Source organism: Salmo salar, chromosome ssa11 (genome assembly GCF_905237065.1).
Source record: "Salmo salar chromosome ssa11, Ssal_v3.1, whole genome shotgun sequence".
Lineage (NCBI taxonomy): Eukaryota > Metazoa > Chordata > Actinopteri > Salmoniformes > Salmonidae > Salmo > Salmo salar.
In genome coordinates, this window is record NC_059452.1 from 91,962,192 (window position 1) to 92,020,265 (window position 58,074).

Sequence of the window (58,074 nt, forward strand, 5' to 3'; positions counted from 1 at the left end):
CCTTGGACCTTCTCATCCAATGTGCTTTGATTTGAGGAGGAGAGAGGATGTGAGGAATCAACAGCCTTTTCTCAGTTGGATTTGCTCAACTCCTGTGTCCTCTCTCCTATGTTCTTTCTCACTTCCGTTTAAAAAAAGGTCAATTGTAATCGGAGAGAGAGCGTGAACAAAAATGTGCTGGTATGAAATTAGACTCTCCTTCTCTACTCATGTGTTATCAAGCAAAAAACATTTACAGTGGTGGATCCTAAAATAAATGTGTTAAGTGATAAAAACAAATGAAGTTAGTCAAATCAAATCAAAGTTTATTTGTCACGTGCACCAAATACAACAGGTGTAGACCTTACAGTGAAATGCTTATTTACAGGCTCTAACCAATAGTGCAAAAAAAAAAGGTGTGTGTGTGTGTAGTTTTGCAATACAAAAAAATTAAATAAGTAGCATGTGGTTTTTAAATATGTACATGCTTTTCTCCGCCGACAAAACAAAAGCTGATTCAAAAGGGGGTGTGGAAGATTTCAAAACTCTTCTGTTTGCCTACTAATAAATTGACAACTCCTCGACCACTTATCGGTTTCCGGGTCATGGAGGAGAGAGGAGGGAGTAGAGAGGGTGGAGGACAGACTTTTGCCCAAATAAGGAAAGGCAGAGGAAAGATGAACTGAGAAAGATCCCGCAGTCTTAAACATGTCTAGATTGATGTCCACCGTGTGCTTTCAATGACAAATTTACAGTGCATTCGGAAAGTATTCAGACCCCTTGACTTTTTCCACATTTTGTTACGTTACAGCCTTATTCTGAAATTGATTAAATACACATTTTTCCTCATCAATCTACACACAATACCCCATAATGACAAAGCAAAAACAGGTTTTTACTTATTTACATAAGTATTCAAAATCTTTACTATGAGACTCGCAATTGAGCTCAGGTGCATCTTGTTTCCATTGATCATCCTTGATGTTTCTACAACTTTATTGGAGTCCACCTATGGTAAATGTAATTGATTGGACATGATTTGGAAAGGCATACACCTGTCTAAATAAGGTCCCACAGTTAACAGTGCATGTCAGAGCAAAAACCAAGCCATGAGGTCAATGGAATTGTCCGTAGAGCTCAGAGACAGAATTGTGTCGAGGCACAAATCTGGGGAAGGGTACAACAACATGTCTGTAGCATTGAAGGTCCCCAAGAACACAGTGGCCTCCATCATTCTTAAATGGAAGAAGTTTCAAACCACCTAGACTCTTCCCTAGAGCTGGCCGCCCGACCAAACTGAGCAGTTGGGGAGAAGGGCCTTGGTCAGGGAGGTGACCAAGAACCCGATGGTCACTCTGACAGAGTTTGAGTTCCTCTGTGGAGATGGGAGAACCTTCCAGAAGGACAATCATCTTTGCAGCACTCCACTAATCAGCCTTTAAAGTAGAGTGGCCAGACGGAAGCCACTCCTCAGTAAAAGGCACATGACAGCCCGCTTGGAGTTTTCCAAAAGGCTCCTAAAGGACTCTCAGACCATGAGAAACAGGATTCTCTGGTCTGATGAAACCAAGATTGAACTCTTTGGCCTGAATGCCAAGTGCCACATCTGGAGGAAACCTGGCACCATCTGTAATAGAAAATTGTAATTGTATGTGTCCACATAACTGAGTATGTAACTAACCTTGTGAAACTGTCCTATTATAATCTCCCGTTCTTGGGAGTATAATCCTGTGTTGCAAGCCAGCGGTGTCCTTTTATAGATAAAAGGGAACTGAGAGTCCGCCCAAGAACAGGAACTATAAAGATGCTGTACCAGTAAAAAGTGACTGTCAAAATCTCTGCATGTGTGGTTCCCACTGTGAAGCATGGAAGAGGAGGTGTGGGGGTGCTTTGCTGGTGACACTGTCTGATTTTATTTAGAATTCAAGGCACACTTAACCAGCATGGCCACCACAACAGCGGCTCTTGCGGCTTCAAGGGTAAACTGCCGGCAGAGGCTCATTGCGCTGTGAGTCTAGCTTAAATTCCTCCTTGTCAAACGAGGGAAAGGAGAGACCCGCCTGACGTCCACGGGAGTTGAGGGTCAGCTATCCCTCAGTCAATGTTTTATTAAGTTGGTGGGTCATCATTAGAATATTCTTTGTGAATGAAATCCCTTTGCGCTAAGTGATAGAGAAAATTATAAGTGAAATAAAAGGAATTGTGCATTCCTAGATCACTTTGCGCTAAGTGAGAGAGAGCATGCTCTACCGCATAGTGCATCGGTTAAGACGTCATGTTTGACTAGAATATCAGGTTAGTGATACACTTATTAACCAGTGGACAGGAATAACTGTTTCTCATACAGTTGAAACTAAGAATCATAACAAAACTGTGTTTTGTCAAGCAAATAACTGCCGGTCTCACAGCAATTGCCGGTTAATTAACATAAACACATTTAGCATCTCCTGGCTTCCACACCTACAAACCACTGATACTGACCTTTGGAACATCTACATTTTAAAAAGTATAATACATCCATTTAATAAAGCCTACACCGTCACAATATATCCAATATTTATTTTAGACAGGTCTAAAGAAACATGATATGAAGAAAATGCAGTCTACTCCAGAAGAACAGAATAGCATACTCTGAGTTGTCCTTATGTTAGGTCCTGATCTGGCTATGCCATATGGCTGTGGGCTACATTAGTTCATTTAGCAGACAACATTTGCTTAGAATTCTGTCGCATTATTTTATAGTATGAAGAACACAATTGAACAAAGCTGAATAAAATAGGATATTTTCTCCAAACGATTTGAGGGAGTGCACACGCGGCTATTCTGTGTTGAGCGGTTAACAAAGAAGTAGGTATTCCTATATGCTTAATTTAGAGTTAATGTAACTTTAGTTGTTCTACGAACGTTGGGCTAGATGTTTTGATTTTTAATACATTGTAAGGCTGCATGAAGCAACTCAATGATGATTTGAAAAAAGTAGTTGAAAGGCATGAGCTCTGCTTTGTTTTTTGCGCAGGCTGTACACACTTCATCAGTCACTCATTCACAATTTGACAAGCACTTGATAATGCCTAGAATTTCACGGCGGTATCCCCTTTGTGGTCATAATGCACCCTAAAAAAATCCATGCCTTTGCAGCCGGTGGCCTGCGTGATCGGGTCATTCTCACAGGCTACAAGTAAAGACGGACACATCGGGGAAGCAACTGCGCACGTCCTTATCCATTTCCGAGGTGCATATTGAAGATATTGGAATAACTGTCCACATTTACTTTCGTCAGCCAACAAAATGAGTAGGCCTAACCAACAGCAAAAGCGCTAGCCTATGTCAATCTACTATCCCCCTTAATACAAAGGTCTACCTATTATATTCTGCGCGAGAAATACATATTCCAAACATAGTCTGGGACAGTAGTGGGATGCAATACATCCCAGATTAATACAACCACTAGCATTATCAAAAGTGACAGCAAATGCAATTATGCATGTAATGCTTTTATAATAAAGGTGCATTTTTATGGTGAAAATGATCTTCCCTATACAACTCACGAGCTGCTTATGTATGCCAGGTAGGCTGTACACCCCTTGTAAAGCGGATGAATGTGCTTCATTTTAAGAAGTTAGTTGTGATACAAACCTTATTAAAACATATAGGCCTATGGGCTAGGCTACATGAGGTGTGCAACTATGATTCAGAAAAGTTGCAGAAAAAGCATTTTCTTTAGGAATGTAGTGAAGTAAAAGTTGTCAAAAATATGAATAGTAAAATGAAGTATAGATACCCCAAAAAACTACTTAAGTGGTAGTTTCAAGTATTTTTACTTTACACCACAGCTTACAATGCACTTCTAAATTTAGTCATGGTCGAAGGCACCATTTGTTTGAATCACTGTGGCATTGTGAGACCGAGCAGGAAGAGTTGGCTGATGTGAACTTAACCATTGAACATCAACAGTTTCTCTGTACCCCAATCAGTTCCCCATATCTCTATCTCCAGTATAGAGGATACCAAGTGGGAATAATTTGGTACATGGGTGAGGGGTGTGAGGTTGAAAACGGACTGGGAGGCTCAGCCAGACGGGAGAGAATTGTCCTCTGTGGTTGGGGCTCACAGAACATATGTGAACAGCACGCATGTCGTGCGCAGAGGGGACAATGAAGTCCCTGTTCCCCTTGCACCTAACCAGCCCGCCCCTGACAGCGCACTGTTGTCTCAGGTTTCGGACTGTTTATGGGCAAAGGATAAATATGACATAGGGAAAATGAGAGGAGCAACACCTGTAACAGTCTCTTCTAAAGGCACATATTAGCCCCACAAAGCACTGTACCCCTTGTGTAAGGAGGCGGGCAAAGGTAAAATCCTGACCTCTCTGCTGAGCAGGGGGCCTGTTCTCACCTGTACGTCATCATCATCACATCAATTTGACCTGTTAGAAAAGCATCTGATGAATGGAGTCTGGTACAAGATCTTAGAGCTGTTAACGATGCAGTGTACGCCAGGGCTCCAGCTGTGCCCATCCCAGTCACTATCCTTTCTTCTGTCCCACCAGATTCTAATTGGTTTACAGTTGTTGATTTGGCTAATAGATTTTTTAGCATTCCTGTGCACACAGATTCTCAGTACTGGTTCGCATTTTCTTTTCAAGGACAGCACTATCAGTGGGCTGTTCTGCGCCAAGGTTACGTTGAGAGCAATTTTTGTGTATGAATTGAGCGCCAACTTGCTGTAATTTGTGTCCCCTAAAGGGAGCACCCTTGTACAGTACGTTGACAACCTCCTTCTTTGCTCCCCTGACAGAGAATCATGTGAAATTGATAAAGTTGCACTGCAAAATTTTCTAGCTGACAATGGCCACAAGGCCTTTGAAAACTAAGTCATATTGTGTCCAACAGACAGTGAAATATTTGGGCCATGAGATTACACCAGGGGGCAGGAGTTTGGCTACAGACAGGGTTAAAGCTATTTTACAAGTTCCTAAACCATGTACCATGGAACAAATGTTGTCACTGCTGGGAATGGCTGGCTATTGTAGAGTTTAGTTAATTGCTTAAGCTGAAATTGTCCAACCTCAGTCATTTGAAACCCATGGCCATGGGGGATCAGATTGAGTGGATTAAAGATGGTGAAGAAGCGCTAATTCGGCTTAAACAGGCACTCTCGTCGTCGCCTTGTTTGGGGTTACCTGATTACTCCAAACCATTCTATTTGTTCGTTGTGTTTATGTCAGCAGTACTGACACAAACTGTGGGTGGTAAGATGACACCTGTTGGTTTCTACCGGAAACGTCTCCATACTGTTGCATGCACTGCTCCCTTGCCTCCGCTCTGTGGCGGCAGCAACAGAGGCAGTGTTGGCCTGTGCTGACATTGTAGCTATGCGGCCCTTAACTGTTCATGTGCCTCATTCTGTCTTCTCCCTTATCTCACAGGCAAGGACAGCACATCTCACCCCCGCAAGACTGTTACATTAGTGGAATATGTTATTAACAATGTCTCATGTTACTCTGAAGTGCTGCACTGTCTTAAACCCCGCAACCTATACAGTCTGACGGTGATGCACATGACTGCAGTGAGGTGGTTGACCACGCCCTGATCTCCAAGATGTGCCAATTCCTAACAGTGATTTAATCTATTTTGTTGATGGTTGTGCTAATCGTTCTTCTTCAGGTGATCCAGTTGCATCGTTTTCTGTGTGTACACCCCACAGTATTGAGGAGGCAGCCAGACTGCCCTCCCACTTCTCTGCACAGACAGCAGAGCTGGTTGTGTTGGGAAAGGGGAAGTCCCTCACAGTGCACACTAACTCAGTACTATTTTGATGCCTGTCACATTTTTGGAACCCTGTGGCAACATACTCCCTGAAGTGTTTTTTCCCTACGTTGTGAATTTGTCACATGGTTTGGACCATGTGTCAAAGGGAGGATGTCTGTATATGTTAATAGATTTTGCCAATTTTAGTCAATTGTATCTAATCATTAGCAGAAACTGGCAAGTTAGAACTGTATATGATGTGTAAAGGGTTGAAGGTTTTAAACTCAGTCTCTCAACGGATGAGATTTAGAAGGAAGAATTGGTGGACTACAGGATATTGTGCCTTTAGAAGCTTGCTACATTTAAAATTGATTAAATAATTGTTAAGGGATTAACAAAAGGGAACATTTTAATTGTATATGTCCACATTTCTGTGTATGTGACAAAATTTGTGAAACTGTCCTATTATAATTTCCTGTTATTGGGAGTATAATCCTGTGTTGCAAACCCAAAAGGGAACTGAGTCACGCCAAATAACAGGAACTATAAGGATATGTGCTTACCACCCAATGCTTCGGAATTCAGACTGTCTACACTGCACTGTGTAACTGTTATTCTCTCTGAGCTCAGAAATAATCTTGGTTTGACTTGGACTCCAGCCGATCCTCATTTTTATATATCCACCACACATCCCTACGGTGAAGCATGGTGGCAGCATCATGCTGTGGGGATGTTTTTCAACGTAGGAGTGGCTTCGGGACAAGTCTCTGAATGTCCTTAAGTGGGCCAGCCAGAGCCCAGACTTGAACCCGATCAAACATCTCTGGAGAGACCTGAAAATAGCTGTGCAGCGACGCTCCTCATCCAACCTGACAGAGCTTGAGAGGATCTTCAGAGAAGAATGGGAGAAACTTGTCAAGCTTGTAGCGTGATACCCAGAAGACTCGAGGCTGTTATCGCAGCCAAAGGTGCTTCAACAAAGTACTGATTAAAGAGTCTGAATACTTATGTAAGTGTGATAGTTCCGTTTTTTTATGTTTTAATACATTTGCAAACATTTCTAAAAACAACATGTTTTTGCTTAGTCATTATGAGTTAGTGTGTAGATTGATGAAGGAATTTAACATTTTAGAATAAGGCTGTAATGTAACAAAATGTGGAAAAAGTTAAGGGGTCTGAATACTTCTCGAATGCACTGTATACACATACGCACGTAGTTTACAACCCGTACAGTAGGTGGCGGCATGCACCTCTAACAAGAATATGGACTGGGGGAGAGAGAGATAGGGCCAGCAATTGCACTGGGGAACGTTCCTCCGTGGCTGTTTCCGAAACCAAGTGTAGATGTCGACATGATCTGAAGGGTCTGAATACTTTCCGAATGCACTGTATGTTCAGTATATTGTGAGTTTTGACTGTATGTATGACATCTGTCCTGTATTGTGTTGGAAGACTCAGGGATTGAACCCCTGCTACTAGGATTACATCCTGAGTCTGGATCACTACACTACCACTAGACCAAACTCAAACTAGTCATGGAACAGATAAAGTCATTATTTTACAGTTCAACCTGACCAGAGGTCCACATGAAGGAGAAGCAAGGTATGTTGGACCAGTTTTACTCACTATTAAACTTGAGGGGCAGTGTTTCCAGACTCGTATTAAGCCTAGTCCAAAACTAAAACACTTTTAATGGAGATTCTCTATTGAGAATTTGTGGGATCAAATTTTTGGGCAAATCTTTTTAACACCGCAATGTATGCAAGATAAATTATTTTTTTTAAATATATATAGAATTTAGTTTGTACATCACTAGGTTCACCGGCAGATACTTAAGTCTCTTCCGGTAATATCTACCACGCTATAGAAGCCCCAGTTAGCAAGGGACGTAGCTTTGTCAAAGTAAAAAAAAATTCAGTTCAATATTCAACATAGCCTGTTGTACCATGGTGGTAAGTTTATTAGCTAATATCATATGTTGTTAAAGGTTTACCATTGTATATGTTGTGAACTGGGAGTATATCATTGAAATTTCTCTGATGTACAGCGGTATCCATCTTGTGCAGCACAAGTGATTGCAGAAATTTCCCGACCATGCTAAGTTAGCATTGACTAAATTATAACAGATACTACCTATGAATGTTGTAAATATATGTGGTGATATGGCTAGTCAGCAGACATCCAGGCTACAGTACTTTGTTCTGATCTGATGCTTGTGATAAACATTTGAATGATTAGAAGGTTTTAAGTTTTGGACGAGGCCTGCTAATGACACAGCAACACCGCGTGTCGAGCAGTTCAGCAGACCGAAGAGGGACAAAAAGTTGTGATTCACACATGCAGTATATTACAAAACAGCTTTTAGAAAAATTAACAGGTGTTTAGATTTGGCCTTTTTTGGGGTTTCAGACACCATTGTCTAACTCAGAGCTGGGACTGACATCCTTAGCCTAAAATGTGGCAGTTTGTAAAGATAATATGGGTCTATTATTATGAAAATGTGTTGAGGCTAGATACTGCTATTTTACAAGTGTAGTAGTATTGTGTATTAAGTTTGGTTTATTGCAGCCAATGTTTCATCTCCATTTCACTGCCCGACGAGAACATGGTGACACAGACTTAGAATAACGATGTCTCAGATACATCTTTATTTTTGGCAAATTAACAGTGACTCTTTATGATTAATAAGTTTTCAGACACATTGATACTGTAGGTTAGTATGTTTACTATGTGTTGTGTTTCAGGGACCAGTCCAGTGTGAAGACAACCCCTCAGGTGATCCTGGAGAGGTGGTCTATGACAAAGACACATTTCCCATCGGACATCGGCCTCTTGTGAGTAAAGTGTGACAGTTCAGAGACCTTCAGTTCATATCAGCTGTTGTTTGGTTGTCTGACTGCTGTCTGTGAAAAAATAGGGGTAGGGTTGTAGAGAATCGAAGGACTATGAATGTAATAAGAAACCTTAGGTGCTGGCTTAAGGCCGGTAGCAACCACTTTAGAATGTCCGGTCAGAACAAGGATGAGGCGGCTGTCCAGGTTAAGGGGAGTTTAACAGAAGAAGATGTCCGCATTCACACATCACACACATCTGACCACTCATGGTTCATATCACTGAGAATCATGTCCAGTGATAACTGACATTAGCTATGTGTTGTTTAGATGCATGCACAATTAAACATCAGACATACAGGGATTCAGTCCACAGGAGGAAAGGTGCAACAGGAGGGTAAACTGTGGAAGTGCTCATCAGGATAGGGAAAGCACGTTTCTGACCACACAGAGTGCTGGGGTCAGACTAACTAAAACTGAAGTCCCGGGAATCAAGGCTGCTGATAGGCTGAACGAGATGTGGTGATAAGTATTTGGCGTGACCTTGACCAATAAGACATTAACAAAAGTGGGGGTCCTCTGAATAGGAGACTAACACCATACCCAAACCGGCCGCGGGTGTGCGCCATCATGCGCAAATAGATTTTTTTTTTATGATTAAAACCAGTTTTCAGAAACATTGATACTGTAGGTTACTATGTTTACTATGTGTTGTGTTTCAGGCAGGGGCGGAAATCCAGGGGTGGACGGGGGGGGACACGACCCCCCCATCCTGGGAAAAATATGATTTGTCCCCCCCAATATATCACTAAACATAACTATGTAATTTAAATAATATTAATAATACGCAATGAAAGCAATTGTGCTGATTATAGACACTTAATAGCGTGTTAAGTTTCAAAAGATTGCGACCCCCCCAATGCACGTAACTGACGTGAGGTTAATCCAGTCAATCGCACCATAGCAATGTTTTGTTTTATGTTGGCAGGGTTCACACACACTAGCTGAATTTGCAGAGCTAGCGCGCAAATATTAACTATTAATCTAGCTAGTACCTATTCCATTTGTGGCGTCGTCAAAGATGGAATCTTTGCTATCGTCAATTTATTCCAAGATCAGCATGCAGATGATGTAAGTTAGTGCTTCAAAGTCCCTGTGATAAGGTTAGCGATAAACTGAAGTCCAAACTGAACAGAACTACACTCTCTTCTACCATTGTCTTAAATATATTTAATGGTCTCGTTGCAAAAGCTAAATTGTCACAAGGGAACTTTTATTTATTTATTTATTTTATTTCACCTTTATTTAACCCGGGTAGCAAAGATTATAGCAAACACCACTGAAACGGAATTGGTGCTTGCTAGCTTTGCAAATTAAGCTATTGTTGGAAGCCAGCCAATATGAAACAAACTATTAAAATTACAAAAGGTTGCAGCATATGTTGTGTAAATGGTGAACTCATACAGCTGTCAACTCTTGTCACTGCAATCCGTTTCACATTTGCTAGCTACCTTTTAGATCGAAGCCCAAATAGAATGATAGAAGATAAGATGATAGAAGCCCATCTCCTACTGTAAATAACTTACCAGCCAGGTAGAAAAATGGCAGAAAAAATAAAAGATGGACATCAGAGTATTTTTCAGTACACCAAAACACAAAGTAAGAACCCTAGTAGCCTAATATCTCAAAGACTAGTTGATAAAATGTTCATAAGAAAGAAGTGAAATGCTAATGTAAATGTTTCACAATGATGTCATTAGGCAAAGCAGGCAACAGATGGCACACAGACAGCAGAGCTGGGGACAGATATGCAGGGACAGACTGGCAGAGACAGGGAGTCTCAGGTAAGTTTGTTGAGTCTTTGTTTGGCAACATTATGAAAGGTTCTCAATTTTTTGGACTTGTAAAATAGGAACATAATTGGAAAATGCCATGGATACCCCCACTCTCAACTTAAACTGGTGACTGAACTAAGATTTGTTAAAGGCAATGGTATTGCTGTTGTGTAGTTTTGGTTACCGGTAGTTATGAGTACGGCAAACACCTTATTTCTTTGGCTCCTCAATATACATTTACCATATTACAATGTAGGCTATGTGTTACAGCACTACTTTTGCTGTACCCCTCAGGAATTGCTCTTGAGAAAATTTCCTGGAATTGTCCCCTCCAAAGTTGATGTCAGATTTTCGCCCCTGGTTTCAGGGTCCAGTCCAGTGTGAAGACAACCCCTCAGGTGATCCTGGAGAGGTGGTCTATGACAGACACATTCCCATTGGACATCGGCGTCCTGTGATTCTCCTAGATCTGTCCGCTGCCTTAGACACCGTGAACCATCAGATCCTCTCACGGTTAGGTGCCTCAGGCTCTGCACACTGTTGGATTGCAGATTGTAAATTAAACAAATATTTTTTCTAAAATAAAGATTATATTATTGATTGATTGATTATGGCTTTTCAAATCACCCAGTATTGCTATCTGCAGCGTTAGTTCTAGGCAAATGTTGCATTTCTTCAGCCATTCCTGGACCTGTGACCAAAAACGAGCTACATATAGACAGGACCAAAATAAATGATCTAATGACTCTGCCTCCTCTCAGCAAGATCTGCAGAGCTTGGTTGCAAGAATTTTGTATAGTAATTTAAATTGAAAAATTCAAAGCTTTGAATCCAGCGTTGTTTTGTGTATCAATTTGCAGGCACGACATACAAGTTCCTTTTTTCCCCTTCTACTTGCCTCTTCCATTTTTGTGGCAATGCTGCAATTAATTGGTTGTAATTTTGGGTAGAGCAGACATTTCCATATGTCTGTGTTAGCTGCATGTGTGACATAACTCCACCAGTCCTATTTATCATATCATTCACTAAAATTATACCTTTTTTAAACATTTCTTCGAAAAAAACGTCTTTTTTTTATCAATTAGTATATTCGAGTTTAACCACAATATTAGTTGTATTATTTGTTCTGTCTTTTCAGGTGGATTAAACTGAAATTGGCTTGTTTAAAAAAAAAACAATATTTTGGAGATGATTTCCTTTTCAAACACCCAAAAGTGAGCAGGTGTAATCTGAATAAAGGGGAAAAGGCCATTCTTGAACATAGCATGAGACATTCCTACCAATTTACTAGAAAACAAGTTTGGATTTAAGTATAACTTTTGTATGACTGATGCCTTTAGTGAGAGGTCTAATGCTATAATATTTAATCATTTCTGCCCTCCGAATTCATATTCGTTATATAAAGAGGCCTTTTGCCATTCCAAATAAAATGGAATATTTTTTGTTGATATAATTTAAAAAGCAGGTCACTAGGTGTAGGGAAAACCATAAGCAAATAGGTAAACTGGGATATGACTAAAGAGTTAATCAGGGTGATTTTTCCACAAATAGACAGGTGTTTTCCCTTCCAAGTTAGCAAGATCTTATCTATTTTTGCTAACTTTCTATAAAAATGTATTGGTGTGAGAATTTATTTATTTTGGGATTTGTTTCCCGAGTATGTCTCCGTCAGACCATTTAATTGGTAAACTACATGGTAATGTAAAATTTGTTTTTTTTTGTGATCCAATATGTAATATAGTACATTTATCATAATTTGGTTTTAATCCAGAGAGGATAGCAAAAGTATCTAGATCCTCTATGAGGCCGTGGAGAGATTCTAATTGTGGTTTTAAAAGAAAACATGAATCATCGGCGTACAATGACACCTTCGTTTTTAAACCACGGATTTCTAATCCCTTAATATTAATGTTTGATCTAATTTTAACAGCTAACAACCTTGTTTTACTCCTCTAGATAGTTGAAATCTTTCTGAGATGTACCCATTATTTACTATTTTACACCTAGGGTACTATACATAACTTTAACCCATTTTATAAGAGATTCCCCAAAATTGAAATATTCTAGGCATTTATATATAAACTCCAGTCATACTTTATCAAAAGCCTTTTCAAAATCACCTATGAAAACCAGGCCTGGTGTCCCCGATATTTCATAGTATTCTATTGTTTCCAGGACTTTTCTTATATTATCTCCAATGTATCGTCCATGTAATAAACCTGTCTGATTAGGATGAATAATATCTGACAATACATTTTTAATTCTATGCACCAAGCATTTTGCTAGGATTTTTGCATCACAACACTGACGTGTAAGAGGCCTCCAATTTTTTTTAAATAGACTGGATCTTTATATATACCACTTGGGTCCTGTTTCAGTAATAATGATATCAGACCTTGTTGCGTGTCTGATAATCTACCATTTATATAGGAGTGGTTAAAACATGCTAATAATGGTCCTCTGAGTATATCAAAAAAAGTTTGGTATACTTCCACTGGTATGCCATCCATCCCTGGAGTTTCCCAGCTTTAAAGGCTTTAATGGCATCAAGAAGTTCCTCCTCTGTAATTTGGCCTTCACACGAGTCTTTCAGTACAGATGTTAATTTTACATTATTATTAGGAAAAACATCCATACAATAAGTTTCAGTTAGTGGAGATGGAGGAGACCGAAACGAAAACAGATTCTTAAAGTACTTTACCTCCTCTTTCAAAATATAATTCGGTGACTCCATCATTTGTAACAAGTTTCAATAAAAAAAAACTGTTGGTAGCATTTCTATATTGAAGATAGAAAAATCATTTGGTGCATTTTTCCCCATATTCCATCCAGTTCGCTTTATTTTTATAATATATTACACTGGATCTTTCTTGAATAAGTTCCTCCATTTCTTTTGGTTTTTCCTCTAACTTATTCTGTGTCTCTATGGTACCGTTTTTATTGCTATCAACTGTACTGTTAGTCCTTCAATTTCCTTTGTTAATATGGACTCTTTTGATCTAAATAGCTTTTGTTTTATAGATGGGTACTGAATTGCATGGCCTCTAAAGGCACATTTAAAAGTGTCCCATACAATAAGGGGATCTGCTGTACCTATGTTATGTCTGAAAAAGTCTTATAAATTATTCTGTCCTAGTTCTAAACAATTTATCATCTAGTAGGCTTTGATTAAATGTCCAATATCCTCGCCCACGTGGAAATTCTGTAAGAGTAATATATATGCCAATTATGTGATGATCCGACCGCATTCTGTCCCCTATCAACACTTTTTTAACTTTCGGTGCCAGAGAGAATGGCATAAGAAAGTAGTCAAGACGATTAGCTTGATAAGCCTCCACCATGTACATCTCACTAGGCCAGGGTATTTAAGCCTCCATATATCCACTAATTCCAATATATCCATGACATTCATGATTTCCTTAAGTGCCTGAGGGTGATAGTTTGTAGTGTGATTTCCTTTCCGGTCCATAGAGGTATTTAAAACCGTATTAAAATCTCCCACCATAATAATAGAGTCTAGTGTTGCTTATAAAGTTGATAAATTCTTATATATATTTTCAAATAAGATTGGATCATCATTATTTGGACCGTATAGGTTAATAAGCCATATCTGTTTATTGTCCAATAACATATTTAAAATAATCCATCTACCTTGATGATCTGTTTGGACAATTTGCACATTTGGATCAAAATTACTGTTAATTAAAACAGTCACCCCTTTTGAATTTCTTCGCCCATGGGAGAAATACATTTCGGGATGTGACTTCATCTAAAATTGTTGAATGAGTTTCCTGTAAACAATATATTATATTCCTTCTCTTTTAGCCAGGTAAATACTGATCGTCTTTTCTTATTATCTGCTAAGCCATTACATTTGTAACTGGCTTTACTTATTTCACCACTTCCCAGAAAGAGTTGCATCCTGATAGGCCATGTATCGAGCTAGAAAGATCGGCGGATGTACGGTGGAGTTCAAAATCAGGGTCAGTGAGTAAAGTGCTGTTACTGCTAGATGTCATTTTAGAGGTCTGCTAAATGACTTAAATGTAAATGTATATGTAGAGGTTCTTGAGTTTCAGAGGCTTGTGGACAAACCAAATTGTATTCCTGTTAGTCACGTTTAGTAAATTGTTTGACACTAGTGATTTTGCTACAGTACGAAGCGATTACAAAGCTCTACATTGTCTATGACTGACTGTATTGGTTGAACTGAAATCCTGAAAAGCAGTTTTTCTACGTTCAGAGATAACTCAGGGGAGACTTTGATAAAGTTATCAAGCTAACTGAAGAGATGATGATTAAGCATTATATTAGTAATTGGGATGGGAGCGCATCACGGTAGCGAAAACTGCCTGTAAAATTGGCAGACAGTGTAGTCACAACTTCATTAGTGAAAGCATCCAGCATCAAGAGTGACAGTGACCTGAGGCAATTATGGAACAATATTCTAGAAAGACAGATTAATGAGTTGAACTCAAGATTTCAAGAAGACACATAGGGGATCATGCAAGGGCAGCCTCCTTTTCCAAAGAATCCCAAACCTGCGGCCTAAAAGAGAACCTGAAGACCATTTTTCCTCATTACATCACACACATAGTAACTCCGCTCAATGACTCATCCCCTCTGGTATTTAGCCACCGTTATCTTATTGCCTTGCACTAATTTTAGTTTGGTTTCACATTAGTGCATGGAATCTTTAGAGTCATAACAATGTTTCAAAAATAAACAGTCATGATTGATTTGCACTTTCCGCACCAAAGTACGTCCATCTCCAGGGGACAGAACGCGTCTCCTTCATGAGTGGTATGACGGCTGCATGGTCCCATGGTGTTTATACTTGCGTTCTATTGTTTGTACAGATGAACGTGGTACCTTCAGGCATTTGGAAATTGCTCCCAAGGATGAACCAGACTTGTGGAGGTCTACATTTTTTTTCTGAGGTCTTGGCTGATTTATTTTGATTTTGCCATGATGTCAAGCAAAGAGGCACTGAGTTTGAAGGTAGGCCTTGAAATACATCCACAGGTACACCTCCAATTGACTCAAATTATGTCAATTAGCCTATCAGAAGCTTCTAAAGCCATGGCGTCATTTTCGGGAATTTTCCAAGCTGTTTAAAGGCACAGTCAACTTAGTCTATGTAAACTTCTGACCCACTGGAATTGTGACAGTGAATAATAAGTGAAATAATCTGTCTGTAAACAATTGTTGGAAAAATTACTTGTCATGCACAAAGTAGATGTCATAACCGACTTGCCAAAACTATAGTTTGTTAGCAAGAAATTTGTGGAGGGGTTGAAAAACGAGTTTTATTGACTCTGTCCTAACTGTATGTAAACTTCTGACTTCAACTGTATATGTAGCAAAAAAACTGAAAAAAACCCCACAAAGATATTTGTCCTCCGATGAGGGGGGTGGTGGAGGGGTTAAAAATAGTAATAATAATAATAATACATAAAAAAATAAACACACCCACACCCACTGATTGGATGCTTTGAACCATCTGTATATATCCTTAAAAACAAATAACACCTATTATCTATCTATCTCTCCACACCTCTTCTCACGTCCTCACCCCATTCTCTCCTGCCCTCTCATGTCCACATCTACACTTGGTTTCGGAAACAGCCACGGAGGAACGTTCCCCAGTGCAATTGCCGGCCCTATCTCTCTCTCCCCCAGTCCATGTTCTTGTTAGAGGTGCATGCCGCCACCTACTGTACGGGTTGTAAACTACGTGCGTATGTGTATACAGTGCATTCGAGAAGTATTCAGACCCCTTAACTTTTTCCACATTTTGTTACATTACAGCCTTATTCTAAAATGGATTAAATTGTTTGTTTGTTCTTATCAATCTACACACTATACCCCATAATGACAAAGCAAAAATAGTTTTTTAGAAATGTTTGCAAGTTTATTACAACTACAAAACTGACATATGACATTTACAAGTATTCAGACCCTTTACTCAGTACTTTCTCAGCAACGCTCCCCATCCAACCTGACAGAGCTTGAGAAGATCCGCAGAGAAGAATGGGATAAACTCCCCAAATACAGGTGTGCAAACTTGTAGCGTCATACCCAAGAAGACTCAAGGCTGTAATCGCTGCCAAAGGTGCTTCAACAAAGTAATGAGTAAAGCGTCTGAATACTTATGTAAGTGCAAATTATATCTGTTTTTTATTTTTAATACATTTGAAAAAATTTCTACAAACCTGTTTTTACTTTGTCGTTATGGGGTATTGTGTGTAGATGGATGATTGAAAAAAACAATTGAATCAATTTTAGAATAAAATTTAACTTTAACATAACAAAATGTGGAAATAGTCAAGGGGTCTGAATACTTTTTGAACGCACTGTATTGACCACAAGAGGTCCCTGTTGGATTATACATCAGTCTTCAATAGACAAGGATGGCAAACTGAGAAAGTTTAATTTAGCAGAGGGAAATTCACAATGATGCTGTACACTCAACAGTACTCATATTGGGTCACCACTCACTGTACTGTTTAGAGCTTGCAAGAAAGACATTCCACTGTACTTGTGTACATATCATTAAAACTTGAAATTTGATATTGGGTCACTGTACTACTGCACTATTTTGTTTGCTTGATTAATATCCTATGTATTTTTAATCATGGAATTCAAACATTACATTGTGCACTTTCCAATGCTAAAATAGGCTACATTTTGTGATATTTGGTAACTGTTCTGTATCAGGCTACCACAATATGAGTGCTGAAAGGAAAACACTGGCTGAGTAGTACTTGCAAAATGTTTGATATTGATAAATTTATTAAATATCAGGCAACACAATGCAGTAGGTCAGCATGTCAGGTTATTATAGGCAGTGATTGTAGGGTTCTGGAGAGACATGGTTTTGTGTTAAATCGTCACTCAGTGTCAAATCCTGAACATGCCAAGGAAGGTGGAGTGAGGCTTTAGGACAAGCCCAGCAGATTTCCTGGGAATGGAGAGTTCCAGAGTGGATCCTGGCTCCAGGTAATGGACACCTGGGAGAGAAACACCAGTAACTTCAGCAGTGGGTGTAGTAGTGCTGTAATTGTGTTCCGTATTATAAGTAATTCATTTGAATGTCGTTTGTAACACACGCTGGCCGGGGTTGGGTCGACTCACCGGCTGTGTAGCAGGTGTTTTGGGCCACAGTGATGTTGCTGGGCATGCTCTGTATGCACTTCATCAAGATGGTCTCAATACCATGTAGACGCTTCTTGATCACATGACCCATAGTCCATGTGGTGTCTTTATACAGCACCTGTACACAAACACAGTGATGGTATAGAGGGACCTTGGCTTGACCACCTCTCAAGAGATGACAATGTCTAGTTTTAATAGGCTACCTGACTGTAGATGAAGTAAGTCCCTTCGGTTACCACGGTGACTTTTTCTCCAAAGACCTGCAGCCCCTCCCCTAGACGACTCAGTCCTTGAGCCCATTCTACCAGAGTGTAGTCATCTTCATCTGAGACAACATAGTGGTTAAAAACATGGAGTATTTGTATGTTGGAGACAAAATAATGTTTGAGAGTATTGTAGTTAATGCAAAGCGCCGTTTATACCGGGTTCTAACATGCATCCTTTTTCCAGATGTTGTCCACATTCTGATTGTGCCCACATTTTTAGCCAGGTGTAGACAATTAAAAGATGCACAGTGATCTAATTTTGAAAATATCTTATAAGTTTAAACGGGCATGATCAGGACAAGATAAGGACGCATGTTAGCGGCAGGTATAAACAGGGCTATAGCGTGTGTGTGTGAGAAATGTACAGTATAGATGTGAAGTCATTGCCCATTTGACTCACCATATGAGTGTGATGACAGAGGAACAAGGTGAAGAAAGGCACTCCTCCCTACTGGATGACATGGAAATTATAAATGATTAAGTAAATTGTGTGTGTGTGTGTGTGTGTGTGTGTGCGTCGGAAGGGACTGACCAGTGCGCCGCTGTCTCCGTCTCCCATGTCTTGAAATCTCCCTCTTTCCTCGAATTCCATTCCATTGTGTATGTCTGTGAGAGTCAGATATCTGTGTCAAATGCCAGATGACATCAGATGTGAACCTCATAGTGTGACAAGAATCCGTTGTTTCAGATATGTGGTAAACAATCAAGTAATTGTCATCCTTTTCCAGACTTCAACTCCATTGAGAAGTGTGGTGGATAATAAACCTTATTGCTGGAACTCCTAAGCATTAATAACTTCAAAATAGCCCAGTAGCCTAAGAATATTAATTGATGATGTCTCATAAGTTCTCAAAAACATACTTTACACATCAGCTGATAGCGTGATAGGAATCAAATGTTTCAGATATGTAGTAAATAGGGTTGGTGTAGGTTACTTTCTAAATGTAATCTGTTCCAGTTACTAGTTACCTGTCCAAAATTGTAATCAGCAACGTAACTTTTGGACTACTCAAACTCAGTAACATAATCTGATTACTTTATGTTACTTTTGGATTACTTTCCCCTGATGGGGCATGGGATGGGGCATGGGGTGGGCAACTCCAGTCCTCGCGGGCCTGATTGTCACACTTTTTCTCCATCCCTAGCAAACACAGCTGATTAATCAAATTGCATTCTGAAATGAAGATCATGATTAGGTGATTATTGGAGTCAGGTGTGTTAGCTGGACCTGGGGAAAAACTGTGACACCAATCAGGCTCTCGAGGACTGGAATTGCCCACCCCTGCAAGACAAAAAGGATCCATCAAATGCATTTGGTGTGTCATCATAGTAGTCTCTGTCTTGTGGTCAGGCTGAACAAACTTTAACTTTCACCTATTTTCGATGCTGAATTGAATGTCATTGAGGAAACCGAAAGGTATGATAATGTATTTTTTCACAAACATCCTTTCTGGCTTTAAAAGTAATCCAATAAATAATCATGTAGTTTTTCAAAAGTATCTGTCATCTGATTTCAATATTTTTCCAGGTTATTTTGTAATCACATTACATGTAACAACTACCCAACCCTGGTGGCAAACAATTAAGTCATTGTCATCATTTTCTAGACTTCAACTCCATTGAGAATTGTGGTGAAATAGGCCTTATTGTTCTAAGCATTAGCATCTTGATTCCTTACTTCAAAATCTGAAATTTCCTAGTGGTTAGGCCTAGCCTAAGAATATTTATTGACTTCTTATAAATTCTCGAAAACATAGACCTACTTCACATCAAGCAAAGTTTCACAATAGTGTTTTATTTTTCGTGTAGCCTATAACCTATTAGTAAATGTATGAACTCACCTACCCCGCAGCGCGAGATATCAGTAGATGATTCCTTTATGTCCCCGCACACCAGACTGGTCCACTGACGCAGCTCCCGCAGTTCGACCTGCATCTCTCTGACCCGGTTGGACTGCAGGACCATCAAGCAGGCCAAGAACAGCGACACAGCGTACAGCAGATATGAGCCATGAAAATGTACTGTATAACGGTTGGTCATTATGTCACACAGGCGATACCAACTGTTACGAGGATGAGGGGATGGCGTCCTTTTTCAAAGAAGGCTTTGTCAGGGCCGTAATGATCCCGTTACAATGTGCACTTTCACTTTCTTAATGTCATCATCCCATCATTTGGAAAACGATGACTCATGCAGTCTCGGATTACAAAACTGCTATGAAGACCTGGAGGACGTGTGAAAACAAAGTGATAGGCTACAGTAGGCCTACACAAGGCCAATAGGACTATCCTACATTGAAGTCTGAAGCTAAAGTTAATGTCTTTATTAAATGTTTGTACTATTTGTTTTGAGAAAGGCAGTGACCAAGACAGGCAAGTGGCTCATAAAAATAACTGATTGTAATAACTGGATGAAAAGGGAATACAGTTCAGTAGGTTTGAATCACTGTTGACTACATTATAATTAAATAATGTATATATGCTTGGCTTTTGAGGGAAAAGGCTTACTTTACAGCATCCTTGATAGCCAAACATAAATACATGTACTTCTAGTCAGGCCTATGTGCTTGTCTGGCTATGACAGAACAAGGTCAAAGGGTCCTTTGAGAGATGGACTCAGTTGAAGGCTGATGCCACCAGTCTCACACTCCACTACCTCAAAGACCGCCTCGCCAGCCCTTCAGGAACTTCTCAGAGGAGAGGGATGGGCTCTGTCTGTCAAAACAGGAGCAGGGTGAGCAGCCAAGTTAAACCCTTTTTTTCTTCTCAAATTAATTTCTTCATATAACGCTCCCCAGTTCAAGACCATACTAGTCACACTGGAATGTTATGTATTTATTTACTTTTTTTCATTGCTTGGCTATCCAGTATAAAATGAACTGACCAAATGTTGTACATCATTTTTAAGCGGTAAAATCTGAACAAATTAATTGTAACATTGCAAAACATATCCCTTAAACTCTGAATCTGATCAATACAAACTATGAGCCCTTATACAATGTGAACTCTACAAGTGCTTTGGAGAAATGTCACAAAAATGTAATTATTCCTCTGGAGTGTGCCCAATGCCCCAAAATTCATTGTGGGACAGACGAGGGCCTTGCCAACCCCCCTTGGCTTGTCTATCAGCAGTTGCCAGGACAAATGACATCATCGGATTTCCTCCAGGAGCAAGATGGGATGCTTGTTCAAATCCTCCAAACAGACCCTGCAAAGACATCACAGTAGAATAAGGGATATCCACATTTGCTTCCTCAATTCCAGTTACTCTTAAATATAATATCAGTCAGTGAGAGTTGAGTCCATACCTCCTGCTGGGTGTAAGGATGAGTGAGGGTTGGACTGAGGTAGTCCATAGCTTCATCCTGCTTCTCCACTGTGGTGCTGAAAGTCATGCTGCTGTCCTCTGCTTGCCTATGGGAACGGCCCTCTTCTGCCTTACACCTGGGTTTGGAGCCCCACCAACTCCCCCGCTTCAACCTGGGACATGAACGTATTTGGGTTCATTTTAAGAACTACTGTTCTATATTTAATGCTTATCGTCCAAAGGCAACCAACAATGGTAAAAGTAGGAATAATGAGTTTTTCTGTTTTATTCAGTCACCTATGATATTCTACTATGACTCAACAGCCTTTCAGAGTTGCCTTTGTAGATTTATATCCCTGTGCAGCACATGGGGATGTGTGAAACTTAATCCTCAGCCTGAAGGGTCCCCACTTGCACCAGCGAATAGCTACAGTAGCTTTTTGCGTGGCGCTGACTGGTAAGAAGGTTCAGGAGGGCAGTCACGTGTCCTAGCAAGGCAGAGTTCCCGCGTTCATGCCAGGTATGGGCCAAATCGGTAAGAAGTGGTATTCGCTAAGCAAGCAGCATGATGTCCTTTACACCTGCACTGAATGCATAACCACATTTCTGCCCCCATGGCATCCAATTAAAATCAGTTTCCCCTCATTCTACCCTGAGGGCACAGTAAAACCAACAAGTAATACCAACGAGCCACAGGCTCAGGCCATCCATCTCCAATGTCCCCTCTGCACTATCTAGCATCAGAAACCTTTCACTTACTGGTCAATAGAGCTCTGTCTCCTGCGGAGGTCCCCAATGTGCTGCAGCACTGCTGCCACCCTGGGTTGCACCACCTGACTGCCCTGTGCTGCACCCCCTGTCCTCCCCTTCTTCTTCCGGCCCATCAGTTCCACTGGAGAGGGTAGCTTTCCTAGACCCAGCCTTCCCCCTTTTTTAACTCTCTGTCCTTCTAGAGGTGATCCTGCCATGTCCACGCCAACCTGCATGTAAACATAATGGCAAAAAATCTGAAAACGTTTTACCTCAATCGTAGGATGTGCCATTTTAAAAATGACAGCCACAGTGAAACACATGTTTACCAAGTCTTAGGGTACTCACTAGTCCTTCAGATTTATTTGAGAACATCTGCATCTGAAATGGGCTGTATGATGTGGTGGGCTCAGGAGACACTTCACTAACGAACAGCATACAGACCTCTATCAGTAAGAGTGAATTTGACTGGAGCATTTCTGAACCTTGATGTGTTTATAAAAAAAGTGAGATTGTTGGTGGTGAAAGTGAAGAGGACATCCACCTTGGCTGACATAGAATCCTGTGCCAGAAATGTTCTCTACTCTGTGACAAGGAGCTAGACTGTGGGGGGAGGGCTAGGCTCAGTCTCCATCTCTGAACACTGACGCTGCACAACCTTGGACCTCCTGAGGGTGTGAAGAATACAACACAAAGCAAGCTTCATATTACCTGAAATAATGGCTTATCTTCCAAAAAATAATACGTCCTGAACTCTTGCAACATAAGCAACTCACTTGGCAAACGAGAGGAATTGATCACCATCTTCTGCCTCTGGTTGTTCTACCGGAGTAAAATGCCCAGCATTATTATTATTTACTCTGTCTGCTAGGTGCCACATTGTTACCCTGAGAGGGAAGAGCAGCTGAAATACGAATACTAATGTAGAATGTGACCTTTAATCAATTAATAATAGTCTTGAAATTAAACTATTGCCTGGTATCCTAGCCAATACCAGAACGGCCCTACAATAACAACGTATTTTACTAGGCTAAAGTTAGCCAGCCGGTTTCCAATCCAGCCTGCATTTAAAAGCCAACAAACGATATCAAAGTCCCGCGCAAAACGTGAGCGCGTGCCATAAAAACGTCAGCAGCACGCGAGGAAAATACACAGCAGATCAACGTAATAGATCTACTCCTTGGCATCACCTCCTCAAGTCCCATCGCCTGCGCATGTAACATTTGTCGGGGTAGTTTTTGTTAAAAGTCCTCCCCATGGTGTCTGTCTGCATTCCTCACTATACATCTTGGAAATAGTGTTGTGCTTTAGTCTTCTTCCAACTCACTGCAATGAAGGTGAGATCACCTCTGAAAATGTTATGCCAATTATCTCTTCCAGTTATCCTTTATAGTCTGTCTTGTGTGCAGTTTCACTCAATTTCCAAGAAATAATAGCTAATGCAAAACAGGCCTGAGAGATGGGAACACAAATGTATCTAAGGTTCAGTATTTTTTTTATTGCATGACAAATCTTAGTTTGCAAAACAAAAATAAATGAGACACAAACACATGGCTTTCCAAAGTCCTACACTGCACAGGACTAGGTATAGCGCTTATGTGGATGGACTTGACAGGGGAACTTCCCCTCTGCTCCTTGTCTAGGCGTTGGAGAATTTGGGCAGCTGGTTTCCCAGAACAACCCGTCTCTCCAGGCCCTCCTCTGTGATGGCTGCCAGACGAGCCACTCCTCCACTAGAACCGTCCCGCTCCATGGCCAGCGCCAAGGCTGTACGGAGAGAGGGACATTAACAACACATTAACAACACCTAGATGTGACCCGACAACCAACATATTACATATCCAACTATTAAGTATTTTCAGTTCAGTTGTCATGACCTATGGTGGAAGAGAGATTAGAAAAGCAGCAGCTGAAGAGATTTGAAACAGCCTAATGACAGTGTCAAGATCATAGGTGGGCTACAGGGTCCGCTGTGCTTGTGCAGGCAAATGTTCCTTCCCAACAGATTCAAATGATCTACTTATCAAGGTCTTAGATTTTAAACAACGCTATTAGGTATATTTCAATCAGCTTTGTTAGTTCAGGGCTCAAACAATTGCCTGCAAACACTGTGGCTCTCCAGGATTGGAATTACCCACCACTGTGCTAGACTGTCAACCTCTGGTCTTACTCACCCTGGGTACAGAAGTGAAGACACTCCTCCTTGGTCATCCCAGGCTTGTAGTTAGAATCCATGAAGCCATATATGTAGGAGCTGCCAGAACCACCTACTGACACTGGCTGCCTCACTATCATACCTCCCATTGGGACTGTGTACACCTGGGTAAGAGGAAAGGGTCACTGTAGAGTCAATCCATGTAATCTCAGCAAGCCATGACACCCACCACCAGGGGCTAAAATTTTAATTTTTGATCACCAGCCACTGTGGCAGGTAGATAAAAAAACATCTACAAGACACTAGATTTTTTTACCAGCCAAAAGATGTTTTCACCATAATTACATCAAAAAACACAAAACGGATGACCATGCTTTGTAATGTTTCTAAAACAAGAAATGTATTAGTAAGAAGTAATGTGGTATATTGCTAAATTTCCATTTATTTTTGGTGACCTGAGTCTTTTAATCAAAATATCAGAGACTAAATGTTTAGCTGCCCCTTTAAGGGTGTGAGTTTACCATGGTAACGACACCACTTGATTCCTGTCACGATTTGAGATCTGACTAGTGTGTCTGCACTATCAGTTGAAGCAGAAGACTCAAACTCCCATTGAAAAACAACTGAGCTTGAGGACTAAATGTAAATTGCCAAAAAACATAAGGACAAAGTCTTACATAGTAGACTTTTGAGTAAATTAGACAGCTCCCCTGTCAGGCAGTGTTCCTGTGCGAGGTGGGATATAGTATTCCTATTTCTTTGTGTAATTAATATTTATGAAACAAAACAGCTACTGCAGAATTTTTCTAACCCCAACTCACACGTGCTCATACTTTACTATTTTGTTTTATTTGCGAATGAAATGGTCTCACTGTAGAGCCCTGCAAATTGACCAACATGGCTGGTGAAAGACATTCTTACCCACCAATACCCAGATCTTCCCACATTTGGCAGGTGCTAATTTTATACCCACCATCCCAGATTGTTCTGAAAACCTTTCTTTGCTTTTTGTGGTGGAATGAACCTACACATTTCTGAGACAGTGGGAGAAAAGTGGTTGGAGTGTATGATCCAAATACAGATGCTGGGAACTCACCTGTCCACCCCTTCTTTTGTCCCAGCCAGCCACAATGATGCCAGCCATCAGCTCCTCTCTGTATCTGTAGCATGTCTGTTTGAAGAGATTGGCTGCCGTTTGCACAAGTGGAGGCTCATCCAGCTCAATACTGCAGCAGGCACAGAGGGAGATATATTTCACAGTGAATAAATATAGAATGACACTCAAGAATGGTATTTCACTGTGCTTGTGCATGTACATTAAAACTTGAATCAGACACTCAAGACAATATTTTGATAGTTCTCAAAGCACTTATTTTATCCTGGGAGTGATATAAAGATAGCCACTATATAGCTGTGCTGAAGAGTTTTTTATCTTTGTGTAGAGGTATAGCCATATAGGGTGTATTACCTGTGAAAGCCCAGCTGATAGGTGACTATATCAGCAACAGCCTGTGTGTCAGCTGCAGAACCAGAACGGCAGCAGAAGATGCGGTCGTGAATGGGAGTCAACTTGTCAGTAACTCGATTGGCAATGTAAGCACTACAACCAGTTGGGGAAAAAAATAACGATTGGGAGTATTAGGCAGTTCTAGCTATAATGTTTTTAAACACAAAAATGTCAATGGAATAGAGGCCTACTTAATCAGCAATCTATTTCTATTAGGTCAGGAAGCCGGTAAGACGCAGCTGCTTGATTTAACGTAACTTACCCTGTTGTTGTTCTGGAGTCCGCGCCAATCACAACCCCTCCATCAAACTCCACTGCCATAATGGTAGTCTGCGATTAGACATGAAGAATCAGAACATTTTTGCTTTATTTATGTGAAAATAATCCCAATAACATTATGTAGAAGAAACTGTAACGGCTATCTGGCTACCAACATAATCAGCTGTAAAATGCCGCCATAGCTAGTTACATACATGGCGAGCGCTTCTGCAGTCTCATTGTTAGCTAGCTAGCTAGTTAGCTGAAGTGGCATGTATGTAAATACCTCTCTGTTCAGTTTGGGCAACGCATTCAAACCTATATAAAGTGAACGGTGCTATATTACATTTTCTCACCCCAGTGCTAACTTCTTCTTGTGCCCACTCTGGCACCAAATCAGCTGTACTAAAAGCATTTTCGGACCGGTTCGCTGACATATACGCAGTAGCCATCTTGACAGTTGATGAAATAATGTTCTTCTTCGCTGGTCTGGTTTAACATATTATGTTGTGCTGACTATCGCCACCTGTTGGATTGCATGAGAATAACAACTTCAAAATTCAAATCAAAATCAAATCAAATTGTATTTGTCACATGCGCTGACTACAACAGGTGTAGTAGACATTACAATGAAATGCTTACTTACAAGCCCTTAACCAACAATGCAGTTTTAAGAAAAATACAAACAAACATCAGAAATATAAGTAACAAATAATTAAAGAGCAGCTGTAAAATAGCAATAGCGAGGCTACATACACAGGGTACCGGTATAGAGTCAATGTGCGGAGGAACCAGATAGTCGAGGTAATTGAGGTAATATATACATGTAGGTAGAGTTATTAAAGTGACTTATACATAGATAATAACAGAGAGTAGCAGCAGCGTAAAAGGGGGGGGGGCAGTGCAAATAGTCTGGGTAGCCATTTGATTAGATGTTCAGTAGTCTTATGACTTGGGGGTAGAAGCTGTTTAGAAGCCTCTTGGACCTAGACTTGGTGCTCCATTACCGCTTGCTGTGTGATAGCAGAGAGAACAGTCTATGACAAGGGTGGCTGGAGTCTTTGACAATTTTTAGGGCCTTCCTCTGACACCGCCTGGTATAGAGGTCCTGGATGACAGGAAGCTTGGCCCCAGTGATGTACTGGGCCGTACGCACTACCCTCTGTAGTGCCTTGTGTCGGGAGGCCGAGCACTTGCCATACCAGGCAGTGATGCAACCAGTCAGGACGCTCTCAATGGTGCAGCTGTAGAACCTTTTGAGGATATGAGGACCCATGCCAAATATTTTCAGTCTCCTGAGGGGGAATAGGTTTTGTCGTGCCCTCTTCATGATAAAGGTGGGAGTGCCAGTTCTAGATGATAGTCAAATCATGAATTTAGCAAATTCTAGATTTTCAGTATCTATGTGCAAGCCTAATGCCAGACTTTCTTTGAATTATTATTGTATGCTTTGATAACAGGATATGAAGGGAATTCTCAAATATTCTCAGTAAGATTATTTGTGAAACACTGAACCACTCTCTGGTATTGGATCGGCTACAACTATTTCTAAAGGCGAGACTGAATTTTGCTCCAGGGATTTTGCTATTGATTGGGATGATGGTTAAAACATGTAGTGTGATTCATGGGGGACTGAGGAAAAGCTTTGCAACAGTGAGCTTCAGTACTGTATAGATGGGAGTACTATAAAAGAGCAGCAGATTTGATTTGATTTGACTGCAGAAGATAGAAGTGACCATTAGTGTTCTGGCCATTCATTCAAACCATTCATTTTTCTCTTTTTTAACTTGAATACATTACTTTTACTTTTTTCAGAAAAGAAGGTCTGCACAAAGTTGAATGCAACTCTAAACTACCATTTCTAAAGACTTCTGGTGTGAATACACTTGATTGTGTTACAAGGACTATGACGCAAATCGCCATTTTTAGGCAACAACACCCGATATTGTGTATTTTAAGCTGTGAGAGAGCCTCAGGCTACCCACAGATGTGATGGTGGTGGTACTCTCGCTGCATTGCAGATGTAGTCACCGTGTCCTCTGGCTGCTCCTGTGCCCTTCCAGGTCCATCCTGTCTCAAACAATCACATCCGCTTTCTTATCGTGTGTGTGTGTTTGTATTTGCAGGCATCTGTGGGATTATCAAAGTGCCAGGTTCTTACATCTCTTTACAGTTATGCAGCAGATAATAATACTAATAACCGGCACTGCAGTGGAGGCTGGTGAGGGGAGGACGGCTCATAATAATGTCTGGAATGGAGTAAATGGAATCGTATCAAACACATGGAAACCACATCTTTGATGTGTTTAAGACCATTCCATTGACTCCATTCCAGACATTATTATGAGCTGTCCTTCCCTCAGCAGCTTCCACTGCTGCACTGGATTAGCCTAGATAGTTATTTGAGGGCATCAAATTGGGGATGAAGCACACAGACGCACACTCATATGTGCACATTCATTTTGTTTGCAAAAGAAAATGCCTCAATCATCCAGACTGACCTCTTCTTCTGTGCCTTGAGGCGCAGGTCAATATAGGCAAACGGCGAATAAAATGTGTTTTAGGTCAAACTCGTGTAATGTGAGTATGAAACAACCTGAAATGTACTCAACTGCAGTCCTGGAGGCACTGAAGGAGAATAAAGGCCAACCCATTATTTGTGTTTAAAACAGCCTAGATCCTAGTAATGCATTCACACTGGCTCTCTCCCTCGCTATTAGTAACCATGGTTTCCTAAGCTCTAAGGTGCCTAGCTGTTAGAGAACCTTGGGGTCTGTAATGTTCAACGGGAAAAGAGAGATTGGCCTTAGCCAGCTGCCAGTGTGATTTGAGTCAATCAAAAGAGCGCTTAGAGAAGCTTAATCCCAGATAATCGCCACTGCAGCATAGACCAGGACTAACACAGCATTGAAATAGTCCCTACTGCCATCTCCACAAGGCTAACTGATGGCCCTGCACAAGACAGACAGATCAAAAATAGACCTACTGATAAACACTCAAACATCAATGAGCTTTGAGGGAATCACTGAGTTTTTCTGTATTGATGCTTACTCATTCATTCATGCATTCAAAAGCTGTCATCAGTCAGACCTCACATTGTATCCAAACAGAGTTCCAGATACCTTTAGGCATAATCATATTTTCCTTAGTTTAGAATAGTAACCTATATCTCAAGTAAAAGTCAGGCTGATTTACTGAGGACATTTGTTTCATAAAACATGAGATTTTTATGAGGGCTCAGGGCTATTGATCGACAATGTCTCCCCAAGTGTGTGTGTGACAGGCTCATTACTTTCCGTCATTACTAAAGCAGTGTTCACATTGGCAGTCTGAAGTAACCCAAATCCTATTTATTTGCATATCCAATTCAAATCTATTATTTTTCCTGCAGTCTGAACAGCCAAAACGCACATGGAATCAGATAGTTCAAGCCACATTTCAAATCAGATACAAATCTGATTCCTGGCCATGTGACTTGTGTCTGAACGGTCAAATCTGATTTATTTGCCCTCAAGTGGTTTTTAGACTGTTATTTGACATATTTTGTTACTTGATAGCTACTCTGTTGACAGTTTGACAAGAACATGTGGTAGCTAACTAGCTTATTAATTGTTTACAAACAAATGAATGAATGTGCTAGAAAGCTAAACAGCTACCTAGCTAGCTAGTTGACTACTGTGGCTAGCTAAACAGCTACCTAGCTATCTAGTTGACTGCTGTGGCTAGCTAAGCAGCTACCTAGCTATCTAGTTGACTGCTGTGGCTAGCTAAACAGCTACCTAGCTATCTAGTTGACTGCTGTGGCTAGCTAAACCTCTACCGAGCTATCTAGTTGACTGCTGTGGCTAGCTAAACAGCTACCTAGCTATCTAGTTGACTGCTGTGGCTAGCTAAACAGCTACCTAGCTATCTAGTTGACTGCTGTGGCTAGCTAAACAGCTACCTAGCTATCTAGTTGACTGCTGTGACTAGCCAAAAGGACTTGTTTTGAAAGTTGGATAATTGTATCCTTTGAGGCATTAACAGTGTTTTTACCCAATGATTTTGTATATTCAAAGCAACTGGGAAAGTCCATGGCAGACATTGTTGTCACCTTGCCTTGCTACATAACTTCTGAGCGATAGGAAGGACAATCACCACCACCAGTCAACCTACATCACTGCACACACACCTGTCATTAATATGACAACTAGCATAGCCTTGACTGCTGTCTGAATACACACAAATCCATTTAGTCACTTGTAACTTGCTGTTTGGACAGTCAGTTGTCCAAAACGGATTTGAAAAACAAAGCTGATTTGAGCATTAAGGCCTGCAGTTGAACAGGACTAAACAGTCTGGTTTCTCAGAAACTAATTTGGTTGAGGAATTATTCTTAGGGCCCATCGGTAATGTGTCTTCCTCTAAATGTTCATGAGGACAACATGCCTCTCTCACTCTTTATACTTCATTCCATCTGCTCTTTCTTGTATCTTCTTCCTCTTTTCTCTCACTACTTCCCCAACAGTCTCTGGGAGATGGACTGACAGAGGAGCCCACTGCATTACATAGCAGATGTGCCCAGATGATCCTGTCTTGTACTGTCCTACATAATCAGTGAGAGATGGAATGGTGGCTTTTCTCCAATGAGGAGAGGAGATGTTCTCTCATTAAGTACTGGGGCTCATCCAGAACACCAGCCCAGCACCTGCCAATTACACTCACCGCTGGCCAGACGCCTGTGCCAGCTGCTGGCTGGACGCCACCCTCTCACTTTAGTAGCCAATGGAACTGGAGAACATGAGCTTCAGTTGTTATAACACATCCATTATTCACGAGGAAGATCATATCTGAATAGATTTTTGGATCAATAGATTGTTTTTCCATTAATGAAAGAGTATGGGGTTGTCAGTGCCCCAGGAAAAGATCAGAGAACAGATCTTTAGACACATTCACTGAGCTGGCTCCTATTGGCATGGCTGTAATCCCCGTGGAGCGGGAGATAAAGACCAATAGGGGGGTTCAATGTGGTGTGGACCCCCATAATGTTTACACAGCTGGTGGATAGGTTTGGTCTCACTGTCTTCTGTTCCTATCTTATTTTTCTTTCATCCAGTACCCGTGCTAATCTGGGTAAATGTAAGCTTGTGGGGCTTTAACATAAATCCCCCTCTGTCGCTCATCTCAGAGGGACATAAAGAGAGCGAGAGATGCAGATTGTTGTTTCTGTCCATCTTCAGTAAAAGAAGCAATGCTCATAAATCCGTCTCCGTGTTTGAATGTTGTTGTCACTTTAGGATTGATTTAGATGCATTCTGGATTAAGACATCAAAAAAGAGCAATCAAGACTTGTTGACGTTTAACAGGTGTTTTGAATCAGCGGGACCAGTGAAGAGTTTTTTCTGTCATCAAGATTGATTTTTTAACTCTTCATCTCAGCCATAACCTACCTGCATAAACATGTAGATCTGTAACAGTGATACTGGTTTGCATAACATTTTTGGTGGGCATATTTTTTGCTACTTTTTGGTCACATAAATGCAAAAGAAAGAGGACTTGTAGGCAACAAGTAAGAAAGTAAGATCTACTCAGATCTGCTCAGTCAATTTCACCTTAGTCAAAATACTTTTAGCAGCCATGTTTGCTGGAGGCCGAGGTGACGGTGGTAAGGGAGGGACGTTCTCGGTGGAGGACCTGTATGGCATCAGCAAGAAGCCCAAATCTTCGTCCTCCACTTGGGAAACAACTGCCAAGAGCGGGTCCAGGAGAGCCGAGCAGAGGAGTGAGTCAGAGCTGGCCACCCAGATCCTGGAGGCCGCCCACAGGCTGGTGGAGAAACGCAGACTGACGCTGTACCTCAGAGAATGTGCAATCTCCCTGACTGACTATGAGGCTGAACGCACTGCCATGATATACAGGTAGGAGAGAGGTAGACGGAGAGCACTGCCATGATATACAGGTGAGAGAGAGGTAGACGGAGAGCACTGCCATGATATACAGGTAGGAGAGAGGTAGACGGAGAGCACTGCCATGATATACAGGTACGAGAGAGGTAGACGGAGAGCACTGCCATGATATACAGGTGAGAGAGAGGTAGACGGAGAGCACTGCCATGATATACAGGTAGGAGAGAGGTAGACGGAGAGCCCTGCCGTGTTATACAGGTAGGAGAGGTAGACGGAGAGCACTGCCATGTTATACAGGTAGGAGAGAGGTAGACGGAGAGCACTGCCATGTTATACAGGTAGGAGAGGTAGACGGAGAGCACTGCCATGTTATACAGGTAGGAGAGGTAGACGGAGAGCACTGCCATGTTATACAGGTAGGAGAGGTAGACGGAGAGCACTGCCATGTTATACAGGTAGGAGAGAGGTAGACGGAGAGCACTGCCATGATATGCAGGTAGGAGAGAGGTAGACGGAGAGCACTGCCATGTTATACAGGTAGGAGAGGTAGACGGAGAGCACGGCCATGATATACAGGTGAGAGAGAGCTAGACGGAGAGCACTGCCATGATATACAGGTGAGAGAGAGGTAGACGGAGAGCACTGCCATGATATACAGGTAGGAGAGGTAGACGGAGAGCACTGCCATGATATACAGGTGAGAGAGAGGTAGACGGAGAGCACTGCCATGATATACAGGTGAGAGAGAGGTAGACGGAGAGCACTGCCATGTTATACAGGTGAGAGAGGTAGACGGAGAGCACTGCCATGATATACAGGTAGGAGAGAGGTAGACGGAGAGCACTGCCATGATATACAGGTGAGAGAGAGGTAGACGGAAAGCACTGCCATGATATACAGGTAGGAGAGAGGTAGACGGAGAGCACTGCCATGATATACAGGTGAGAGAGAGGTAGACGGAGAGCACTGCCATGATATACAGGTAGGAGAGAGGTAGACGGAGAGCACTGCCATGATATACAGGTAGGAGAGAGGTAGACGGAGAGAGACAGAGAGAGTGAAGATAAAGATGAAAGAGAGAGAGTGTAACCCCACTCTCTCTACAATGAGTGATATATATTCAAATGTTTAATGGTACAAAACATAATCATCTCCTTTTAACTAACACCTTGTATGTCCTGTCCTATCAGTGGTAGTACACTCTTTAAAAAAAAAGATGCCATCTAGAATCTAAAACGGTTCTTTGGCTGTCCCTATAGGAGAACCCTTTGAAGAAACCTTTTTTGTTCGGGGTAGAACCCTTTTGGTTCTGGGTAGAACCCTTTTGGTTCTGGGTAGAACCCTTTTGGTTCTGGGTAGAACCCTTGTGGTTCTGGGTAGAACCCTTTTGGTTCTGGGTAGAACCCTTTTGGTTCTGGGTAGAACCCTTTTGGTTCTGGGTAGAACCCTTGTGGTTCTGGGTAGAACCCTTTTGGTTCTGGGTAGAACCCTTGTGGGTTACATGTAAAACCCTTCCACAGAGGGTTCAACGTGGAATCCAAAAGAGTTCTACCTGGAACCAAAAAAGGGTTCTCCTATGGGGACAGTCAAAGAACCCTTTTGGAACCTTTTTTCTAAGAGTGTACGTATATTCTCATCACGTTCACTCAGATTCCATCAATCTGTAAATGATAAGGGTTTATATTCCAATGTGCTTTAAATCGGATTTCCTAGTGTAGTGGAGGTAAGCCTCCTGATTTCACACACACAGAATCAAATGAATTCTGAGAAAGAGAGAGAGGATGGGATTATGTTCTTATAAGAGGAAGGGAGGGCATAGGGTGTGGGTTGTGACAAATCAAACATCAGTCTTTGGCAGAGCGACAGACAGGGGCACAGCCTACTCTCATTACTCCTGCTATCTGTGGCTAATCCACTGGCTAACTGTTTTAAAAATACATTTTTGGTATGGAGTTGTCACTTTGAATGGCCTGTTGTTGGTGTGTGTGTTGTTTTCTACTCCAGAACCCAGGTGAACGCCCCTGGCTTGTTTATCATCACTAAGAGATGATGGTGATATGACCTAAAAGAGAGTGACAGATGTGCATGCTGCTTGTGAAAAATGTTCACCTTGCAGTTATACATTTCCCCCACTAGAGACCAACAGAATGCCACTGTATCCCTATAGCCCAGCACCAGATAACAGGATTTCAACACACAGATGGTGTAAAATATGGTTGTGTGAATCATTATTCTGACTGTAAAAATGTTTGTGCTTGACATTCTAATCATGTCAGTGTTAGTAGGATGTGAGCCGCCTGTCACACTCCCTGGCATCCTCTTTTTACCCAACAACGACCACTTCTAGCCTGTTACCATCAGTTTGACAGGGTTATGGTTAAGGTTAAAGGTCAATGTTAGATACATGATTTTACAGCTGTAGGTTAAGGTTTGGACTAATGCTAGGTTTAGGGGTCAAAGGTTGTGGTTGAGGTCAGGATTATGCATTTTCAGTATCAGCAGTTGGATAGGGACCTGGCCATGGTGCTGCAATTATTCCAGGTATACTCTCCCAGTTTAAAGGCCCAATGTAGTCAAAATGCATTTTTTTAATCTGTGTTTTATATCATATGGTACAACAGCTGATGAAACTAACACCTTAAAAGTGTGAAAACATTTGATCAGTGTTATTTCCTGATAGTTGCTGGTTAAAAATGCAATCTACACAGGACCTTCTAATCAGCAGGTTTGCATGGGCGGGAGTTTTGGCTTTCCATGGTGACATCACCATGCTGTAAATTGGTTAATGGACCAAACCTCTCTGTCAGTAACAGCTATACTGAACAAAAATATAATTGCAACATGCAACAATTTCAAAGATTTTACTGAGTTACAGTTCATATGAGGAAATCATTCAATTGAAATAAATTCATTAGGCCCTAATCTATGGAATTCACATGACTGGGAATACAGATATGCATCTGTTGGTCCAAGATTTCTCCCCAAAAATGGGCCTCACAATGGGCCTCAGGATCTCGTTATGGTATTTTTGTGCATTCAAATTACCATTAATAAAATGCAATTGTGTTCGATGTCCGTAGTTTATGCCTGCCCATACCATAACCCCACCACCACCATGGGGCACTCTGTTCACAACGTTGAAATCAGCAAACCGCTTGCCCACACGACGCCATATACATAGTCTGCGGTTGTGAGGCCGGTTGGATGTACTGCCAAACTCTCTAAAACAACGTTGGAAGCGGCTTATGGTAGATAAATTAACATTAAATTCTCTGGCAACAGCTCTGGAGGACATTTCTGCAGTCAGCATGCTAATTGCACACTCCCGCAAAACTTGAGACGACTCACGAATGGCGTGGCAGTTTAAGGCACTGCATCGCAGTGCTAGCTGCGTCACTACAGATCCTGGTTTGATACCAGGCTGTGTCACAAACGGCCGCAACTGAGAGACCCATGCGGCGGCGTACAATTGGCCCAGCATGGTTCGGGTTAGGGGAGCGTTTGGCCAGCTGGGTTGTCCTTGTCGCATCGCGCTCTAGCGACTCCTCTGGTGGCCCGGGCGCAATGCACACTGACACGGGCGCCAGGTGTACTGTGTTTCCTCCGACACATTGGTGCGGCTGGCTTCCGTGTCAAACGAGCATTGTGTCAAGAAGCAGTGAGGCTTGGTTGGGTCACCTCTCCCGAGTCCGTATGGGAGTTGCAGAGATGGGACCAGACTGTAACTACCAATTGAATATCACGAAATTGGGGAGAAAAAGGGTAAAAAAATATATATATAAAAAAATTGAGACATCTGTGGCATTGTGTTGTGTGACAAAACTGCACATTTTAGAGTGGCCTTTTATTGTCCCCAGCACAAGGTGCACCTGTGTAATGATCATGCTGTTTAATCAGCTTCTTGATATGCCACACCTGTCAAAGGAGAAATGTTCACTAACAGGGATGTAAACAAATTTGTGCACAAAATTTGAGAGAAATAAGCTTTTTGTGCCTATGGAACATTTCTGGGATTTTTTATTTCAGCTCATGAAACATGGGACCAACGCTTTCAGCTCATGAAACATGGGACCAATGTTGCATTTATATTTTTTGTTCAGTGTAGTTTTCAGTTTTCCCCTACCCACTTTTTTTTGCTAAAAAGCTTTTTATGCCAATTTGAATGGAAATCTTTTACAGTAAGGGATTTGATATTGATATAAACATGTCTGCATTGGGTCTTTAACCCTCACATAATCACTGGTGCTGAAATAGCAAATACATACATCAGAAACTCTGCACGTCAATGAAAAAGCAAGTGTATTTATATTTCACACAGCTGAAATGATCTTATCTACTGTATATTAATGTCCGTTTTACATGGGATATTATGATGAAACATTTGGTTTAATCATAAGGTAAATATTAGTAAATGTTACAGGTAAACAGGTAACTGTAAATGTATCATTTTTGACATAGACATGTATTAATATAGTCTGTAATCCCAGTTGGATGAGTTTGTGGGGCACTCAGATTCCCAACAAAAAGATCAATGCTTAGTTTTGCTTTTAGGATCATTGATTTGTTTTGGTCTCCCTCAGTACACTAGCCAACCATCTGGCACCAATACTGTAGACTGCCTGATAATTTATGTCATGGTTCCCTCAAAAGCCAATTGAATAAGAGCTGTCTCAACCATTGTCTCCTATCCACATGTATCCCTGTCCCCACTATTCACTATGAACTGCCAACAGTACTAGGCTGCATAATACTAACACTACCTCACAGACTGTGGAGTTAATCAAGCGATTGCTCAACTGTATGCCTGTGTTTCAATACAGGGAGAGTGAGAGGGTGACAGAGACAGAGAGATGGAATGAAAAATATGGGGAGGGGGAATCATCATCCATATGCTTGAGCATTTATTGAAAAGGGAGTGGTCATTAGGGTTTATTGAAAAAAGTGAGGTTGCTTTTAACAGACAGCACTCCTCTCCGTCTGAGTGTATACAATGTATTGAATTAAAGGCTGGCAGTGCAGTCCCGGTTTATCGATGTGTATGCCTGTGCACCAGTGAAAGGGAAGAGTGAGATTCTTTATTTGTGAATTGTCAGACTGGTCTCATAGACTAGACGTAACATAGAACATGTAAATCCGGGCCACTGAAGTTAGTATAATATGTTATGTTTGGTATGGTTACATAAGATAGAAGGCTACTTAAGGCAAACATGAAAGGAAGGTGGTTGGGTATGCTTATAACACGAACTTCTAGCAACCCGAAGATTGTATGTTCGGATCTCATCAAGAACAACTTAACTTTGAGCTAATTAGCAAATTTGCAACTACTTAGCATGTTAGCTAACCCTTCCCCTAACCCTAACATTGACCCTTTTAGCTAACCCTTTCCCTAACCCTAACCTTTTAACCTAACTCCTAAATGTAACCCTAACCCCTAGAGCTAGCTAACTAGTGGTGCAGCGGTCTAAGGCACTGTATTGCGGTGCTAGAGGCGTCACTACAGACCCTGGTTCGATCCCGGGCTGTATCACAACCGGCAGTGATCAGGAGTCCCATAGAGTTGCGCACAATTGGTCCAGCGTCGTCCTGTTTAGGGTTTGGCCAGTGTAGGCCGTCATTGTAAATAAGAATTTGTTCTTAACTGCCGAATTAAATAAAGGTAAAAAAATTGCCACAATAAATTGGAATTCGTAACATATCATACGAATTGCAATTCATAACGGATGATGGACGTCCACAAATTAACACATACCATACAAAACGTAACATATAATACTTCGAGTGTCTCGGATTTGCTTACAGAATAATATGAAATGCTCTAAGACCACGTTGGACTTGTGCTATTAGATTCACGGAGAATATATTGTTATTTTCTGTGTTAGAAAGCACCCGTTTTGTTTAATGTGTACAGAGTGTGAGGGGGGGGGGCGCCTTTCGCAATCATCGACTTTGAATGTTTCGTGATTAACACGTTGGGACTCGCTGCAAGGAGAACCAGGGATTGGAATGATACTTCTGAAGAGAATTGCCATCATCAACATCTCAAATGAAACAGATGGGACACAGGGTAACTGTGGCATCGATTTATGCATTTGATTAAATCATCACATTTTTGCCGATCATGCCAATTATGCTGTGAAATGGCTACTGTGTGCCAGGATCATTTTTGATTAGGGAAATGTATAGCCTGACTGATATCCGAAATAGATTATTATAGCAGTTATGCTATTGAGAATATTCATCAAAGTGGATAAAATGACCACGCGATTTGGCGCTGCTGATGCTGCCTTTTGCATCAGTTCGATGTTGCAGAGGTTGGGCACTGTGCCAGATAGGGGAAATACACTGGATGTGTGCATTAGAAGACCATGGTGTTTTAGCGCGTTTAATTCTGTTAGCATATGCATTTATGGGAATGTGCGAAAAAATGTCTGAAGCTCATCGACAGTGTGGTTGTTGCAGCGCACTCCGGGGCTCAAGCTGGGCTCGACACTGATAGACTAACCTACGCTTGTAGCTGAAGAGGAGACAAGCAAGCTGATTAATGCTTTACCACCCTGCCTATCAATCAAGCTGTATCAAAAACATATAGCAAGCGTCTTCCTCGCCACCACGATCTTTCCGGATGTCTCTGCAAGACTAGGCAAGTCAGTCAAGTGAGGAATCTGTTGCGCTCGCCGTCCGTGGAGAGCGCGGTTCGAGAGGTAGCCTACCAGAGCCGGTGGAGCTGCGCCCCTTGATCATCCTACGAGGACGACACTATGTACCAGCTCCCCGCTGATGATGATGGGAAGAATCAATGTTCTTACTAGAACCCTCTTGAGACTAAGCGAACTCTGAGGAGCTCCGCCTGGGCTGCAACAGGACCAGACAGGAGAGAAGAGATCGAGACAGACCAGACGCTGACTCTGCGTGCGCCAGGTTGGGCCTGGATTCTTGCCTGCGCCTGTGGCTCTGGACAGATAAGACAAACCTTCCCTGTTTGGGCATTTGTCTGGACAGGTACATCTTAGCTCTATCACATCTACACTCTACCAAAGCAACTTTAAGTTGTAGCATCAATTTAGCAGACATTAGTATTTTGGGGTCTGACCCTAAGCCGCATCCCAAAGAGCCTCTCGAGGGGCCAGTTTAGTTTACCAGAGACTAGGCAGTGGTCACCATGCAGGTCTCTTTTGCCTGCACGGAGCACAACCTGAAGAGCCGCAGTGAGGACCGGCTTTGTGGCCTTCGCACTGCGCCACCCCCTGGGGGAGGCAGTGGGGGAGGTGGAGGAGGTGGTGGAGGGAGCAGCCAAGGGGGTAATGGCAACTACAACACCCAGGGCTCAGCCAAGTCCAGGGAGCAGTCAGGGTCCCGCCCGGTTCCCCAGGGCCATGCCCACATGAAGGAGGCAATAGGGCGCCACAGCAGTATGAAATACAGGTGAGCAGGGGGAGGGAGGGATACGGAGAGGAGTGCTGATTATTTGGGGTGGAGAGTCAAAGGGCATGCCAACAGAGCTGGCACAAACAGGTTGGGAGGGTATCTGATTCAATGAGTGTTTTTTTATGTGCCTGAAGAGTAATGAAGGCTCATGAACCTCTACTTAAACGATGGATGATTATGATGAAGGACTCAGACTCAGCCCTCTCTCTCCCTGGAACATGACGGCAGCTCAGGTTACCCCAGAGCACTTCCACTTACCATGAAGGGCCTCTCAGACAGCACCGGCTGCCAGGGGTAGCTTCATTGCATTTCAGTTAACACCTGAGTTGTCGTGGACGGTGAACAGCTGTATTAGGATGACATTATTTATGGGGCTGGGAGTTTTGGTGTTTGTGTCTCTCATGTCTGTTCTTGCATGTATGTTTAAGCTATGGTGAAAATCACAACAGCCTCGTCATATTTAGATGGTTTCCCGAGCATTTTTAAACGTTGAATTCATCCAGCTGTGAACGTTATAGTAGGAAGTACAGTCCGTACTATGTGCTCCTTTGATAGAATTAGCATCACCAGATTAAAACAATAACGGTTTGTTTCTATTGCACATATTGTGATATTGAAATACAGCAGACAGACATCTCTAATCCCTTTTATTCATTCCAGAATCAGATGGAATGTAATAGAATTGAACAGTCTTTATCAGATTGAAAGCTGCCTATACCAGATGATGTAGGAAGGCAGCTATATTCTGGATGGGTAAAGGAAAATGCCCCTTAGCTCAATCCCGACACAATTCTCTTCACTCAATTATGTTTTCTTTTAAGAGGCAGTTTAAATAGGGAATGAGGCTCAGGAGGAAATGGGATGCCAGGACATAGTGGTTTATTTCATTTATGCGTACATTGATTTCATTGGATGGGGAATACTACCCCTGAAGGGGTGACAGGTAGCCTAGCGGTTAAGAGCGTTGGGCCGATAATCAAAAGGTTGCTGGTTTGAATCCCTGAGCTGACTAGGTGAAAAATCTGTCCATGTGCCCTTGAACAAGGCACTTAACCCTGATTGCTCCTGTTAGTCTCTCTAGAAAAGAGCGTCTGCTAAAATGTAAATGGTTCTGTCATAGTTTTTTTGTTGTTTTTATGCGGTTCCAGCCAATAAGGCGATGGAATAGGGACAGCCGCTCCAGTTGCCAGCGGTAACACCCCTGGGGTGCCTAGTGCCCACAGTTTGTGTTATTTCCAAAAGCAGAAGACTTATTAGTCTGCCTCTACTGGAGCACTCATCTCCAAATTCACCGTGCTGCCACCATCAGGGAACAGTGTCACTAAGCCCCATGTGCAAGGACAATTATCAGAGAGCACTTTATATAAATATATATTATTATTATTCATCTGAAACATTCTTTTGACCCAAACATTTTGGACACGTGTTACACCAAAATGTTATGCATGAGAATCAGTTTGAATATGATCATAGAGTCCTTTTCCCAAGCTAACTAAAATGACCAGCGAAGACTAGGCCTTCTCTCCTAAAACAAGCTTAATCAGCATCGTTATCACTATCCCCACCATCATAAAGTGACTTTACCTCACACACGTATCTACTATAAGACATGCTCATTTCACTTCTCGTAAGGAGAACAGCAGACAGTGATGATACTGATTGTAGTGAGCCCCCCTGTGTTGACTGTGTGAGTCTTCTCCTTCTGCATGTCTTCATCCACTCTGAGGGAAACAGCTGAGAAAGGGGAGAGGAGGTGGAGGTTGGGGAACTCACAACCTCCCTCCGCCTCCCTTTTCTCTAATTGTTCCTTAACTGCATATTCTAACTCATTAGCCAGAGCATTCATCAGAGCTGAGAGGGACTCCTCTTTGGCAGGTTGCAAAATAGAGGAGAAAAACACATGTACAAGTGTGTATATTATACACGGGTGGAAATGTTTATTTATTTTTAATAATCTATTTCAAACATGCATATAATACACACTTGTACATGTGTGAAACAGAACAAATATAAGCTCCCACCAAATTATTATAATTATAATAATTATAAATAACACCCTGGCAACCAGTCCCACTAACGCTCTATCTATCTATCTATCTATCTATCTATCTATCTATCTATCTATCTATCTATCTATCTATCTATCTATCTATCTATCTATCTATCTATCTATCTATCTATCTATCTATCTATCTATCTATCTATCTATCTATCATCTTATTCTATCTTCTATCTATCTATCTATCTATCTATCTATCTATCTATCTATCTATCTATCTATCTATCTATCTATCTATCTATCTATCTATCTATCTATCTATCTATCTATCTATCTATCTATCTATCTATCTATCTATCTATCTATCTATCTATCTATCGATCGATCGATCTATCTATCTATCTATCTGTCTCTATAATGTTGTCTCTCACACTCCTGTCTCCTTTCTAATTCTCTAAATGTTCTCTCTCCCTGTAATCTCGCTCCACCATTCTACCCCTCTCTCTTTTTCCCTGTTACACTCCCTTCCTCTCCTCTTCTCAGTCAACACTTGCGGTGCATTGCAGCATTCTCTGCACGGTAGTCTGGAGAAACTGTTGTGTGTATGTGTGTGTCTTTGTACAAGTGTGTGTATGTTTTATATTCGTTTTCATATAGAACGTCAGTAGGTGTAGATGTTGTATGAGAGTACGCATGCATTAGTATGTATGAACATAAAGGCTTGTTTGTATTATGTGTGTGTGTGTGTGTGTGTGTGTGTGTGTGTGTGTGTGTGTGTGTGTGTGTGTGTGTGTGTGTGTGTGTGGGTGTGTGTGCGCGACACATCTTCATGTGTTAAACCACTCCTTTGGGTGATGTTTAAGCAATGCAGTGTGTACATGTATATTTGCATACTCTGCCTATCCAGTTTGAGATGAAACTCCCCTGTCTTGTTGTATGTTCCAGTTCTCTGAGTCTTGGTGTGAGTTGGAGCAAAATGGTTCTTCGGCTGTCACCATAGGAGAACTGTTTTTAAATCCAGGTAGAACCATTTTGGTTCCAGGTAGAACCCTTTTGAGTTTCATGTAGAACCCTTTGTGGAAAGTGTTCTACATGGAACCCAAAAGGGTTCTAACTGGAACCACAAAGGATTCTGCAAAGGGTTCTCCAATGGGGACAGCCTAAGAACCCTTTTAGGTTTTAGATAGCTCCTTTTTTTCTAAGAGTGTAATTTGAGGGAAGCCTCCAGGGCCTGGTTTCCCCATAGCGATGGAACTTACTAGTGTTTTAACAATGCATCTTTCCTACAACGGCCGAAGATGTAACATGCGTTTCCCAAAACACCACACAGAGAGAACAGTGTGTCGTTGGAGCATGTGTCCATACTGATAAGATCAAAAGAAAGACAGCGCTGTTCTTGGATCAGCTTTCTCCATTTAATTCTTACCTTGACATTAGAATTATTTCACAATACTGAAGACGGATCAGCAAGAGATGTTACCACATATGGCTCAACAATTGAGGCAGCTTTTTCTAATAAATTCTTAACCAATAAAAATGCACTAAATCACAGATTTGGCACGTCATTGCGCATGTTAGGCTACACATCATGAAATATATTGAGACAAATTACAGACGGTAGCCCACAAGTAGCAAAATAGAATTTATTGAACATTACATTTATTTCAATATGAATGAAATGGGCCTATAGCTTACTGTAGACTATTTATATTTGAATGCGGTCGTCTCGGTTTTCATTTAAACCGTCTTTTTATATGTGGCTTGTTTGTATCAATTGCAAAGACAATGGCAACTTTGTTCTGAAGTTATTGGTGGTCACAGAGAGACAGATAAACCATATGATTCTATGTTTAGCAGAGATCTTCTGTGTATAAAGTGACGCGGGAGGGCAAAAATGCATCTAATGAAGCACTTAGCTGTTCTACGAGTGGTTTGAGGCAGGCTTCTGAATGTTTTCAAGAGCAACGTTAATAATGATGGTTTTGGGAATCAGCTCGGAGAGTTAACAATGCTCCTACAAAGGTTCTAAGAAGTGCTAAGCATTAAGATGCTTTTGGGAAACCGGGCCCAGGATTAGAAGAGCCGCTGATGGAAGAATGCCAGAAGAACAAGGTCAGGGTAGGGTAGGGTTGTTAGGAGAAGGTTGTGTGGAGACCAGCTCACAGACCAGCTCACAGACCAACACACAGACCAGCTCACAGACCAGCTCACAGACCAGCTCACAGACCAACACACAGACCAGCTCACAGACAACACACAGACCAGCTCACAGACCAGCTCACAGAAAAACACACAGACCAGCTCACAGACCAACACACAGACCAGCTCAGAGACCAGCTCACAGACCAACACACAGACCAGCTCACAGACCAGCTCACAGACCAACACACAGACCAGCTCACAGACCAGCTCACAGACCAACACACAGACCAGCTCAGAGACCAGCTCACAGACCAACACACAGACCAGCTCACAGACCAGCACACATACCAGCCCACAGACAAGCTCACAGAAAAACACACAGACCAGCTCACAGACCAGCTCACAGACCAACACACAGACCAGCTCAGACTCCAACTCACAGACCAGCTCACAGACCAACACACAGACCTGCTCAGAGACCAGCTCACAGACCAGCTCACAGACCAGCTCGCAGACCAGCTCGCAGACCAACACACAGACCAGCTCACAGACCAGCTCAGAGACCAGCTCACAGACCAACACACAGACCAGCTCACAGACCAGCTCAGAGACCAGCTCACAGACCAACACACAGACCAGCTCACAGACAACACACAGACCAGCTCAGAGACCAGCTCACAGACCAACACACAGACCAGCTCACAGACCAGCTCACAGACCAGCTCAGAGACCAGCTCACAGATCAACACACAGACCAGCTCAGACACCAGCTCACAGACCAACACACAGACCAGCTCACAGATGAACAGACAGACCAGCTCACAGACCAGCTCACAGACCAGCTCACAGACCAGCCCACAGACAAGCTCACAGAACACACAGACCAGCTCACAGACCAGCTCACAGACCAGCTTACAGACCAGCTCACAGACCAGCTCACAGACCAACACACAGACCAGCTCAGAGACCAGCTCACAGACCAACACACAGACCAGCTCAGACTCCAACTCACAGACCAGCTCACAGACCAGCTCACAGACCAACACACAGACCTGCTCAGAGACCAGCTCGCAGACCAACACACATACCAGCTCACAGACCAGCTCACATGTACGTGTGTTTTTATGCTCATATACTGTAGTATAAACTGCATTATATACTCTAGTATGTACTGTAGTATGTACTATAAGCTATATACTGTTGTATGTACTGTAGGCTATATAATGTAGTATGTACTGTAGCATGTACTGTAGGCTATATGCTGTATTATGTACTGTAGTATGTACTGTAGTATATACTGTAGGCTATAAACGATGGTATGTACTGTAGGCTATATACTGTAGCATGTACTGTAGTATGTACTGTAGGCTATATAATGTAGTATGTACTGTAGTATGTACTGCAGTATATACTGTAGTATGTAATATAGTATGTAATGTAGGCTATATACAGTAGTATATACTGCAGTATGTACTGTAGGGTATATACTGTAGTGTATACTGTAGTATGTGCTGTAGTATGTACTGTAGGCTATGTACTGTAGTATGTACTGCACCCAAACAAGGGCACTGCGTTCATCCACCTCTGGCCTGCTGGCCCCCCTACCTCTGCGGAAGCACAGTTCCCGCTCAGCCCAGTCAAAACTGTTCGCTGCTCTGGCACCCCAATGGTGGAACAAGCTCCCTCACGACGCCAGGACAGCGGAGTCAATCACCACCTTCCGGAGACACCTGAAACCCCACCTCTTTAAGTAATACCTGGGATAGGATAAAGTAATCCTTCTAACCCCCCCCCCAAAAAAATATATATAGATGTACTATTGTAAAGTGGTTGTTCCACTGGATATCATAAGGTGAATGCACCAATTTGTAAGTCGCTCTGGATAACAGCGTCTGCTAAATGACGTAAATGTAAATGTACCGCAATATGTACCGTAGGCTATATACTGTAGTGTGTTCTGCAGTATGTACTGTAGGCTATATACTGTAGTGTGTTCTGCAGTATGTACTGTAGGCTATATACTGTAGTGTGTTCTGCAGTATGTACTGTAGGCTATATACTGTAGTGTGTTCTGCAGTATGTACTGTAGGCTATATACTGTAGTGTGTTCTGCAGTATGTACCGTAGGCTATATACTGTAGTGTGTTCTGCAGTATGTACTGTAGGCTATATACTGTAGTGTGTTCTGCAGTATGTACTGTAGGCTATATACTGTAGTGTGTTCTGCAGTATGTACTGTAGGCTATATACTGTAGTGTGTTCTGCAGTATGTACCGTAGGCTATATACTGTAGTGTGTTCTGCAGTATGTACTGTAGGCTATATACTGTAGTGTGTTCTGCAGTATGTACTGTAGGCTATATACTGTAGTGTGTTCTGCAGTATGTACTGTAGGCTATATACTGTAGTGTGTTCTGCAGTATGTACTGTAGGCTATATACTGTAGTGTGTTCTGCAGTATGTACTGTAGGCTATATACTGTAGTGTGTTCTGCAGTATGTACCGTAGGCTATATACTGTAGTGTGTTCTGCAGTATGTACCGTAGGCTATGTGCGTTTATGTGTGTACTGTATGTTTATTTGTGTATGTTTTGTTTGTCCTTATGTTTTTCTTTCTGTTAGTGTGTGTGTGTGTGTGTGTGTGTGTGTGTATGTGTGTGTGTATGTGTGTGTGTGTGTGTGTGTGCGTGTGTGTGTGTGTGTGTGTGTGTGTGTGTGTGTGTGTGTGTGTGTGTTCCTAAAGTCCCCCACAGACTGACAGACAGCAGCTTTGTGGATCACAACACTGCAGAGGGAGGAGGGGGGGAAGTTGTCACACATACTGACAATGACAGTGACACTCCATCACCCAGAACCCCAAATAATAATAATAATAATCTGAAGAAGAATATGAATAATATGAATAATGTATATGAATATTAATAATAAGTGTGTTTTGCATATCTAGCAGTGGCAGCTGTAATTCATACATGCCCCTGTGTTTGTGTGTTTGTCTCTCTGACTGTCTCAGGGACAGATATTAACTTGATTTCAACTCTCAAAGTGACGGTGTTGCATGATATACGCTAAAGGCTTCAGCCTCAGTTTGTGTTCTCCAGAGAAATTTGAGGATATAATTAAGCAAGCATATTGAGCTACACTCTTAGGAAAAAAGGTGCTATCTATAACCTAAAAGGGTTATTTGGCTGTTCTCGTAGGAGAACCCTTTTGGGTTCCATTTAGAACCCTTTCCACAGAGGATTCTACTGTACGTGGAACCAGCGGAATAACACTTTGTTCTACATAAGCTACTATGGGAGCTGTGAAATCATAGGCTTTCAGGAAAGGCTTGAGATTTTTTGTAGATATCAGCTGAATTGTAATATATCTGTGTTGATGTGGTCAGTATGTTGTGATTTGAATCCCTGTCAGTGTTGAAAGTGAGAGCTAGACTGTTGCCCAGAGGCTGGATTTTTTGGGGGGGAAATAGAATGGCTAATGTAATTTACAAAAAAAGTACTCCATCCTCTCTCTCCTTGCAGATACATCTACGTTTGATCAATTACACATGGGTTATTTCTTGAGAGTAAATGTGACAGGAACACAAACACACAACATGCCAATGTACGTACACACACAAGGGCACACAAAAGCACAATTCTAAAAATAGCTGGCCAGGCAAATAACAATAGAGCAGGGAAAATAAAGCAGCTCTCGTCTGCCTCGATCTAAACGCTCTGACAGTCTGTCTCTTTCCATCGAGCTATTTGTAGCGGACGCAGACAGACAGACAGACAGACAGACAGGCAGGCAGATAGACAGGTGTACAGACAGGCAGATAGACATGGAGGTAGACAGGTATACAGGCAGACAGACAGACAGGCAGGCGGGCTGGCAGATAGACAGGCAGATAGGCAGGCAGATAGATAGATAGATAGATAGATAGATAGATACAGGCAGATTGGTCGACAGGCAGACAGACAGGCAGGTAGACATGCAGGCAGGCAGGTAGACAGACAGTCAGATAGAGAGGCAGGTAAACAGGCAGGCAGACAGGTAGACAGGCAGGTAGACAGGCAGGCAGGCAGGTAGACAGACAGACAGTTTGACAGGCAGTCAGACAGGCAGATAGACAGGCAGACAGCGAGGTAGACAGGCAGGTAGGCAGGCAGGTAGACAGACTGTCAGATAGAGAGGCAGGTAAACAGGCAGGCAGACAGGTAGACAGGCAGGCAGGTAGGTAGACAGACAGTCAGATAGAGAGGCAGGTAAACAGGCAGGCAGACAGGTAGACAGGCAGATAGACAGGCAGGCAGGTATACAGGCAGACAGGTAGACAGACAGGCATATAGACAGGTAAAGAGGCAGATAGGCAGAGAGGTAGAGAGGTGAGGCGCTGGAGATGAAAAGACAGCGAGCAGCAATGAGTTCTGCTGCAATTCTGCTGCCTTCTCAGCTGGCTCCTCGGCTAATTAGAATGGAGGAGAGCGCCAGCGAAGGAGGGGAGGAGGAGGAGGAGGGCAGGGATGAAGCCCGCAGAATTTCAGTGGCACATGCTTGCATGACCAGGGCTCACTGCAGCTCTCTGATTCCAGTTCTATCCTTCCCGTCAACAGTCAGCTTTCTGGTAATCAGATGTGGCATGCCCAGCACTGAACTCTCCAACCATATAAACAATTTCAGTCAACCCATGTCGAAAGGAGAATATGTTATTATGGATATACGAGTATATACTGTACAGCTTTATCCAGTGTAGGGGTTGAACCACCCAGTGCTCTATTGTTATAGCCAGTACACTATATTACACTGAACTGTTGATGTGAGAAGGGTAGAGGTCACCTGTTCAACAGCGGCCGTCTGGGCACTCAGGCGATAATCACTGCCAGAAATACACTCACTTATCCAGATTGATAAAGCAGTGTTATTCAGAATGTGTATCTGCAGATTGTGTTGTAAAATTTAGTTGAGAGCTGTAGGCGTTGACCCTAGTTATTTAGGAACCTCATTCTGTGACTGTGCGTACTATGCTAGAAAGCACAAGAAGTGCAAACGTAGGTAGATTTTGGGGTAATGGTATACTGTACATCTTTGTCATGTCCCTAAGAAAGTGTTCATAACTCTTATTGTCATCGTGTAGGGAACTGTGGATCTCCGTTCGTTCGTACGTTAGTCACACGCGATATCTCAGAAAGCACTGGGATGATTTTGATGAAACTTGATGGTGAATGATGCGTCTTGCCATAGAGATCTGGCATTTACAAAGTTACACCGACTTCACACGCGATATCTCAATTGGCCCATGGGGGGGGCTGCATAATTTTTGGGGGATGACATGTTTACTGTAGCCTTGTTTTCTCTTCCCTGACCCCTGTCTTTCTCTTTCTCAGGAACCTGGGGAAGTCTGGTCTGCGTGTGTCCTGCTTAGGGCTGGGTGGGTACAAAATAAATGGACCAGAAAAATATGCATTAGAGACTCCCTGAGCAATGTAACAGAACTGTCTCTCGCCATCTGTCTCCCTGTCTGTCTGTCTCTCTGTCTGTCTGACCGTAGGCACCTGGGTGACATTTGGATCGCAAATATCTGACGAGGTGAGTTATGTAACAATGGTTTGGGACACCCTGTTTAATTACTACAGGGGCTAAACCAGGGTCACACAGAGTGATTCTTGGTAGTCTTAAACAAATCTACTTTGAAACAAAAGTGTACACCTCACTCACATGGTTATGGGCTTAACAAAAAGAAGACACCTGTACCATGTTAGATATTTTGAGTTTGCATCCCAATATTACACTTTATATACATTACTGAAATATAACAAAACTGTTTGACTTAGGTTTTTTCTAATAATCTTTATGAGTTATGCAATTATGAAAAATACTAATAACATTCCACCCATGAGGCCAAAGTGAGCGTGTTTGGTCATTGACTGCAGGAAAGGGCTACCCCATTCTGAGGCTGCACCTTTTTGACCTCTCAGTCTCTCTCTCACAATGTTAGTGTCTATGTCTGTCTCGCTCTGTCTCTCTCTCAGTCCCAGTCTCTCTCTCTTTCTCTCTGTCTCTCTCTGTCCACTGTCTCTCCCTCAGTTTCTCTCTCTCAGTGTCTGTCTCTCTGTCCCCTCAGATGGCTGAGAACCTGATGACCATTGCCTATGAGGCCGGGGTGAACCTCTTTGACACAGCAGAGGTGTATGCCTCCGGCAGGTCAGCTTTTCACGCCTCCTTTCACTGCTCTCTTCTATTCCTTCTCTTTGTCTGTATCCACTTCCTGCCTCTGTCTATCACTCCATCTCTTTCGGTCCATCTTTCTGTCTCCCCACTGTTTACTCCATCACATCTTCCCTCCACAGGGCTGAAATCACCCTAGGGAACATCGTCAAGAAGAAACGATGGAGGTGATATTACTCATATTTCTAATGTGACTCATGTGCATATGAATAGCTGTCTGTCTAACTATATTACGTCATAAATATTTTTCTGTGAACGTTGTTTTTCACATTTATTAAGAACAGACAGACCTTGTTTTTTCAAATATGATAGATTGTTTGAATAAATAGATTTATTTATTTATTATTGCTGGTTCTGTTGGCACTTTTTCAAATGCTTTTAGTTTCTCTGTGGTTGACATCAAATTACTATGTGATAAAAATATAGTCTATTTCCTTGTCCCCTCTAACCTCTCCTCCCATTTCTTTGGCAGGCGTTCTAGTTATGTTGTGACAACCAAGATCTATTGGGGAGGGCAGTAAGTATCCTGGGAAAAAGATGCCAGATATAACATTCATCATTTCTTCATTGTTCTGACAAAGTGACTCTGTATTGTTGCTATCACTCAGGGCAGAGACAGAAAGGGGACTCTCCAGAAAGCACATCATTGAAGGTAGACTCAAATTAACTTATAATAGGATACAGTGGCGATAATGATTATGAAGATGATGACGATAATGATGAAGATGATGATGTGAATGATGATGATGATGATGATGATGACCATACTGATGAAGATGAAGATGATGATGCCCATTACGTTGCAGGTTTGAGAGGATCCCTGTCCAGACTCCAGTTAGATTATGTGGACATTGTCTTTGCCAACCGGAATGACGTCAACAGCCCTATGGAAGGTCAGTCATAGTCATACCAGTCCTTCGACTTTATTGTCCATCTGTTACAACGGAAATGTGTCTTCTGCTCTGCTCACAACCCTTTGTGGTGTTTATTACTGAATGCACTCGTTAAAAAGTGTCTTAATGTTTACATTCTAAACATGCAATATCTTTGTTACAGTATGTTTATTACCAGCGTGTAACAAGTTGATTCATGTTATTTGCAGAGATTGTCCGGGCCATGACCTTTGTAATAAATCAGGGCATGGCAATGTACTGGGGCACCTCTCGCTGGAGTGCCATGGAGATCATGGTGAGTCCCCTGTTATCTCTCACTGTTACCTAATATATTCCAGTCAACACCTGCTCTTGTCAGTCAACGACGTAAGGCTATGGGTTCTCTGTGGTGATGGTGTTATTCTGTTTCCCTGCCACCAGGAGGCGTACTCAGTGGCACGTCAGTTCAACCTGATCCCACCTGTATGTGAGCAGGCTGAGTATCATTACTTCCAGAGGGACAAGGTGGAGGTGCAACTCCCTGAACTCTACCACAAGATAGGTCAGTCATCCACACTCACACAGCCCAGCGAACAGCACCGGATATCCTCTCAACAGGATCTTTGTCTCTCCCTCTCTTGTCTAGGTGTAGGGGCAATGACCTGGTCTCCCCTCGCATGTGGACTGATTACAGGGAAGTACAGTGAGGGTGTACCTGACATCTCCAGGGCTAATATGAAAGTGAGTTCTCCAGACAAAATAAACATGTTTTTAATTAGTGGATATTCCCCTGTGTTTTCTACTTAATTGGAGTTCTGTAGGTGCTACCCGACTGTGTGTCCATTAGGCCTACAACCGTGCATGACACCATTAAATATTTCCGCGTTTGTTCCATCTAATATTGGTGCAGGGTTACCAGTGGCTGAAGGAGCGTGTCAACAGTGAGGAGGGACGCAAGCAGCTGGCCAAGATTAAAGAGCTCCACCTAATGGCCGACAGACTAGGCTGCACCGCCGCACAGCTAGCCATCGGTATGGTGTATGTTTGTGTATGCATATATCTATGTGACTCTGTGTGCGTGTGTGATTGTGTGTGTGTGTGTATGTGTGCTTGTATGCATGTGTCTGTGTGTTAATTGTTTTGTCCATCTCTGTTATCTTATGACTGTCTGACACTCAGAGGCTGTGTTTAAACAGGCAGCCGAATTCTGATATTTTTTCCACTTAACCTCTCTAGGGTATGTGGGACGGTAGCGTCCCACCTCGCCAACAGCCAGTGAAATAGCAGAGCGCCAAATTCAAAACAACAAAAATCTCATAATTCAAATTTCTCACACATACAAGTATGTTACACCATTTTAAAGATAATCTTCTCGTTAATCCAACCACATTGTCCGATTTCAAAAAGACTTTATGGCGAAAGCATAGCATTAGATTATGTTAGGACAGCACCTAGACAAGAAAAACCACACAGCCATTTTCCAAGCAAGGAGAGGTGTCACAAAAACCAGAAATACAGCTAAAATGAATCACTAACCTTTGATGATCTTCATCAGATGGCACTCATAGGACTTCATGTTACACAATACATGTATGTTTTGCTCGATAAAGTTCATATTTATATCCAAAAGCCCCATTCTACATTGGCGTGTAATGTGCAGAAATGTTTTGCCTCCAAAACTTCCGGTGAATGAGCACATCAATTTACAGAAATACTCATCATAAACTTGGATAAAAGATACAAGTGTTATGCACAGAATTATAGATACACTTCTCCTTAATGCAACCGCTGTGTCAGATTTCAAAAAAGCTTTACGACGAAAGCAAACTTTGCAATAATCTGAGGACAGCGCTCAGACATCAAAACAAGCCATACAGATACCCGCCATTTTGGAGTTAACAGAAGTCACAAATAACATTATAAATATTCACTTACCTTTGATGATCTTCATCGGAATGCACTCCCAGGAATCCCAGTTCCACAATAAATGTTTGTTTTGTTTCGATAAAGTCCATATTTATGTCGAAATACCTCCTTTTTGTTTGCGCGTTCAGTCCAGCACTCCAAATGCACTGTGCTTGCGCAGTAAGTTCAGACGAAAAGTCAAAAAAGTTATATTACAGTTCGTAGAAACATGTCAAACGATGTATAGAATCAATCTTTAGGATGTTTTTATCATAAATCTTCCATAATATTCCAACCGGACGATTCCTTTGTCTTCAGAAATGAAAAGGAACACACCTAACTCTCATGGGAGCGAGCGTGATGGAGCTCATGTCATTTTCTCAGTCATCTGATTCCAAGGGCTCTTATTCTCTCCCCATTCACAGTAGAAGCATGAAACAACGTTCTAAAGACTGTTGACATCTAGTGGAAGCCTTAGGAAGTGCAAAATGACCCCACAGACACTGTGTATTAGATAGGCAATCACTTGAAAAACTACAAACCTCAGATTTCCACACTTCCTGGTTGGATTTTTTCTCAGGTTTTTGCCTGCCATATGAGTTCTGTTATACTCACAGACATCATTCAAACAGTTTTAGAAACTTCAGAGTGTTTTCTATCCAAATCTACTAATAATCTGCATATCTTAGCTTCTGTGCCTGAGTAGCAGGCAGTTTACTACAGGCACGCTTTTCATCCGGACATCAAAATACTGCCCCCTACCCCAAAAAAGTTAATGGTCTTTTGACAAATCAGATCAGCTCTGGTCAAAAAAAATATCAGAAAAATATCAGAATTGGGATAAACGTAGCCTAACATACTGTTTAGAATTAAAACTAAATTAAAAAGGAAGTGTCAATCTGCCACATCAACACAGCCTCCATCTCTAAGCCCTCTCAGTGTTCTCTCCCTCTTTTCTGTCCTCTTAGCCTGGTGTCTGCGCAGTGAGGGAGTGAGCTCAGTGCTGATGGGTGTCTCCAACACTGACCAGCTGGTGGAAAACCTGGGTGCCCTTAGGGTAACCACCCTCCCCTCAACATCACACCATCTTGATGTTACACTGCAATGCACACTCAATCAGAGCTCATCAAACTAATGACATTGTCGTGATACAAGCATACCTGTATATACATTAATATATATTTTTATGATTTAAAAAAAGAAACTATTTTTAGGCATTCTTATTAATGTCACTTAAAAACCCATTATAGATTGAGCAAACAAGCAAGCAATCACCAAACCATTATGTCCTAGTCCTAAACTGACATGCCATGTTATGCCTGCAGCTTATTTCACAGATGACTCCTCAGACCGTGGCTGAGATTGACTCACTCTTGGGAAACAAGCCCCACTCTAAGAAAGAGTCGCGAGCATGAAGAGGAAACGATGGAGCTAAAGACAATCAGAGAAAGATGAAGAAAAGCCGAGGAACATCGCTCTTTCACCATCCAGTATAATCAACAACTTGCATGTCCTCAGCAACATTTTGCTTCAAGAATTTGCACATATCCATTTTGCGCATTGCATTGTACCATGTATGAAAAAAGGAAATATTTTAACGTGCAAAAACAAAGATTATAAACTGGCTGGTTCGAACCCTGAATGCTGATTGTCTGAAAGCCGTGGTATATCAGACCGTATACCACAGGTATGACAAAAAGTTTATTTTTACTGCTCTAATTATGTTGGTAACCAGTTTATAATAACAATAAGGCACCTCGGGGGTTTGGGGTATATGGCCAATATACCACGGCTAAGGGCTGTATCCAGGCAATCCGTGTTGTGTCGTGCATAAGAACAGCCCATAGCAATGGTATATTGGCCATATACCACACCCCCTCTGTGCCTTATTGCTTAATTAGATCATATATATTACAGATCCCTCACTGACTGATCATGTCCACAAAGAGAGGGCGAGGCCAAAGCATGGAGCATTAGGTTTCTGTCTTCCAGAGAGACCAATGAGGGCAAAGTTGGAGATGGAGAGAGATGGTGGTTGAATGAAGGAGGCGCTGCACTCTACTTTATCAAACACGACGGTGTTATCAATGAGAGGAGAACTCTTTGATGCCATGAAGCAACATGAGGCTCAGCTCTCTCACTGAATGTGTGACCAGCGCTATCATAGGACACTCTTTCTCTGCAGCTGCCTCTGAGTCCATAGGATGCCTAGTACCCAGCAGAAAGCCAAAGGTTAGCATCACCTCGTCATCTCCGTATGGGACTGGCCTGTCACTCTATGTCCTTTAACAGCAGTTTCTTCCTTTGTATCTTCTCTGTGTGTAAACTGTGCGCATGTCCCTTTAAGAGAGACCAGCCCAAGTAGGGTGTAAATGTGGCATGGCTTTAGTTATTTGTGCAGATGATTTGCAGTGCCTCTGTAAGTAGTCTTTTTGCACTAGCAGGTGGGATAGGCTGATCCAGGCTCTGCACTGGCAGGCACATCGTGGAGCTTTGCTTTATTTACTGTTTGCAGCCCACTGACATGGTCTGTGTCCATGTGATGTGTATTGTCCTCCATATCAAACCATTTCTGCGTCAATGACAATTAAAACCAAGACTTTCCCTGCTTGTTTGGAAGAACCTCTTTACTCCTCCATTAAAGACTGGAGTGTAGACACCGTAATGAGAGGCACAGTAGATCATTCCTACTCAGCCTGAGACACAGGGTAGAACCCACTGTGGTAAACTAGCAGTCTTTTAATGTGTTTATGATGCTTTGTTTTAGCAACAAAAACATTTAAATGAGGCCACATAACATGCAAATCATAACCTTTACATCAAAAATTCCGCTGTCCTCAAAGTGCAATGTTCACCCCATAATGTTGTCTGTGTTCAGTCTCACTGGGAATGAGTCAGACAGAGAGATTGGTTGCAGAGTGAAGTCAAGTCCCACTGGGCAAAAACTGGTTGAATCAAAGTTGTAATTTCCAAAATAATCAATGTGATGATGTTGAATCAACGTGGAAAACTGATTGGGTTTGTAAAAAGTCATCAACGTCGGGGAATGTCGTCTTTTTTTCACCCAACCTTTAACCTCAATCCAATGACAGGGTGCCATTTTTGTTGTTGATTTAAACTTGAATTCACACTATTTGACAACTCAACCAAATGCAAATCAAAACTAGATGTTGAACTGTAAGACACTTACTTTGTAAGTCGCTCTGGATAAGAGAGCGTCTGCTAAATGACTTAAATGTAAAATGTAAATGTAACTGACGTCTGCGCCCAGTGGGGTTTGAATTGATGAGACTATCATTTTAGACATAGGAAGTTAGGAACTATTTTAGCAGTGGACAAATGATGGGTGAGCACACTGACATACAACAAAACAGAAACACATGTGCACACTCGCTTACACTGTCATCAGCCTTTGAAATAATATTTCTATATGTTGCAAAAGATGCAAATAAATGCACAGGACCTAAGGGCGATCAGGATTTAGACTGGTGGGAGGTGTTATATTTGGGGTCAGGGACATAAATGATGATTCTGACTGATTGAGATTTAGACTGTTGTTTTGGAAGCAGATTATATTGTGTATTTTATTGGACAGCTTGGACACACAGCTGCTTAGCATATTTCTGTAGCTCATTGTAGTTTTTCTTTCAAACCAAATATAAATATTGTCGAATCTCTCCCAATTTTATTATATATTTGTCAATTTTCGTCACTATTTAACATCTGTTAATTACATGTAGATATTACCCCCAGTATCAGGATTTACTCCTGTTATGTGAACCTGTCATGTAAACCCTTGGTTTGTGATAAGGCTCAGGAAATGCTCCAGGGCACTAGTGAATTTGGAATGAGAGAGAGATTTGTTCCACCATTGTTATCCCCCTGTCATTACTGATGAGTGTTCCCGGTGCTTTTTGATACTTGTCTGTTTATGTTTTAATCCCTGGTGTATGTAAATACTTTACTGTTATTAATTGGAATATGTTGAATTCATGTGAAGATTCTGAAGTGAGCAAATGACAGATCCAACCAGCTTGACATGTGGTTTTGTTCTGTGTTTCTGTGACATTATTAACAGAATCTAAGTTGAACTGAAAATCAACTACCCAATGTACATAAATGCCTAGACTGTAACTTGCCTGCATAACTTATATTTTACTGTCTTGAAACAAAGAAAAGTAAAAAAGAGAGAAAGAATCCCTGTTTTGAATGTATTTTGCTCACCCTTAAAATATCAGAGAAAATGATATCTCATATAACTCCTATGTCATTTGTAGGTGGCCATGCAAACAGATATACTGGCAGCTTGGCAGGGCCACACACACACACACGTCACACACACACTGCCTTCCGACTATGGTGAAAATTAAGATAAATATTTGTAATTTATTTTAAATAATATCAAGCTTCCGTACTGTATATCCATGTTCCCACAATAACCATTAAATGGCTAAAGTGTTTTACAATATTGCATTTTTTAACAGGGATGAGCAGTATTTCAATGACAGGTATGTTGATAGTTATTGCATGCTACAAACAGGTTATAGAAAATATTCTAGTGGCTTTCTATTGATGCATCCCTTATGCTGTATGCATCAACTCTGATGTTATTTACATACTCATCGCGCAGTCACTCATTGAGCGATCTGGTTATCAGTTTTTGTGTGAGCAGAAAGAAAACAAGGTGGTTTATATTTAGTAGACAGCCTTGAGTAAGGGGAACGTCAAGAGAATCATTACCCTGGCAGCAGTGGACAGGGGTATTTTGGAGATGAGACGACAAGACATTCATCATCACCACCTTGTGCCTGTGTGATTAGATGGACTGGTCACCACCTGCTGTGCTCACCATACCTAATGGACACACCTTCATGGACCCACACCCGTTCCCAGTGCATTTACAGGCTCTTCTCAACCATGTGGAATGTATTTTTCACAGGACACAGATACTATGTGAGTGAATAATAGCCAGCCAGAGTACAGAAGTGTCCTGGTGAGTCTGCTTGCACTCTCACTGCTGCACGTCACATCTTCCACCTCTAGTTTGCTGTCTGTCACTAGTCTGTCATCACTACTTCCTTGACTCTCTCCTTCTGCCTCACTTCCTGTGTTGAAGTAAACCCTCGAGACAACTGGAGGTCTGACCTTTGCAGAGTGAGAAGCGGGGAGTGACATCAAGGTTACTTGTTGTGTTGCCAATACTGACCGCTTCTGTGTTATGCGCTGCACATACTGGAAAAGCAGAATGTGTCAGATTACATTGTTGAAACACCATCAGTTTGCTGGAAATGGTATACAAGTGCTACAAGTTCTACTTGCTGCTCCTTCCATTTGTGTGTGAATGAAAGAGCTGATTCCTACCTCATCTTAAGAACAAGATTCTTCACCTCTTGACAGAGAGAAATCACATTGACTGATACAATGCCAATGAAGTTCAATGTCGCATCCGTATACACACTGCATGGTTTACTAGACTTCTGTCTTCTACAACGGTTTACGGAGGTCCTCTTTTTATAAATTTAGTGTGACTTGAACTGCAAGATATAATCCTCCCTTCAACTGATCAATCGCTAGTTGTATTTTTCCATAAAAAGGGATATTAATGTTTTATATTTAATGTTTTACATTTTAGCAGACACTCTTATCCTGAGCAATTTACAGGAGCAATTAGGGTTGATCACTAAGCTCAAGGGAACATAGACAGATTTTTCACCTAAATTCCTTGGCTCAGGGATTCGAACCACCTTTCGGTTACTGGCCCAATGCTCCTAACCGCTAATGCTGGGCTACCTGCTATTTATTTCATGAAGAAAATGTTCTATCATTGATTAGAGCTATTATAAAA

General features: G+C 41.9%; 4 protein-coding genes and 1 long non-coding RNA gene across 9 annotated transcripts; 2 read left to right on the forward strand and 3 right to left on the reverse strand.

The window, feature by feature from the left end:
- Window positions 1–5,970: 5,970 nt before the first annotated feature.
- LOC106563552 (uncharacterized) lies at window positions 5,971–10,995 on the forward strand. 3 transcript variants are annotated; one of them, XR_001319272.2, is made up of 5 exons: window positions 5,971–6,738; window positions 7,182–7,331; window positions 8,474–8,563; window positions 10,321–10,404; window positions 10,763–10,995. It is a non-coding gene; the product is annotated as an uncharacterized lncRNA (long non-coding RNA). The 3 variants fall into 3 exon arrangements; XR_006757683.1 differs by lacking the exon at window positions 5,971–6,738 and having other exon boundaries at window positions 6,785–7,331; window positions 10,690–10,995; XR_001319273.2 differs by lacking the exon at window positions 5,971–6,738 and having other exon boundaries at window positions 6,795–7,331.
- A 5,657-nt stretch (window positions 10,996–16,652) lies between these two features.
- On the reverse strand, window positions 16,653–20,024 carry tnfsf13 (TNF superfamily member 13). Of its 2 annotated transcripts, none has more exons than XM_014128935.2 (6): window positions 19,665–20,024; window positions 18,352–18,442; window positions 18,220–18,267; window positions 17,757–17,878; window positions 17,533–17,671; window positions 16,653–17,408 (listed from the first exon to the last, which is right to left on the reverse strand). In XM_014128935.2, the coding sequence occupies exons 1-6, from the start codon at window positions 19,857–19,859 to the stop codon at window positions 17,299–17,301; spliced, it is 705 nt and encodes a 234-aa protein (XP_013984410.1). In that variant the 5' UTR covers window positions 19,860–20,024; the 3' UTR covers window positions 16,653–17,298.
- A 603-nt stretch (window positions 20,025–20,627) lies between these two features.
- On the reverse strand, window positions 20,628–23,082 carry LOC106563423 (uncharacterized). The gene is made up of 6 exons (XM_014128981.2): window positions 22,652–23,082; window positions 22,420–22,543; window positions 22,224–22,299; window positions 21,885–22,105; window positions 21,127–21,298; window positions 20,628–21,026 (listed from the first exon to the last, which is right to left on the reverse strand). The coding sequence occupies exons 1-6, from the start codon at window positions 22,677–22,679 to the stop codon at window positions 20,862–20,864; spliced, it is 786 nt and encodes a 261-aa protein (XP_013984456.2). The 5' UTR covers window positions 22,680–23,082; the 3' UTR covers window positions 20,628–20,861.
- Window positions 23,083–23,353: 271 nt separating this feature from the next.
- Window positions 23,354–26,328, reverse strand: LOC106563424 (proteasome 20S subunit beta 6). Its single transcript, XM_014128982.2, has 6 exons — window positions 26,152–26,328; window positions 25,800–25,867; window positions 25,499–25,630; window positions 25,127–25,256; window positions 24,050–24,194; window positions 23,354–23,642 (listed from the first exon to the last, which is right to left on the reverse strand). The coding sequence occupies exons 1-6, from the start codon at window positions 26,245–26,247 to the stop codon at window positions 23,515–23,517; spliced, it is 699 nt and encodes a 232-aa protein (XP_013984457.1). The 5' UTR covers window positions 26,248–26,328; the 3' UTR covers window positions 23,354–23,514.
- Window positions 26,329–30,977: 4,649 nt separating this feature from the next.
- On the forward strand, window positions 30,978–56,689 carry LOC106563422 (voltage-gated potassium channel subunit beta-3). 2 transcript variants are annotated; one of them, XM_014128978.2, is made up of 14 exons: window positions 30,978–31,692; window positions 48,612–48,655; window positions 48,776–48,813; window positions 49,349–49,428; window positions 49,575–49,619; window positions 49,925–49,969; window positions 50,061–50,104; window positions 50,259–50,345; window positions 50,555–50,640; window positions 50,766–50,886; window positions 50,971–51,065; window positions 51,235–51,355; window positions 53,198–53,286; window positions 53,555–56,689. In XM_014128978.2, exons 1-14 carry the CDS (start codon window positions 31,412–31,414, stop codon window positions 53,642–53,644), a joined length of 1,266 nt encoding a protein of 421 aa, XP_013984453.1. In that variant the 5' UTR covers window positions 30,978–31,411; the 3' UTR covers window positions 53,645–56,689. The 2 variants fall into 2 exon arrangements, with proteins under 2 accessions (XP_013984453.1, XP_013984455.1); XM_014128980.2 differs by lacking the exon at window positions 30,978–31,692 and adding an exon at window positions 37,632–39,102.
- The last annotated feature ends 1,385 nt before the right edge of the window (window positions 56,690–58,074 follow it).

Excerpts from the sequence above, each read along its gene's own strand:
- LOC106563424 (XM_014128982.2), bottom strand. The coding sequence starts at position 26,247 with ATGGCTACTGCGTATATGTCAGCGAACCGGTCCGAAAATGCTTTTAGT. Across the intron at positions 25,631-25,799 it reads GACTCCAGAACAACAACAGG|TGCTTACATTGCCAATCGAG; the intron begins GTAAGTTACGTT and ends AACTGGTTGTAG. Across the intron at positions 25,257-25,498 it reads TATCAGCTGGGCTTTCACAG|TATTGAGCTGGATGAGCCTC; the intron begins GTAATACACCCT and ends TGCCTGCTGCAG.
- tnfsf13 (XM_014128935.2), bottom strand. The coding sequence starts at position 19,859 with ATGACCAACCGTTATACAGTACATTTTCATGGCTCATATCTGCTGTAC. Across the intron at positions 18,443-19,664 it reads CTGATATCTCGCGCTGCGGG|ATATCTGACTCTCACAGACA; the intron begins GTAGGTGAGTTC and ends CATTTGACACAG. Across the intron at positions 18,268-18,351 it reads ACGGAGACAGCGGCGCACTG|GGAGGAGTGCCTTTCTTCAC; the intron begins GTCAGTCCCTTC and ends GTCATCCAGTAG.
- LOC106563423 (XM_014128981.2), bottom strand. The coding sequence starts at position 22,679 with ATGGTGATCAATTCCTCTCGTTTGCCAA. Across the intron at positions 22,106-22,223 it reads CAAATAAATCTGAAGGACTA|GTTGGCGTGGACATGGCAGG; the intron begins GTGAGTACCCTA and ends GTTTACATGCAG. Across the intron at positions 21,027-21,126 it reads ATCCTTACACCCAGCAGGAG|GGTCTGTTTGGAGGATTTGA; the intron begins GTATGGACTCAA and ends ATGTCTTTGCAG.
- LOC106563422 (XM_014128978.2), top strand. The coding sequence starts at position 31,412 with ATGTTTGCTGGAGGCCGAGGTGACGGTGGTAAGGGAGGGACGTTCTCG. Across the intron at positions 48,814-49,348 it reads GATCGCAAATATCTGACGAG|ATGGCTGAGAACCTGATGAC; the intron begins GTGAGTTATGTA and ends CTGTCCCCTCAG. Across the intron at positions 50,346-50,554 it reads CGTCAACAGCCCTATGGAAG|AGATTGTCCGGGCCATGACC; the intron begins GTCAGTCATAGT and ends TGTTATTTGCAG.